Genomic DNA, 72,089 nt, shown 5'->3' with positions numbered 1-72,089 from the left:
TCACCATGGCCCGCCCCTCCGCTCACTGCACAGCTGGCGTATGGGGCTTGCCGGCCTCCTGGGGGGTAACCCTAACCCTAGGTTGGCCCCAGAAGGGCCCCTCCCAAGGGGACTGGTGACCAAAGCCGGGGATTGGGGACACCCGAGCCGCAGCGCCGGACTCACCCTGCCACCCTGTTGACATCGGGCCTGCTGGGGCACCACTGGTCCTTCAGGGTGGGAGAATGGGCAGGGCCTCGAGACTCCGGTGACTTTGGAAAGCCATCCGCGCCACAATGCTGGGGCCCACGCTGGAGGTCGCTGGCGCCATCACCTCGGCCTGGCCCTCCGCTACCGCACAGCTGGCGGATCATGTCTACCGGACTTCTGGGTGCTAACAGTAACCCTAGGACGGCCCCAGAGGGGCCCCTCCTAAGGGGCCTTGCACTGCAACGCATGGCATTGGGGACCCCTAAACTGCAGTGCCAGACTCACACTGCCACCCCGCCACCACCCGAGCCACTAGGGGCGCCGCCGGTCATTCAGGGCGGGAGAACAAGCAGGGCCCTCTGATCCTCTAGCAACGTTGAAAGGCCCCCTGTGCCAAAACGCTGGATACCATACTCCTGCTGGACAGCGCCCTCACCTCGTCCCACTCCTCTGCTCCCCGCACAGCCGGCGCATCGTACCTGCTGGCCTACTGGGGTCTAACCCTAACCCTAACCCCTAACCCCTAACCTTAAACTCAAAATCTTAACCCCTAACCCTAACCCTAACCCCTAACCCTTACCCTAACCCTACCCTAAACCTAACCCTAAACCCTAATCCTTAAACCCTAAACCCTAACATTAACACTAAACCCTAAACCCTAAACCCTAACCCTAATCCCGAAACCCTAAACACTAAACCCTAACCTTAACCACTAACCCCAAACCCCAAACCCTAACCCTAAACCCTAACCCTACCCCGACCCCTACCATACCCCTAACCCTACCCCTAACCCTACCCCTTCAGCTAACCCTACCCCTAACTCGTAACCTAACCCTAAACCTAACCCTAACCCATACCCTAACCCTAACTCTACCCGTACCCTAACCATAACCCTAAATTGTACCCTAACCTGTAACTTAAACCATACCCTAAACCTAACCGTAACCCTAACAAGTACCCTAACCCATACCCAAACTTTAACCCTAAAGCCTAAACCCTGACCCTAACCCATACCCTAACTCGTACCATAACCAGTACCCTAACCCTACCCGTACACTAACCCTAACCAGTACCCTTACCTTAACCTTAACCCATACCCTAACCCGTACCCTAACGCATACCCTAACCCGTACCTTATCTCTAACCTGGACCCTAACCCATACCCTAACCCATACCTAACCCTAAACCGTACCCAATCCCTATCCCTAACCCGTTCCCTAACCCGTACCCTAACCCTAACCCGTACCCTAAGCCGTACCCAAATCTGTATGCCAACACTTACCCTAAACCGTACCATAACCCATACCCTAAACCGTACCCTAATGCGTACCCTAACCCTAACCCGTACCCTTAACCTAACCCGTACTCCAACACTAACCCTAACCGTAAACCCAAACCCTAAACCCTAACCCGTACCCTAAACCCTAATCTGTACCCTAACCCATAACCTCTAACCTGTAACCCCTAAACCCAACCCTAACCCGTACCCTCTTCTTACCCTAAGCCTAAACCCTACCCTCACCCATACCCTAAACGTAACCTATACCCTAACCTTAACCCATACCCTAATCCATACCCTAACCCCCGGGATTGGGTACACCTGAGCCCCACCACGGGACTCAGCCTGCCACCCCTCAGGAAACCATGCCCCTTGGGGCGCCGCAGAGCATCCTGTGCAGAACTGGTAGGGCCCCCCTGAGCCCCCAGTGATGCTCGGCGGCCCCCTACACCCCAACCCTGAGGCCCACGCTCATCCCGCCCCACGCCTTCCCTTCAGCTTGCCACCGAGCTCGTCGCAGAGCCGGCAGATCAGGCCTGCCGGGTTCCTGGGGCCTAGACCTGACCCTACTTCGGCTGGGTAGGGCCCCTCCCCTGGGGCCCGGTGCCGGAGCCCCAGGGACTGGGGACACCTGAGCCCCACTGCAGGACAAAGCCTGCCAGCCCGCAGGAAAGCGTGCTCCTTGGGAGGCTGTAGAGCATTCAGGGCGGGAGAACCAGGAGGGCCCCCAGAGACCCTGGTGAACTTCGGCGATCCATAAACCCAACCTTGAAGCCCATGCTCACCCCACCCCGCACCCTCACCTCAGCCCGCGGCGGAGCTCACCACATACTGGGCAGATCTGGCCTGCGGGGTTGCTGGGCCCCAACCCTAACCCTAGTTCATCTGTGGAGGGGCCCCTCCCCAGGAGCCTGGAGCCACAGCTGTGGGGATTCGGGACACCTGAGCCCCACAGCAGGACTCAGTCTGCCACCCCGCAGGAAACTGTGCGCCTTGGGAGGCCATAGAGCATTCAGGGCGGGAGAACCAGGAGGGCCCTCCTGAGCCACCAGCGAACTTTGGCGGCCTCCCACACCCCAACCCTGAGGCCCATGCTCACCCTCCCCACACCCTCACCTCAGCCCGTGTAGCTCGCCATACAGCCAGCAGATCGGGCCTGCGGGGCTTCTGGGCCTAACCCTAGCCCTAGGTCGACGTGGGTGTGGGGGCCTCCCCAGGAGCCTTAGACCGCAGCCCCGGGGAATTGGGATACCTGTGCCCCACCGCAGGACTCAGCTTGCCACCCGACAGGAAACCGTGCCCCTTGGGGCTCTACAGAGCCTACAGGGCACGAGAACTTGGGGAGGCCCCCGGAGCCTATCCCTATCCTTTGGCAGCCCCCCATGCCCCAACCCTGAGGCCCATGCTCACCCTCCCCCATGGCCTCCTCTCAGCCCTCCACAGAGCTCGCCCCACAGCCTGCAGATTGTCCCTGCCGGGTTCCTGGGCCCTAACCCTTACAATAGGTTTGCCACAGAGGGGCTCCTCCCTAGGGTCCTGGCACCCCACTCCAACGGATTGGGGACACCCAAGCCCCACCGTAGGACTCAGCCTGCAACCCACAGTAAACTGTACCATTTTGGTGCACAACAGAGCATTCAGGGCAAGAGAATTGGGGCACCCCCTTAGAGCCCCTTCTGGTGAACCCCGACCTTTGTGGGCCCTTCCGGATGAAACAACAAGGCTCACACTCACCGGCCCTTGTGCCCTCATGTCACTCGGCCGGGGAGTTCTCTGAGCACTGGGCAGTTCGGACCTGCTGTCTCTTGAGGCCTAACCTAACCCTGGGTCTTCTGCTGAGGGTCCCTCCCCGTTTGCCTGCCTCCAAGGCACCCGGCATTGGGCTCACCTCTGCATGACTAGAGGACTCACCCTGCCCCACAGCAGGAAACTGTCCAGTTGGGGCTGCAGCAAGGATTCATAGGAAAATCGGAGGGCCCCCCTCAGACCATCCCAGGCAACCCCCACTTTCAGAGATCTCCCCGGATCCAATTAGTAGCTTCACACTGACCTTTAAACTTGCTCTCCACGGAGATCTTTTGATACTCTCCACACTTCCAAATGATGGCATCATCCAGCTTCAGTACCTTACCCAGCTTTAGGTCTTGAGATGGATTAAAATGGGAAGTCATTTCACTGATGACGACGTCCTGGTGACCAAAAGATACATGCATAAATGCTTCATATCACTTGGCCTCAGGGAAATGCATATATAACCCCTATAGATGCCATATCACACGAGGCTGAATATCTAAAAATAAGAAGACATGAAACTATACATGTTGGAGAGGATGTGGAGAAACGGGAACCCTCTTACACCCCTGTACGAATGCAGTCCGGTACAACAACTCTTGAAAATGGTACAGAGATTCCTCAAGAAGTTATAAATAAAGTTACCCTATGTCCCAGCAATTGCACTACTGGGTATTTACCCCAAAGAGACAGAGGTAGTGAAGAAGGGACACATGCACCCCAGTGTTCTTAGCAGCAATATCCATAATAGACAAACTGTGGAAGGAGTGCAGATGAGCATGGATAGATGAATAGATAAAGAAGATGTGGATCATATATATAATGGAATATTACTCAGCCATCAGATAGGATGAATACTTACCATCACACCAACCTGGTGGAGCTGGATGGTATTATGCTGAGTGGAATAAGTCAATGAAAGAAAGACAATGATCATATGCTTTCACTCTTTGTGGAATATCAGAAACAAGGAAGAAGACGATAGGGGAAGGAAGGGAAAATAGAATGGGAAGTCATCAGAAAGAGAGAAAAGCCATAATGGACTCTTAACTGTCGCAAGAAATTGATGACTGTAGGAGGAGAACTTGGGGGGGGGGGGTAACTGGGTGAGTGGCATTAAGGAGGCCACAGGATACAATGAGCACTGGGTGTTACACACAACTGAAAATTTATTGAAGACTACATCTGAAACTAATGATGTACTGTAAGTTGGCTAACTGAATTTAAATTAAAGAACAAAAGACCTCGAATAAACAATCCTAAACATTTCTATGGAACCACTAAAGATTCCGAACAGCCAGTGCAATGTGGAAAAGAAAAACAAAGCTGGAGGACTCACAATTTCAGATTTCAGGTTATACTACAAAGCTGCAGTCATCCTAACAAGACAGTACGGCACAAAAATAGACACAGCGACCAAAGGAACAGGATACAAGTTCAGACAGAAACCCACAATTATGTGGTCCATGAATCTTCCACAAAGCAAGCAACGATATCAAAAGGGAAAAGGACAGTCTCTACAACAAATGGTGTTGGGAAAACTAGACAGCTACGCACAAAAGAATGAAATTAGACTGCTTTCTTACACAATACAGACAAACACAAAACAGTTTCAAGACCTCAATATGAGACCTGAATCCATAAAAATCCTACAGGAGGGAAGACAGTAACTTCTTGACATGGACCATACCAACGTTTTTCTAGACTGTGACCTGAGGCAAAGGAAATGAAAGCAAAAATAAACTACTGGGAATACAGCAAAATAAAAAGTTTCCACACGGCAGAAGAACAATGAAAACGTAAAAATAATAACACAACCTACTCAAAGGGAGAAGATATTTGCAAAGATCATATGCAATAAAGGGATAGTGTCCAAAACATATACAACTTATACAACTGATACTACTCAACCCCCAAAAAACAAATAATCCAGTTAAAAAATAGGCAGAGGACATGGACAGACATTTCTCCAAAGAAGAAATACAAATGGCCAACAGTCCCGTGAAAAGATGTTCACCATCACCCATCATCAGGAAAATGTAAATCCAAAGGATAATGAGGTAATATCTCAAACCTGTCAGAATGGCTAACATCAAAAGCACAACAAAGAGCAGGTGTTGGGAGGATGTGGATAAAGGGGAATCCTCGCGAACTGTGGGTGGGAATGCAAACTGCGGTGGCCACCGTGGAAAACAGTATGAAGGTTCCTCAAAAAATGAAATATAGAACTACCCTATGATCCAAAAATCACACTACTCATATTGACCCAAGGAATAGGAAAACAGTATCGTAAAAGGATACGTGCACTCCTATGTTTCTGCACCATTATTTACAATATCACATTATGGAAGCAACCCAAGGGTATGTAGAAAAATTGACTATTGAGATGATAGATGTGTGTATTCACACACACACACACACACACACACACACACACACACACACACACACTGGAGTATTACTCGGGTTGAAAAAGAATGAAACCTTGCCATTTGCAGCCACATGGATGGAGCTAGAGAGTATTATCCTAACTAAAATCAGTCAGTCAGAGAAAGGCAAATCCCAAACGATGTCACTCTAATGGGGAATTTAAGAAACAAACAAAAATAAATAAATAAAAGAGAAAAAGGAGACACACCAAAATACAAACTCTTAACAATACAGAACAAACGGATGGTTACCAGAGAGGAGGTGGATAGAGGGATGAGTGAAATAGATGAAGGGGATTAAGAGGACACTTTTCTTGATGACCACTGAGTAATATATAGAATTACTGAATCACTCTATTGTACACCTGAAACGAATGTAACACTGTATGTTAGCTCTACTGGAATTAAAATAAAATTTTAAAAAAGATCTTTCTTTCAGGAACCTCTTTGAAAAAGCTTTTCCTGTGCAATATGCATAATCCCTACTTGGGAGGATTCACTATACAATAATTATTCACTTCATGCCTCAAATTCAGATTTCACTGAGTTCTTACCAAGGATCCCAGCCCACGGGAGCCATGGTCCTTTTCTGTCCAGGCTCAGCACCTATGCATTCAAGATTGGAAGTAGAGACACATGTCACTTCACAGTCCAGAAAGCTATTATTGTTTCTGTTTCAGTGTGAGAGAGTCACAGACTTTGGGACAGGTTTCAGAGCAGGTTTATTATGGATCCTGGATCTCTATTTAATGTTCCTTGCCTGGATCCATTTGGCTAATAGGTTCCCTGTGGATGGGCTTGCTTCCAAGCACATATATGGAAGATGCAAAGGTGGGTGGGCTTGGTGCGGCACAGGAAGAAGTCCAAAAACAGACAAGGGTCCGATCCCTCGCCTGATCCAGGAACTGCTACGAGAGGGTACAGTTGGTAGAATCCATGCCAAACTCCAAGGTCACCAGCTGAACACAGGAGGCACAGGTCAAGGGATCTGGAGATGCAGGGGTTGAAGGCTGCTCTGAGCTACCTCTGGGAGGAAGGGAGGGAAGGAATGAGAAGGAGACACTGCCTGCCCCTGGCCCATGCCAGTTGTCCACCGCTCTGACACGCATCAGTCTATGAGCTGACACAGCCTGGGCTCAGGATGGGCTGGCTCGGGTTCCTCAATCCTCAGTGGGACAGCTGGCCCCAGGGCTCAGAGACATGCTGAGGGAGATGAGAGGGAAAGCTGCCCCACCCAGGTCATCCCCTCCTTGAATAGACAGCCCTTCAGAACTGCTAAAAAAAACCCCACTAACAGGGTTGAAAGACATGCCATGGATGAACTAAGGCATAGAGATATGTAAAATAACATTCATTTTTAAGTTCAGAGCTGTCATCTCAGGAAGTGGGGAGAGCTTCCCTGAAGAAGACTGAGGGGAGGGCAGGCCATGCTGAAAAGGGAGACATGGCTCTCCTCATTGGGGACCTGCAGCCCCCTTCCAAGGCAGGGCATCATCCTCACATCACACGAGATCCATGGAAGTGTTCCATCAGGGCCAGATGTTTGTCTCGAGAAGGCTACCCTGGCATCGGACTGCACAGGGCACCAGGGACGAGGGCCAGATGGAGGACAGGCAATACCCCGGAGGCAATGAGGCAAGAGCAGAGACACATGACCTTGAAAATGATGATGAAAAGCAGGAGGTGGCAGCATGGAGCCGGCCCGAAAGTACCATGGCAGCAGTGCCCACAGCTACACTGACTGGGTGCCTTCTGTGCCCGGTGTGGCTGACTTCAGTGGGCTCCAGACTAGTCCTGACCACAAGTCTAGGAAGTGTGCACCACCCCTGGCCTCCTCTCCCCTTGCACCTGTTAGGAATCACGGTCACAGACCCTGGTCAGCTTTCATGGAAACCAAGCAGTGGCTCCCCCGCACACTGCACCTCTGGTGGTGGTCCAGTGCGACCCTCGTGCCTGGCCAGACACTGATGTCTACCTGTCTCCACACAAATCCACAGACAGGAGGGTGTCCCTGAATTCCACAGCACCTGATGAGACAGATTCACAGAACCCAACACCCAGTGGGTCACTCGGGACCTCACCTATGGTCATGGAGCTCACCATATCCTATTTCTGTCACTTCCCACAGAAAGCCTGGTTCTGATCCCCCACACTACCATACATCCTGGTTGCTGACCTGGGGTCATGCCATGAACCCACATGGCACCCTTCGTTAAGTGAAGGCTATGCCTACACCTCCTAGAAAATATTTCTAATGAAGTACAATTCCATGAAGACTATGGTGTGAACGGTAGCACACAGCCTGCATGATAGTAGTCAGTAATTCTAACAGGCGTTAAGTCCACCCCCCGTCTCACAAAACCTTCCTCCATCCCCACTGAACTCATGGTCTGCCCTCAGAAAACTCTCCAGGAAACAAACCTTTCATCTAAATGCTCTCTTCACCTTCTGCTTCAAATCTTGTCCAACCACAATGATATGAAACTAGAAATCAGTCTCAAGAAAAAAATGGGACAGTCAAAAATAGGTGGAGATTTTTGGGGCCTGGGTGGCTCAGTCGTTAAGGATGTGCTTTCAGCTCAGGTCGTGGTCCCAGTATCCTGGGATCTAGCCCCAAACCAGGCTCCTTGCTCAGCGGAAAGCTCACTTCTCCGTCTCCCACCCCCCTGCTCCCGTTCCCTCTCTCACTGTCTCACTCTCTGTCAGATACTTACATAATCTTAAAAAAATATGTGTAGATTTAACAACATGCTACTGAACAACCAACAGTCAAAGAAGAAATCAAAAAAAGATTTTAGAAGTACCTTGACACTGATGAAAAAGACAACTTACAAAAACTTATGGGATGCAGCAAAAGTAGCTCTACGGGGGACATTCATACAAACTCAAGTCTTCATCAATCCATGAGAATGGTCTCCAATAAACAACCTGATTTATGTGGTAAAGAAGTAGAAAATAAAACAACAAACAAAGACCGAAATTAGTAGAAATAAGGAAATAACAAAAAGGAATGCATAAATAAATCCAACAGAGACTAAAAAGACCAAAAAAACAAAAACAATGAAAATGAAAGCTGCCTTTTTTGGAAAGATAATCAAAACTGAAAAACATAGCTAGACTCACCAAGAAAGACAGAGGACTCGAATACAATCAGGAAAGAAAGATAATGGATTCCTGTATCATATCAAAATCAAAAGAACTCTTCAAACTTGGACACAACAACTTCTTGCAAGCCACGTCTCTAAAGGCAAAGGAAATAAAAGCAAAAATGAACTATTGGCACTTCATCAAGATAAAAAGCTTCTGCACGGCAAAGTAAACGATCAACAAAACAAAAAGGCAACCTATGGAATTGAAGAAGACATCTGCAAATGATATTACAGATAAAGGGGTGGTATCCAAGATCTATAAAGAACTCCTCAAAGTCGACACCCAAAAAATGGGCAGAAGACACAAAGAGATACTTCTCCAGAGAAGACATACAAATGGCCAACGGACACATGAAAAAATGCTTCACATCACTTTCCATCAGGCAAATACAAATCAAAACGACAATGAGATACCACCTTACATCAGTTAGAATGGTTAAAATTAACAAGGCAGGGGGCACCTGGGTGGCACAGCGGTTAAGCGTCTGCCTTCGGCTCAGGGCATGATCCTGGCATTATTGGATCGAGCCCCACATCAGTCTCCTCTGCTATGAGCCTGCTTCTTCCTCTCCCACTCCCCCTGCTTGTGTTCCCTCTCTCGCTGGCTGTCTGTATCTCTGTGGAATAAATAAATAAAATCTTGAAAAAAAAATAACAAGACATGAAATTACAAAAAGTCAGAGAGGATGTGGAGAAAGGGGAGCCCTCTTACACTACTCGTGAGAATTCAAACTGGTATAGCCACTTTTGAACAAGATGGAGGTTCCTCAAGACATTAAACACAGAGCTATCCTACGATCCACCAATTGCACCACTGGGTATTTACCCCATAGACACAGAGTAATGAAAAAAGGGGCACCTGTATCCCAATGTTCATAGCAGCAATGTCCATAATAGCCAAACTGTGGAAGGAGTCAAGATGTCCTTCAGCAGATGAATGGCAAAGAAGATGTGGCTCATCTATACAATGGAATATTACTCAGTCATCAGAAAGGATGAATACCCACCATTTGCACCAACGTGGATGGACCAGGAGGGGATTATGCTAAGTGAAATTAAGTCAAGCAGAGAAAGACAATTATCATAAGGTTTGACTCCTATGTGGAATGGAAGGAATAGCATGGAGGTCATTAGAAGAAGGAAGGGAAAAGTGAAGGGGGGGAATGAGAGGGGGAGATGAACCATGAGAGACTATTGACACTGAGAAACAAACTGAAGTTTGCAGAAAGGGAGGGGTAGGGGAATGGCTTATCCTGGTGATGGGTATAAAGGAGGGCACGTGTCATAATGAGCCCTAGGTGTTATATGGAAACAATGAATCATGGAACACTTCATCAAAAACAAATGAAGTACTGTAGGGTGACTAACATCATTTTAAAAAAAGAGAAAGATATGAAATCCATACAGGAAAACTGTCCCTATTTGCAAATGACATGAAATCCCGAAAAATTCCACAAAAAACTGTTAGTTTAAACAAATTCAAGAAAGCTGCAGGATATAAAGTCAATATACAGAGACCTGTTGTCTTTATTTTTTTTCAGATTTTATTTATTTATTTGACAGGAAGAGAAAAAGCACATGCAGGGGGAGGGTAGGAAAGAGGGAGAAGAAGACCCTCGCTAAGCGGGGAGCCCAACACCGGGCTCAATCCCAGAACTCTGGGATCATGACCTGAGCTTAAGGCAGACGCTTCACCTATGGGGCCACCCAGGTGACCCAACTTCTTGCATTTCTGTATACTGATGACACACTTTCACAAAGAGAAATTAAAAAAGCAATGCTATTTACAATTGCATCAAAAAAATCTAGGAATAAAAGTAACCAAAAATGAGAAAGACATAGTACACTCAACACATGGCAGAAAAGAAATGAAAGATGTGTGTCGAGGGGGGCAGAATGTATGGGTCAAAGATTTGGAAGGCAACACAAACAAATGGAAGCATACGCCATGCTCCTTAACTGGAAGTGTTAATTATGTGAACATGTCCATTGTACCCAAATCAATCGACAGATGTGATGAAATCCCTATCTGAATTACAGTGGCATTATTCGAGCAAATAGAAAACAGTCCTCAAACTTGTAGGGAATCACAAAAGACCCCAAATACCCAAAGGAAACTGGAGAAAGAAAGGTGCAGTCAACACACTCCTGGATTTCAAGCTAGATTACAAAGCTGTTGTCATCAAAACAGGATGGTACTGGCATAAACACAGACACCAGGTCAGTGGAACAAAACAGAAAGCTCAGAAACTTACCCACACGTAGATGATCCTAACTTACGACACAGCAGCAGAAGATATGCCATGAGGGAAGGACTGTCTCTTCAGTGAGCAGTAACAGGCAAACTGGACACTAAATGCAGAAGAATATAACTGGGTCACTTTCTTACACCACACACAAAATTTTTAATGGATGAATGATTTGAACATAAGACCTGAATCCATAAACCTCCAAGAAGACACAGGTACTAAGTCTCTCGACATTGCTTTTGGCATGAGTCTTCAGATCGGACACCAAATGCAAAGCAACAAAAGCAAAAATAAACAAGTGGAACAACATCAAACTGAAATCTTCCACACGGCAAAAGACACCAGCAAAAACTTAAAAGGCCACTGACCCAATAAGAAAAAAATATCTGCGAATCATATGTGTGAGAAGAGGCTAATATCCAAAATACGCACAACACTCATACAAATCAAAAGAAACAAAAAAAAAAACTGTATAAAAAATGGGGGGAATATGTGAATAGATACTTTCCAAAGATGGCACACAGGTGCCAACAGACAGAAAAAGTTGTTTGACATCACGAAATATCATCAGGGAAACATCAGTCAAACCCACAATCGGCTATCCCCTCACAACTGTTGGAACACCAATTGTCCAGAGACAGACACCAGGTGGGGTCAAGGGTGTGCAGACAAGGAGACACTGTACACTGTTGGTGGGAATGGAAATTGGTGCAGCCACTGTGACAAACGGTATGGAGGTTCCTGAAAAAATAAATGCAACTACCGCATGGCCCAGTAATGGCTCTACTGAGTATTGATTCGGAGAACACAATAATACTGCCTCAAAAAGACAGATGCACTCCCACGTTCACTGCAGCATTATTCACAAGAACCAGACATGGAAACACAGACCTTGGGGGCCTTATGCCAAGTAACTCAGACACAGAAAGACCAATACCAGATGCTCTCATGTACATTCCAAGTGGAATAAACAAATACTGAACACATAGATACTGAGAGCAGATTGGTAGGTGCCAGATTCTGGGATGGGGTGGTAGAAACGGGTGAAGGTGGTCCAAGTCTCAATGTTTGAGTGAGAAAATCCGACAGTCATGAAATGTTCTGTCCAGCATGGAGACTAAAACTAACCCCGTAGCATGGGGTATAGGTTTCCATGCTCTTTGAAAGTACAGGGCTTCTGAGAAACCTTGCACAGCAGAAATGGTGTCAAGAAGGAATGCCCATTAATTTACACGGAACAATTCGATAGTGTCCTCAGACCCCAAAATTCCTTCTCTTTGGCTTTTCTTAGGCCTCAGGACACAAGTTTCTAACGGAGGCCCAGCAAAATGAAGATGAAGCACAGCAGAGGCTCACAGACACCATTCAAAGTGCTGGTGGCTGGATGCGGAGAGCGGTTCCCAGCGGAAGGAGCTGGTTGGGGTGCACGCCGCCTCTGTCGTGCTTCTCCCCAAAACAGATGCTGAACGCGATTCTCACTGTTCACCTTTTTTCATAAGAGGGAAATCCTCTTCAGGTCTCTTCCTCTTACTGAAGCTGGGTAATAACGCAGTTCTTTCAAGAAAGCCCATTGTCTTACTGTGAACGTTTAAAAAGTGGGGGATACTTGTACTTGAGCATTGCTGAGGGAGGAGATGTGAAAGGTTCTCCCAGACACAAACCTCAGCAGATACACCAGGAAAGGCACCTTCCTCAGCATGTGGAACACGGACTACCTCCTACCCCCTGAGAAACCCTCTCCTTCCCCTTGATCAGGACAACCCACAACAGCTGGTAGTTACCCCAATTCCTCCATTCTCCTGCTCCTAATAGCTAACCCATCAGCAAATCCTGTGAGCTCCATCTTCAAAATGGACCCAGAATAGGTCTAACCACTCCATCCAAGGCCACCTGTCTGGTCCACAGTGCCTGAGTTTCTGGAAAACTTCGTCATTGACCTGCCTTGCCATCTTCAACCCTCTGTCATCTGTTCTCAACACTGTAGCCAGGATGGCCCAGTGAAACAGGGTCTCATGGGGTTATAGCCCTGGAATGGCTTTCTGTCACCCTCTGTCACCTCTCTGAGCTCATGTCCCAAGCTGTCTCCTGTGGCCACAGGGCCTTCTTGCTGCTCCTGGACATACCTGGAATTCTCCTGCCCCAGAGGCTTTGCACATGCTTTCCCTTCTGTTTCGAATGCTTTTGATGTGTTCTCACTCACCTTCGGAGAAGTCTGAATTAGAGTGACAGGGACAGAAGATGAGGCTGTGTGTTGGGTGAGGCTGGTGGCCCAGAAGAAGGTACTCTGCCAGCTCTCCGCCTGTGCCTCACTTGTCCTCAGCCAGGAACTTGCACACAGCCCTCACCTGTCACAACTCTCACCCAGGAGACCCACAGCCACCCCTGGAGCCCACCCTGCCCACACCCTGCTGCAGAATGCATTCAGCTCTCCTCTGGGGCCCCTGTCAGTTTCCCCAGACCTGGAACTCCCCTGTCTCCTGCAAAGATCCCGGATTCCTCCTCTTCTTCCAAAATCACACTCGTGCAAAGCTTTCATGAGAAAGCTATAACGCTAACTACTGAAAGGTTCACACCTACTTTCCCCTTCTGTTGCCTTTCTCTCCACCTTCTTTCCGCCCTGTGCAAACTGTAACATATCAGTGGAACATGAACATGCTCTGAGATCTGAATCTTTCATTGCAGCTTTCTGAGGACCCCTTATGTGATAAGAAACTAGTGTATCCTACAAAAGGGTGCTTTACAACTCTCATCTATAGAATAGTACAGCCCAATTCACTACAATTTTACCTCATTCGTCATGAAGCAGAACACTTTTTGCTTTCTTCTCTTACTTAAATTCCAGTTAGTTCACATGCCATGGAATATTTGCTTCAGGGGTAGGATTTAGTGATTCCTCACCTGCATACAGTACCCAGTGCTCATCACAAGTGCACTCCTTAATACCCCTCACCCATTTAACTCTTCACCCCACGCCCCTGTCCTGCAGCAACACTCAGTTTGTTCTCCAAGGTTGAGTCTATTTCCTGGTTTGCCTCTCTCATCACCCCTCAACTCTGTTCATCTGTTTTCTTTCTGAAATTCCACAAGCGTGAAAGCATAGGATATTTGTCTTTCCTCAATGATTTTGCTTAGCTTAATACACTCTAGATCCATCCACATCCTTGCAAATGGTAAGATTTCATTCTTTTTGAAGCTGGGTCATATTCCATTATATATATGTATCCCACATCTGCTTTATCCATTCATCAGTGCATGGACTTTGGGATTCTCTCCATAGTTTGGCTACTGTGGACATTGCTGCTATAAACATCATGGTGCATGTTCCCCCTTCGAATCTGCATTTTTGTATCCTTTGGGTAAATACCTAGGAGAGCAATTGCTGGATCATGGGGTTGTTCAATGTTTAACTTTTTGAGGAACACCCACACTGTTTCCCAGACTGGCTCACCACTTTGCATTCCCACCAACAGGATGTTAGGGTTCCCCTTTAAGCAGAACATTATCTGCTGGCAATTTCATAAGAGGAAACAAAACCTCTGTGAGATGCATCCAGGGTCAGGCAAGCAGTTGCAGACTTCACCCCAAGGCTCCTGACGCCAAGCCCCTTGAAGCCACCAGCATGCCACTATCCAAAAGAATTCCCAGAATCTCCTTCTGACTCACCACCAAAGAAACTACAGAGAGAATATGGCACCTCAAAATATCGAGATAATACATTTAGTAAAACTAGAAAGTCAAGCTCAACTTTTAAACAGGAACAGACCACTTTGGATAATTTTCAATTTTCCCTCCACCCTAATTTTAACTCTTCTGATGAATAAACTAAGCAATGATGAAACATCACCTTTGTCAAATGACATCATCCAAGTCTGTATCAGATGAAAAAAGCCACCTAACTCTAGATGCTGGCCACTCAACCATATCTTAGGCTCAATTGAATAAACACTGTTAGATGAAGGAACTAATTAGATGTTACAAACAGGCACAGAGTGAATCTCACCTCCCCTTTCTAATAAAAGAGGATTCCTAGGAAACAAATGGTCAGAATACATTTGTAAGCAATAAATGGACAGAGAAATTGTGATCCCCTGCAAGGTTCTACCAGCAGGGAAACTAAGTAATTCTTGCACCAAATCCAGAATGCTGACAGCTACTTCAATTTTACTTTGTGGCTCCACTAGAGAAAAGAGAAAAGCCCAGGAGGTTTTGGGATAATGAGAGGTTTTACCTCCAGCCCTGACATAGATAGGACATTTTGCCAAACATACCTGTGCTTTCTCTGAACACTGGCGTCCTGTGACAAGCTGCCTCGCTGACTCCGATGCTGATGTTCAAAACCTCGGGTGTCTTGGAGCCAGAGCAAAGAAGTGCTGTCAGCTGGGAGAAGAAGGCACCTCTGACCTAAAGCCTGCACACCTGCTTTGGTTTCTGGGTGAAGGGGCAACACATACTTGTTGTTTAGCAGTAATTATCTTCATTCTCAATAGACCAATGACCTTGCCTTTTCTGGATAGCAGACTTACTCTTCTAAAGAAACCCTCAATTCGTCTATTCCCAATGCAACTAGAGTGGAACATTTATTTCTCACTTAAATAGAAAACACTGTTATTGTCGACACTGCGTGAATGAACTTTTAAAAACATTTTAGAGAGAAAGGAAGAGACCTTTATTCAAACCCAAGTCAGGACAGCTGCCTGGGAGACACAATCTTCACCAAGCAGGGAGTGCTACGGGGAAGGAACATTTGGGGCAGGCTTATATATTTTTTTCTGTTTTGTTTTATGTACAGAGTTACACACCACAATGAGGATTATCTTAGATTCCAGAAAGTGATAGACTCTTTCTTATGTTTTCAGTATGTACATGTCAGTATGACTTTAATCTTATGGGAGCCAAAGACTTTCATTATTTTTTCTTATCTTTATGTTGGTATTTTTGGTTATTGTTTTCTTCTCGAAGCAGATGTCCAACATGTGCTTGGGCAGAAACAGGGCCCATGCTTTGAGGTTTTGCCCAGTCATTTTGAGCCGGTAAAATGTTAAAGGATGGCTTCCCTGGGAGCCCAGGATCAGGGCCCACAGATGATATAAGATAAAAATTCCTTTTATCATTATAATTACTCCTAAATGGAGGAATTTGAGACAAAAGCACCTTTCACAAGAGTACCAAGAAATCAAAATGATGCCCACAGAAGGCTACCTCCTCCATGGTCAGCACAGGTAACAGAAGGGTTCACAGTCTCTGGACTCCTGCTCTTCTCCTGCCCAAATCTCTGAAGCACACAGACCACTTAAAATCAGAATTGTAGAACTGCTAGACACCTTAGAGATGTATGGCACCATTCCCTTGGACTGCAGAATAAAACACAGTAGCTCGTTGTCACAAACTAATTTCAACATGAAGTGCCCCCTGGATGCACTAAGTTCTTTCTCTGCAAATGTTGACTAATGTAAGTCACAGTCATACCATATAAACACTACGATGGCTGGGAAGTCATCGTAGGTAAGGGAATATTTTAGCCATGTTTATAAGCATTGGCTCACTTTGTAGAAGAGGCTGAGCTGAATGTTTTTAAATAGTATTTCAGACCTGTTTTACAGCACCCTCTGAACATACCAGAGCCTGAATGGACTAAAAAGGATAGTTGGTTTCAGTAACTTTAATACCAGAAAAATATTATATTGTCTGTATTCCTAAGGATCTTTGAGTATCTTACCCAGAGGTCCTCCACTGAGATAATGATCTTAATGATCACCATGGGCAGAGGTGAAAAGGCCTGCTGAATTCGTTCCAGTTGTCCACATGACAAGAAAATCCTGATACTTGATAGGTTTCCAGATCGAGAAGACCAGAGATAAGAGGGAAATAGTACCCTGTATGGAACAACAAGTGATTTGGAGTCAATTTGGGGATCCCACTTAGGTTTCTGACACTAAAATCCTCTGTGACTCATATCATCTAAGTCCCTGTCTAACCACCTGAAAATGTGCCTAAAAATATCTACACCCTAGTTGAGAAGTTTAAGAGGCAGAATGCTACAAAGAGCCAGTATGATGTGTCTCAAGAACAGGTGCTCAGGAAGCCATAATTTCTATTGGGTCTATTTCTTTTCCAGAAGAAAGAACACATGTTGAATCCATATTCCTAATAGATGACTCACCAGATGATTTTCAAACCTGAAGGAAGGCCAAGAAGTCGCTCTTGTGTCATATTTCACTCAGAAATCATGTTGTTGGACTGGTGAGGATGATATGATAGCAATGTCATCACTAAGAGTGGGGAGCTTCTAATTTCCATACGGCCATGTTGACCCCCTTAGCTCAGAGCCACCAAAAAAGGGCAGCTGGGGAGTGGGCACCATCATCACTATGAGTGGGGAGCTTCTCATTTCCATATGGCCATGTTGACCCCCTGATCTCAGGGCCACCAGAAAGGACAGCTGAGGGGGACCACAGGCCAAGGCTACCAGGTGTGGCTGGGGCAGGCAGAACTCTGACTTAAGACTCAACTCCTGTCTAGGTTATTATAATGCTCTTCACAAAGAAAGTGCCAATGTGTGTGAGCCCTCATCTAGAAAAGGTTCAGAATTTCCATTGAGATTCCCTCTCTGACCTTTAGGATATGTAGCAAAGTTCCATTTAATTTTTAAACATTGAAGGAGTTCCTGGTTTTCTTTTCGCTATGACTGTGGCTCAATTCCCCTGTGGTCTCAGAATAGAATATTGTTAATGTCAGGATTTAACATTTGTAGACTTGATTCGTGGCCTCACCTATCATCTATTTGGGTAAAGAGTCTATGACCACTTGAAAATAATGTATTCTGCACTTATTATGGAATGTTCCCTATATGTCAATTAGGTCACATTTGTTACCAATGTTTTGTCTGCTTTTTCTGTCATATACTGAGAAAGGTATATTAAAATCTTCAAACAATGCTGCTCTATTCAACGTGGGATCGGAGAATCTACCAGTGTTTTAAGGCAAGATAACCAAAAAGTATAAGAATTGAGGGGATAATTGTGACTATTCATAGATAATACGATTGTGTACATAGAAAATCCAAACCAGTCTATAAATACACTATTAGAATTAAAAATGCAATTTATAATAATAATAATAATAATAATAATAATAATAATAATAATAATAGAGGTTTCATAGGAAACAGATAGTCAAAATACATTTGTAAGCAATAAATGGACAGAGAAATTGGATTGTAGCTTCCCATTGGACAGTTTCTGAAAGAAAACGTAGAACCTGTCAATCTTGGGGTAGGACATAGGGTGCACTAACCATTTAAAAGAATTCAGTGGGACTTCATAAAAATGTGACATTTGTAAGCAATAAATGGACAGAGAAAATGGATTGTAGCTTCCCATTGGACAGTTTCTGAAAGAAAACGTAGAACCTGTCAATCTTGGGGTAGGACATAGGCTGCACTAACCATTTAAAAGAATTCAGTGGGACTTCATAAAAATGTGACATTTCTCCTTATCTTATGACCATAAGAAAATGAAAAAGTGAACCGCAGGCTGGGAAGTAAAGATTTGCAATACACACACTGACAAAGACTTGTCAGTAAAGAATTCCTGCTCATCAACCATAGAATGTCTATTTATAAATGAATACTTCAGAAAAGATTGACTGATGGCCAATAAGAACAGGAAAGGGTGCTCTACAGTATTATTTTCAGGAACAGCAAGGCCTTTCCTAAAATGAAAACATACACACAAACCAGTATTCCCTAGATGGATGACGTCCTTATTTCTGAGGACAGCTTGAAGAACAGACTAGCATCAAAGTAAAGTGATGGAATTCCTGACACTCAGAGGATGGACAATTGACCTCAAACTACAGTACAATTTCTAGGCATCATTCGGTCCTCTGAAGGCAGACAACTACCACACCCCTTCCTACACCACACAGGTTGCTTCCCAACCCCTACCATAAACAAAGAAGATGAGAAACAGATAGGACTAGTAGGAAATAGCAAAAATCACATGTGGAGATTATCCTGAAACACACTGATCACATAACTAGTGTAAGGAAGTGTAGGGAACTGACAAGGTCAGAGACTCAAGGTACTTCTTTGGGAAATGCTGTCTGAAATCGTCACACATTGGTATCAGCTAATGAGGGCCCTGATCATACCCTAGGGTTTGCTCACAAGGGTCTGCAACACCATCGCTGAGGACTGAAACTCTTCAAGACCTCAAAGCTTGCCTGATTGACTACTGGACTAAGAGATTCCCATGTTCTGAAAACAGATACCAACTCATTGAAAGGTTCACCTGGGCTCTCTCGGAGGTCCTACAAGAAGCTGAACCATTCATTGAAAATCAGTTACACACACACACACACACACACACACACACACCTGTCATTTCACCAATTGCTTAAACATTCAAGGTTCTTCCTACCTTTTCTTTTTCACATTGATATTTATACTCACATGAAATGTCATCATTTCTAATGAACACTGATGTCAGAATAGAGATCCATTGACACAATATTCACAAAATGGAACTTCCCTGCTGTAATTTTCAATATAGCATTTTTTAAAGTTCATACATATTTTAGGTTTTTGGTAACTTATACAGGAGAAGATCAGCATTGAAAAACTCTAAACACTGACAATGAGTTTTAAGCCTAGAGAACAAAAAATGTCCAATTTCATAGATAATAAGGAACCAAAGGGAAAGCATGGAAGCTGTAGTCGAATAATTTTACACATATGCATCCTCTATTATTCTACTACTGAGGGGCGTGTTTTATTACCACTATGCATCCATCAATTGTCTTCCACGTGCACCTGCACAGGTATAATGAATTACTACAGTAGAATGAAATGTCTGGGAACTACTTGGCGGCATCTATAATGAACAATGAAATTTCGATCTTATATTTGGTGAACTTCCACTGTCTGTCCCTTTAGACAATGGACCCTAAACAGAAGGGGGAATGAACCAGGAGAGACTATGGACTCTGGGAAAGAAACTGAGGGCTTCAGAGGGGAGAGGGGTGGGGGATTGGGATGGGCCAGTGATGGGTATTAAGGAAGGTACATATTGCATGGAGCACTGGGTGTTATATGCAAATAATGAATCACGGAACACTACATCAAAAACTAAGGAAATACTGTATAGTGACTAACATATCATAATAAAAAATTATTATTAGAAAAAAATTAAAGGTAAAAAAAAATCAATACAGCTTTTCTGTTTCAAGAACAATCACAATTGAGAAAAAACTAACTTCCAATCCCTAAAGCAAAACAGACCAAGTTCCATTTCACTCCCCTTTATTCACATTCTCTGTGGGTTCTAAGCTATTTCTCTACCTCCTTTACTGCTGAGCAGGGAGCCTCGGCTCGATCCCAGAACCCTGTGATCATAACGTGAGTCAAAGGCACATGCTTAACTGGCTGAGCCAGCCAGGAGCCCCAGCCATGTTTTTCTTAAGCAAAAGGACACTTTCTCACGATGCCTTCACATGACTTCACATGGTACAAAAGACCTGCATTTGCCTCTAGAAGGTTGCAGATGAAGGCAATTGCAAACTCTCACAGTGGTTTATCAAATACAATGACCTGCCTGGTGACAGTGAAACTCTTATGAGCTCACGAGAGGGTGCTGTGACACTCAGCTCTGGCTGGGCTGGCACAGAGAACCAAATCCATTTCCCTGCCTGATGTCTGTGAGGAACAGATGCCCCCACTGTGAATGAGATCCTGCCACTGAGCTGTCCAGAGATGGCCATCCTCACGGAGGATGAGGATAAAGGACAATGCCTGAGGAGACCTCATCTGTCTCCTTTATCTTTTCATATTTTTGACAGTGGACAAATCACTGCGTAGGAGTCCCCAACTACCTTAGTCTCAACTGTGAATGACCAAGAGGTTTTACAAAACACTTAAGATTTTGACCTCACAAATGCCCACAACCACTTACCATAGCGATTCAACATTATGCAATGATACTGTTCGTTGGAAGAGAGGTCCTGCCCACTGTTGTTTCTCACTTATATGCTCATCTTCCTTACCTCATGGTAACATAACCACCTTGATTCCTGCTTCCGTCTTTAGGAAGGCTGATGTGACTTGAAGGGCATTACCCTGACATCGTTCTTTCTTAGCAATAAGATGTGGACATTTCCCTAGTCCTACACACCCAAAGTTGAATCAGAATCAGGATTGAGGAGGCTGATGAGAGTTGAAGGTGTTTTCCTGTACAGGGTGGTTTATTACAAATAAGGATGGGTCAGAGTCCTGAAATTCCAGAACCTTTTCATTAATGCTTCCTACTCGTGAAAGATGATGTACATTGGTCTTTCCCTGTATAGTGTGGTGACTCAGAGAAAAGTGCTTAGCCCTTTCGTCAGACTTCCACGACCACTTTGGGGCTGGCTTCCATATTCACAAAGGATGATGTTAGGGCTAAGAGTGTTCCTGTTCACTGTTATTTCTTACAGATAAGTGTATGGCATTTTTGTTACATTGCCAGAACCACTTAGAGCTGGGCTTGCCGGCCTCCTGGGGACGAACCCTAACCCTAGGTCGGCCCCCGAGGGGCCCCTCCCAAGGGGCCTGGCGCCGCATGCCAGGGATTGGGGACCCCCAAGTCCCAGTGCCGGACGCACCCTGCCGCCCCGCAGCAACCCAGGCTGCTAGGGGCGCCGCCAACCTTTCAGGGCAAGATAACGGGCAGGGCCCTCTGAGCCCATGGCGACATTCGAAGGCCCCCCCATCCAAAACGCTTGAGCCCACACTCCCGCTCCTCAGCGCCCTCACCTCGGCCCGCTCCTCCGCTCGCTGCAGAGCCAGCGGATGAGACCTACTCTCCTCCTGGAGGCTACCCATAACCCTAGGTTGGCCCCTGAGGGGCCCGTCCGAAGGGGCCTGGCACTGCAATGCCAAAGATTGGGGACACACGAGCCCCAACGCCGGACTCACTGTGTCGCCCCGCCGCCACCCGGGCCGCTAGGAGCACTGTCAGTCATTTAGTGAGGGAAAAGGGGAAGATCCTTCCAAGCTCCTGGCGACATTCGAAGGCCCCCGCGCCAAAATGCTTGGGCCCATGCTCCCGCTCGCCTACGCCCTCACCTCGGTCCGCCCCTCGGCTCGCAGCACAGCTGGTGGAGCGGGACTGCCAGCCTCCTTGGTGTTACCCTAACCTTTGGCGGGCCCCCGAGGGGCCCATCCCAGGTTCCTATTGCCGCAACACTGGGAATTTGGGACTCCCGAGCCCCAGCACTGGACTCACCCTCCCGCCCTACCGCCACCTGGGCCGCTAGGGGCGCCGCCGGTCATTCAGGGAGGGAGAAGGGGCAGGGCCCTCCAAGCCACTGGCGACCTTCGAAGGCTCCCAGCACCACAACACTTGGGCCCACGCTCCCGCTCACCAACGCCCTTACCTTGGCCCTCCCCTCTGCTCACCGCACAGCTGGCGTATCGGGCCTGAGGGCCTTCTGGGGGCTAACCAGAACCCTAGGTCGACCCCCTTGTGGCCCCTCCCAAGGGGCCTGGCGCCGCAAGGACGAGGATTGGGAACTCCTGAGCCCCAGCGCCAGACTCACCATGCCCCCCACCGCCACCCGGGCCACAAGGGGCACCACCGGTCATTCAGGGCGGGAGAACGGGCAGGGCCCTCCGAGCCCCCAGCGACTTTCATAGGCCCCCCACGCCAAAGCACTTGGGACCACGCTCCCACTCGCCATCGCCCTTACCTCGGCCTGCCCCTCCGCTCGCCGCACAGCCGGCGGATCTGGCCTCCCAGCCTCCTGGGGGCTAACCCTAACCCTAGGTAGGCCCCTAGGGGCCCATCCCAAGGGGCCTGGCGCCGCAACGCCGGGGATTGGGGACTACCGAGCCCCAGTGCCAGACTCACCCTGCTGCTCTGCCTCCACCCGGGCTGCTAGGGGAGCCGCCGGTCATTCAGTGCGGGAGAACGGGTAGGGCCCTCTGAGCCCCTGGAGACCTTTGAAGGCTCCCTGCGACAAAACGCTTCGGCCCACGCTCCCGCTTGCCAGAGCCCTTACCTCGGCCCACCCCTCCACTCACTGCACAGCTGGCGGATAGGGCCTGCCGGCCTCCTGGGGGCTAAACCTAACCCTAGGTCGGCCCCTGAGGGGCCCGTCCGATGAGGCCTGGCGCCACAACGCCTGGGATTGCTGACCCCTGAGCCCCAGCGCCGGACTCACTGTGCTGCCCCACTGCCACCCGGGCCGCTAGCTGCACCGCTGGTCATTCAGGGCGTGAGAAGCGGCAGGGCCCTCTGAGCCATGGGTGACCTTCGAAGGCACCCCGCATCAAAATGCTTGCACCCATGCTCCCGCTTGTCAGCGCTCTCACCTCGGCCCGCCCCTCCACTCACCGCAAAGCTGGCCGATCGGGCCTGACGGCCTCCTGGGGGCTAACCCTAACCCTAGATTGGCCCATGAGGGGCCCCTCCCAAGGCAGCTGGTGCTGCAACACCGGGGATTGTGGACCCCTGAGCCCCAGCACCGGACTCACCTTGATGCCCCGCCGCCAACCGGGTCGGTAGGGGCGCCGTTGCTCATTCAGGGAGGGAGAACGGGCAGGGCCCTCTTAGCCCCTGGCGACCTTCGAAGGCCACTCGTGCCAAAACGCTTGGGCCCATGCTCCCGCTTGCCAGCGCCCTCACCTCGGCCCGCCCCTCCACTAGACGCACAGCCGGGGGATCGGGCCTGCCGGCCTCCTGGGGACTATCCCTATCCCTAGTTCGGCCCACTAGGGGCCCTTCCCAAGGGGCCTGGCGCAGCAATTCTGGGGATTGGGAACCCCCGATCCCCAGCGCCAGACTCACCCTACTGCCCCGCTGCCACCTGGGCCTGTAGGGGCGCCGCTGGTCATTCACGGTGACAGAATGGGCAAGGCCCTCCGAGCCCCCGGCTACCATCGAAGTCCTCCCACGCCAAAACGCTTGGGCCCTCGCTCCCGCTCGCCAGAGCCCTCACCTCGGCCTGCCCCTCCGCTCAACGCACAGCTGGCGGATAGGGAATGCCGGCCTCCCGGGGGCTAACCCTAACCCTAGTTCGGTCCCCAAAGGGCCCCTCCCAAGGGGTCTGGTGCCACAACGCCGGGGATTGAGGACCCCCGTGCCCCAGCGCCGGACTCACCCTGCCGCCCCGCCACCACCCAGGCCGCTAGGGATGCCGCCGGATACTCAAGGCTGGAAAATGGGCAGGGCCCTTCAAGCCCCCGGCGACCTCCAAAGGGACCCCGCGCCAAAACGCTTGAGCCCAGGCTCACGCACTCCAGCGCCCTCACTTTGGCCCACCCCTCTGCTCACCGGATAGCCGGCGGATCAGGCCCACCAGCCTTCTGGTGGCTAAACCTAACCCTAGGTCGGCCCACGAGGGGCCCTTCCCAAGGGGCCTGGCCCACAACGCCAGGGATTCGGACCCCCGAGCCCCAGCGCCGGACTCACCCTGCAGCTCAACTGCCACCCGAGCCGCTAGGAGCTCCGCCGGTCATTCAGGGCGGGAGAACGGGCAGGGCCCTCCAAGGCCCCAGTGACCTTCGAAGGCCCCCGCGCCAAAACCCTTCGGCCCACGCTCCCGCTCGCCAGCGCCCTCACCTCGGCCCGACCCTCCACTCACCGCACAGCTGTTGGATCGGACCTGCAGGCCTCCTTGGGGCTAACACTTACCCTAGGACGGGCCCGGAGCTGCCCCTCCCAACGGGCCTGGCTCCGCAATGCCCGGGATTGGGGACCCCTGAGACCCAGCTCCGGACTCACCCTGCCGCCCCGCTGCCACCCGGGCTGCTAGGGTGCCACCTGTCATTCAGTGCGGGAGAACTTGCTGGGCCCTCCAAGCCCCTGGTAACTTTGAAGGCCCCCCGCCCCAAAACGCTTGGGCCCAACTCCCGCTCACCAGCGCCCTCATCTTGGCCTGCCCCTCCGCTCGCCTCACAGCCGGCTGATTGGGCCTGCTGGCCTCCTGGGGGCTAACCCTAAACCTAGGTCGGCCCCAGAGGGGCCCTTCCCAAGGGGCCTGGCACCACCACACCGTGGACTGGGGACCCTTGAGCCCCAGTGCCGGAATTACCCTGCCGCCCCGCCGCCTCCCGGGCTGCTAGGGGCGCCGCCGGTAATTCAGCTCGGGAGAATGGGCAGGGCCCTCCGAGCCCCGGCGACATTCGAAGGCCCCCCGCACCAAAACACTTGGGCCCACGCTCCAGTTCGCCAGCGCCCTCATCTGGGCCTGCCCCTCCGCTCGCTGCACAGCAGGCGGATAGGGCCTGCTGGCCAACTGGGGGCTAACCCTATCCGAAGGTCGGCCCCTGAGGGGCCCATCCCAAGGGGCCTATTGCTGCAATGCCGGGGATTGGGGAAACCCGAGCCCCAGTGTCAGCCTCACCCTTCCACCCCGCCCCCACCGGGCCGCTAGTGGTGCCGCTGATCATTCAGGGCGGTAGAACGGGCAGGGCCCTCCGAGGCCCCGGGGACATTCGAACGCCCCCCACGCCAAAACGCTTGGGCCCACGCTCCCGAACTCCAGCCCCCTCAGTTCGGCCCCCCCCACAGCTCGCCGTACAGCTGGCGGATCGGGCCTGCTGGCATCCTGGGGGCTAACTCTAACCCTAGGTCAGCCCGCGCGGGGCCCCTCCCAAGGGGCCTGGTGCCGCCACACCGGGGCATGGGGAACCCCGAAAACCAGCGACAGACACACCCTGCTGCCCCGCCGCCACCAGGGCCGCTAGGGTCGCCGCTGGTCATTCAGGGTGGGAGAACGGGCAGGGCCTTCTGAGCCCCTGGCGACATTCTAAGGCCCGACTTGCCAAAATGCTTGGGCCCACACTCCTGCTCACCAGCGCCCTCCCCTGGCCCACCCTTCTGCTCGCCGCACAGCTCGGTGATTGGGCCTGCTGGCCTCCTTTGGCCTATCCCTAACCCTAGGTCGGTCCCCGAGGGACTCCTCCCAAGGGGCCTGGCGCCGCCATGCCGGGGATTCGGGACCCCGAGCGCCAGCTCCGGACTCACCCTGCTGCCCCGCTTCAACCTGGGCTTCTAGGGGCGCTGCCGGTCATTCAGGGCGTGAAAACGGGCAGGGCCCTCCGACACCCCGGCGACTGTCGAAGGCCACCCGTGCCAAAACACTTGGGCCCACCCTCCCAATAGCCAGCACCCTCACCTCGGCCCGCACCTCCGCTCACCTCACAGCCGGCGGATCGTGCCTTTCGGCCTCCTGGGGGCTAACCCTAAACCGAGGTCGGCCCCCGAAGGGCCCCTCCCAAGGTGTCTCTCTCCGCCATGACGGGATTGGGGACCCCTGAGCCCCTTTGCCAGACTCACCCTGCCGTCCCGCTGCCAGCCGGGCCTCTAGGGGCACAACCGGTCATTCATGGTGGGAGAATGGGCAGGGCCCTCTGAGCACCAGGTGACATTTGAAGACCCACCGTGTCAAAACGCTTGACCCATGCTCCTGCTCGCCAGCGCCCTCACCTTAGACCGCCCCTCCGCTCTCCGCACAGGCGGCAGATCGGGCCTGCCAGCCTCCTGGGAGCTAACCCTAACCCTAGGTTGGAAACAGAGGGGCCCCTCCCAAGGGTCCTGGCACCGCAACGCCGGGGATTGGGGATCCCCTAGCCGCAGCCTGGGATTCACCCTGCCTCCCCACCGCCAACGGAGCCGCTAGGGGCGTCGCTGGTTATTCAGGGCAGGAGAACGGGCACGGCCCTCCGACCCATGGCAACATTCGAAGGCCCAGGATGCCAAAACGCTGGGGACCATGCTCCCGATTGCCATTGGCCTAAACAGGGCCCGCATCTCCACTCGTCGCACGGCTGGCGGATGGGGCCTGCCGGCCTCCTGGGAGCTAATCCTAACCCTAGGATGGCCACTGAGGGTCCTTTCCTAAGGGGCCTGGCGCCGCAACGCCAGGGATTGGGAACCCCCAAGCCCCAGCGCTAAATGCACCCTGCCGCCCCGCCCCACACGGGCCACTAGGGGCGCCGCCATTCATTCAGGGTGGGAGAACGGGCTGGGCCCTTCGAACGCCCACCCACCTGCGAAGGCGCCCTGAACCAAAACGCTTGGGCCCAGGCTCATGTTCACCAGCACCCTCACCTCGCCCAACTCTCCGCTCGACGCACAGGCGGTGTATCGGGCCTGCTGGCCTCCTGAGGGCTAACCCTAACTGTAGGTCGGCCACGGAGGGGCCCTTCCCAAGTGGTCTGGCGCCACAACGCCGGGAATGGGGACCCCAACCCAAGTGCCGGTCTCAACCTGCTGCCCTTCAGGCCCCGGAGCCTCTAGGGGCCCCACCGGTCATTCAGAGCGGGAGAATGGGCAGGTCCTTCCGAGCCCCCACCGACCTTCGAAGACCCCCCGCACCAAAACACTTGGGCTCATGCTCAGTCTCGCCAGCGCCCTCACCTCGGCCCAACCCTCCGCGTGCTGCACAGCCGCTGATCGGGTCCACCGGCTTCCTGGGGGCTAACCGTAACCCTAGATCGACCCCCGAGGGCCCCTCCCAAGGGTCCTGGCACCGCAACACTGAGGATTGTGGACCCCTGAGCCCCAGCGCCGGACTCACCCTGCCGCCCTGCCACCACCCAGGCCGCTAGGGGCGCCGCAGGTCATTCATGGCGAGAGAACGGGTAGGGCCCTCTGAGCCCCCACCTACTTTCGAAGGCACCCCGAATCAAAACGCTTGGGCCCAGGCTCATGTTCACCAGCACCCTCAACTCGGCCCGCACCTCCGCTCCTTGCACAGCCGGCAACTCGGGCCTGCCGGCCTCCTGGGCGCTAACTAGAACCCTAGGACGGCCCCTGAGGGTCCCTTCCTAAGGGGCCTGGCACCGCAACGCTGGGGATTGGTTACCCCCAAGCCCCAGCGCCAGATGCATGCTGCCGCCCCGCCCCACACGGGCCGCTAGTGGCGCCGCCATTCTTTCGGGGTGGGAGAACTGGCAGGACCCTCCGAACCCCCGCCGACCTTCGAAGGCGCCCAGAACCAAAACGCTTGTGCCCAGGCTCATGTTCTCCAGCACCCTCACCTCGGCCCAACTCTCCGCTCGACGCACAGGTGGTGTATGGGGCCTGCGGGGCTCCTGGGGGCTAACCCTGACCATAGGTCGGCCCCCGAGGGGCCCTTCCCAAGGGTCCTGGCGACGCAACGCTGGGGATGGGGACCCCTTGCCCAAGTGCCGGACTCACCCTGCTCCCCTTCAGCCACCCAAGCCGCTAGGGGACCACCGGTCAATCACAACAGGAGAACGGGCAGGGACCTCCAAGCCCCCGCTGACCTTCGAAGACCCCCTGTGCTAAATTGCTTGGGGTCATGCTCAGGCTCGCTAGCGCCCTCACCTCGGGGCAACCCTCCGCCTGTTGCACAGCCTCTGATCAGGTCCACCAGCCTTCTGGGGGCTAACCGTAACCCTAGATTGCCCCCTGACTGGCCCCTCCCAATGGGCCTGGCGCTGCAACTCCGGGGATTGGGAACCCCTGAGCCCCAGCACAGGACTCACCCTGCTGCCCAGCTGCCACCTGGGGTCTTGGGGTGCTGCTATTATTCAGGGAGGGAGAAAGGTCAGTGCCCTCTGAGACACGGTGACCTTCAACGGCCCCCACCTCAAAACGCCCGGGCCCACGCTCCCGCTCACCAGCGCCCTCAACCTAGTACGCCACTCCGCTATCCACACAGCTGGCGAATAGGGCCTGCCGGCCTCCTACGGGCTAAACCTAACCCTAGGTTGGCACCCGAGGGGCTGCTCCCAAGGGGCCTGGCGCTGCAACGCTGGGATTGGAGATACCAGAGCCGAAGAGCCTGACTCACCCTGCTGCCCCGCCGCCACCAGGGCAGCTAGGTGTGCCGCCGGTCATTCAGGGAGGAGAATAGGTAGGGCCCGCTGAGTCCCCGAAGACATTCGAATGCCCCCTGCGCCAAAACGCTTGGGCCCACACTCCTGCTCCACATAGACCTCACCTCGACCCACCACTCCTTTCGCTGCACAGCTGGCAGATTGAGCCTTCTGGCGTCCTGCGGTCTGACCCTAACCCTAGGTCAGCCCCGGAGGGGCCCCTCCCAAGCGGCCTGGTGCCCCAACGAGGTGTATTGGGGACCCCTGAGCCCCAGCGCCAGATTCACCTGCCGCCCTGCCACCACCCGGGCTGCTAGGGGCGCCGCGGGTCATTCAGGGTGGGAGAACTGGCAAGGCCTTCCATTTCCCCGGCGGCATTCGAAGGCCCCCCACGCAAAAAAGTTGGCTCCCACGCTCCTGCTCGCCAGCGCGCTCACCTCGGCCCACACCTCCACTTGATTCAGAGCCGGTGGATAGGGCCTGCTGGGCTCCTGGGGGCTAACCGAAACCCTAGGTCGGCCCCGTGGGGCACATCCCAACGGGCCTGGCTCTGCAGCGCTTGGGATTGGTGACTCAGAGCCCCAGAGTCGGACTCACCCTGCTGCACTGTCGCCACCCGGGCCGCTAGGGAAGTTGCCGGTGATTCAGGGTGAAAGAAAGGGCAGGGCCTTCCGAGCCCCCGGTGACCTTCAAAGCCCCCCCCCGCGCCAAAATGCTGGTGCCCACGCTCCTGCTCCCCAGCGCCCTCACCTCGGCCCGCCCCTCTGCTTGCTGCACAGCGGGCGGATCAGGCCTGCCGGCCTCCTGGGGGCTAACCCTAACCCTAGGTCCGGCCCAAGGGGCCCCTCCCAAGGGGCCTGGCACTGCAACGTCGGGTATAGGGAAGCCCGAGCCTCAGCACAGGACTCACCCTGCCGCCCCGCCATCACCCGGACCGCTATGGGCGCCGCCGGTCATTCAGGCGAGAGAATGGGCAGGGCCCTCCGAGCCCCCAGTGACCTTCGAAGGCCCCCTGCTCCAAAACGCTTGGCCCCACGCTCCCGCTCACAAGCGCACTCACCTCGGCCCGCCCCTCTGCTCGCTGCTCAGCAGGCGGATCTGGCCTGCTGGGCTCCTGGGGGCTACCCTAACCCTAGGTTGGTCCCCGAGGGGCCCCTCCCAAGGGGCCTGTCACCGCAACACCGGGGATTGATGACCTCCAAGCCCCAGCGCCGGACTCACCCTGCCGCCCTGCCACCACCCAGGCCGCTAGGGGCGCCTCTGGCCTTTCAGGGCGGGAGAACCGGCAGGGCCCTCCAATCCCCCGGCGACCTTCCAAGGCCCCCCGCGCCAAAATGATTGGGCCCACGCTCCAGCTCGCCGGCGCCCTCACCTCGGCCTTGCCCTCCGCTACTGCACAGCTGGTGGATCATGTCTACCGGACTGCTGGGTGCTAACAGTAACCCTAGGACGGCCCCAGAGGGGCCCCTCCCAAGGGGCCTTGCGCTGCAACGCATGGCATTGGGGACCCCCAAATCACAGTGAGAAACTCACACTGCCAACCCGCCACCACCCGGGCCGCTAGGGGCGCCGCCGGTCATTCAGGGCGGGAAACAGGCAGGGCCCTCCAAGCCTCTAGCGACGTTCAAAGGCCCCCTGCACCAAAACGCTGGATACCATACTCCTGTTCGCCAGCGCCCTCACCTCGTCCCACTCCTCCGCTCCCTGCAGAGCTGGCGCATTGGTCCTGCTGGCCTACTGGGGTCTAACCTAACGCTAAACCCTAACCCCTAACCTTAAACCCTAAACCTTAACACCTAACCCTAACCCTAACCCCTAACCCTTACCCTAACACTAACCCTACCCTAAACCTAACAATAAACCCTAATCCTTAAACCCTAAACCCTAACATTAACACTAAACCCTAACCCCTAACCCTAATCCCGAAACCCTAAACACTAAACCCTAACCTTAACCACTAACCCCAAACCCCAAACCCTAACCCTAAACCCTAACCCTACGCCGACCCCTACCATACCCCTAACCCTACCCCTAACCCTACCCCTTCAGCTAACCCTACCCCTAACCCATGACCTAACCCTAAACCTAACCCTAACCGCACCCTAACACTAACTCTACCCGTACCCTAACCCTAACCCTAACCTGTACCCTAACCCTAACCATAACCCTAACACGTTCTCTAACCCGTACCCTAACCCATACCCTAACCCATACCTAAACCGAAACTGTACCTTAACCCATACCCTAACCCATACCCTAACCCTAAACCGTACCCAATCCCTATCCCTAACCCGTTCCCTAACCCGTACCCAAACCCTAACCCGTACCCTAAGCTGTACCCAAATCCGTACCCTCTCCTTACCCTAACCCTAACCTCTACCATCACCCATACCCTAAACGTAACCCATACCCTAACCTTAACCCATACCCTAATCCGTACCCTAACACCGGGGATTGGGTACACCTGAGCCCCAACACAGGACTCAGCCTGCCACCCCTCAGGAAACCATGCCCCTTGGGGTGCCGCAGAGCATCCCATGCAGGAGAACTGGTAGGGCTCCCCTGAGCCCCCATCAATTCTCGGCAGCCCCCTACACCCCAACCATGAGGCCCACGCTCATCCCGCCCCACACCTTCCCTTCAGCTTGCCACCAAGCTCGTTGCACAGCCGGCAGATCAGGCCTGCCGGATTCCTGGGGCCTAGACCTGACCCTAGGTCGGCTGGGTAGGGCCCCTCCCTTGTGGCCCAGTGCCGCAGCCCCAGGGACTGGGGACACCTGAGCCCCACTGCAGGACAAAGCCTGCCAGCCCGCAGGAAACCGTGCCCCTTGGGAGGCTGTAGGGCATTCAGGGCGGGAGAACCAGGAGGGCCCCCAGAGCCCCCAGCGAACTTCGGTGATCCCTAAACCCAACCTTGAAGTCCATGCTCACCCCACCCCACACCCTCACCTCAGCCCGCAGCGGAGCTCACCACATAGTGGGCAGATCTGGCCTGGGGTGTTCCTGGGCCCCAACCCTAACCCTAGTTCATCTGTGGAGGGGCCCCTCCCCAGGAGCCTGGAGCCACAGCTGCGGGGATTCGGGACACCTGAGCCCCACAGCAGGACTCAGTCTGCCAGCCCGAAGGAAACCGTGCACCTTGGGAGGCCATAGAGCATTCAGGGCGGGAGAACCAGGAGGGCCCTCCTGAGCCACCAACGAACTTCGGTGGCCTCCCGCACCCCAATCCTGAGGCCCATGCTCACCCTCCCCACACCTTCACCTCAGCCCTTGTACCTAGCCATAGAGCCAGCAGATCGGGCCTGCGGGGCTCCTGGGCTTAATCCTAGCCCTAGGTCGGCCGTGGGTGTGGGGGCCTCCCCAGGAGCCTTACACCGCAGCCCCAGGGAATTGGGATACCTGTGCCCCACCACAGGACTCAGCTTGCCACCCGACAGGAAACCGTGCCCCTTGGGGCTCTACGGAGCCTAAAGGCACGAGAACTTGGGGAGGCCCCCGGAGCCCATCCCATCCTTTGGCAGCCCCCCATGCCCCAACCTTGAGGCCCATGCTCACCCTCCCCCATGGCCTCCTCTCAGCCCTCCACAAAGCTCACCGCACAGGCTACAGATTGTCCCTGCCGGGCTCCTGGACCCTAACCATTACCCTAGGTTGGCCACAGAGGGGTCCCTCCCCAGGGTCCTGGCACCCCACTCCGGGGGATTGGGGACACCCAAGCCCCACCGTAGGACTCAGTCTGCAACCCACAGTAAACCGCACCATTTTGGGGCACAACAGAGCATTCAGGGCAAGAGAATTGGGGCACCCCCTGAGACTTCCTTCTGCTGAACCCCGACCTTTGTGGGCCCTTCCGGATGAAACCCTAAGGCTCACACTCACCCGCCCTTGTGCCCTCATCTCACTCGGCCTGGGAGTTCTCTGAGCACTGGGCAGTTCGGACCTGCTGTCTCTTGAGGCATAACCTAACACTGGGTCTTCTGCTGAGGGTCCCTCCCCGTTTGCCTGCCTCCAAGGCAGCAGGCATTGGGCTCACCTCTGCACGACTAGAGGACTCAGCCTGCCCCACAGCAGGAAACTCTCCAGTTGGGGCTGCAGCAAGGATTCATAGGAAAATCGGAGGGCCCCCCTCAGCCCATCCCAGGCAACCCCCACTTTCAGAGATCTCCCCGGATCCAATTAGTAGCTTCACACTGACCTTTAAACTTGCTCTCCACAGAGATCTTTTGAAATTCTCCACACTTCCAACCGATGGCATCATCCAGCTTCAGTGCCTTACCCAGCTTTAGGTCTTGAGATGGATTAAAATGGGAAGTCATTTCACTGATGACGACGTACTGGTGACCAAAAGATACATGCATAAATGCTTCATATCACTTGGCTTCAGGGAAATGCAAATCTAAACCCCTATAAATGCCATATCACACGAGGCTGAATATCTAAAAATAAGAAGACATGAAACTATACATGTTGGAGAGGATGTGGAGAAACGGGAACCCTCTTACACCCCTATACGAATGCAGTCCGGTACAGCCAATCTTGATAATGGTACGGAGCTTCCTCAAGAAGTTATAAATAAAGTTACCCTATGTCCCAGCAAGTGCACTACTGGGTATTTACCCCAAAGAGACAGAGGTAGTGAAGACGGGACACATGCACCACAGTGTTCATAACAGCAATATCCATAATAGACAAGCTGTGGAAGGAGTGTAGATGACCATGGATAGATGAATGGATAAAGAAGATGTGGATCATATATATAATGGAATATTACTCAGCCATCAGATAGGATGAATACTTACCATCACACCAACCTGGGTGGAGCTGGAGGGTATTATGCTGAGTGGAATAAGTCAATGAAAGAAAGACAATGATCATAAGCTTTCACTCCTATGTGGGATACCAGAAACAAGGAAGAAGACCATAGGGGAAGGAAGGGAAAATAGAATGGGAAGTCATCAGAGAGGGAGAAAACCCATGATAGACTCTTAACTATCGCAAGAAACTGATGATTGTTGGAGCAGAAGTTGGGGGGGGGTAACTGGGTGAGTAGCATTAAGGAGGCCACACGATACAATGAGCACTGGGTGTTACACACGATTGAAATTTTATTGAAGACTACATCTGAAACAAATGATGTACTGTAAGTTGGCTAATTGAATTTAAATTAAAGAACAAAAGACTTCGAATAAACAATCCTACACATTTCTATGGAACCACTAAAGATTCCGAACAGCCAGTGCAATGTGGAAAAGAAAAACAAAGCTGGAGGACTCACAATTTCAGATTTCAGGTTATACTACAAAGCTGCAGTCATCCTAACAAGACAGTACAGCACAAAAATAGACACAGCAACCAAAGGAACAGGATACAAGTTCAGACAGAAACCCACAATTATGTGGTCCATGAATCTTCCACAAAGCAAGCAACGATATCAAAAGGGAAACGGACAGTCACTACAACAAATGGTGTTGGGAAAACTAGACAGCTACGCACAAAAGAATGAAATTAGACTGCTTTCTTACACAATACAGACAAACACAAAACAGTTTCAAGACCTCAGTATGAGACCTGAATCCATAAAAATCCTACAGGAGGGAAGACAGTAACTTCTTGACATGGACCATACCAACGTTTTTCTAGACTGTGTCCTGAGGCAAAGGAAATGAAAGCAAAGATAAACTATTGGGAATACAGCAAAATAAAAAGTTGCCACACGGCAGAAGAACAATGAAAACGTAAAAATAATAAGACAACCTACTCAAAGGGAGAAGATATTTGCAAAGATCATATGCAATAAAGGGATAGTGTCCAAAACATATACAACTGATACTACTTGACCCTCAAAAAACAAATAATCCAGTTAAAAAATAGGCAGAAGACATGGACAGACATTTCTCCAAAGAAGAAATACAAATGGCCAACAGTCCCGTGAAAAGATGTTCACCAAAACCCATCATCAGGAAAATGTAAATCCAAAGGACAATGAGGTAATACCTCAAACCTGTCAGAATGGCTAACATCAAAGCACAACAAAGAGCAGGTGTTGGGAGGATGTGGATAAAGGGGAATCCTCGCGAACTGTGGGTGGGAATGCAAACTGTGGTGGCCACCGTGGAAAACAGTATGAAGGTTCCTCAAAAAATTAAATATAGAACTACCCTACGATCCAACAATCACACTACTCGTATTTACCCCAAGAATAGGAAAAGAGTAACGTAAAAGGATACGTGCACCCCTATGTTTCTTGCACCATTATTTACAATATCACAATATGGAAGCAACCCAAGTGTCTGTAGAAAAATTGACAAATGAGAGGATAGATGTGTGTATTCACACACACACACACACACACACACAGACACACACACACACACAATGCAGTATTACTCGGCTTGAAAAAGAATGAAACCTTGCCATTTGAAGCCACATGAATGGAGCTAGAGAGTATTATCCTAACTAAAATCAGTCAGTCAGAGAAAGACAAATTCCATACGATGTCACTCTAATGGGGAATTTAAGAAACAAACAAAAATAAATAACAAAAAGAGAAAAAGGAGACACACCAAAATACAAACTCTTAACAAGAGAGAACAAACGGATGGGTACCAGAGAGGAGGTGGATAGAGGGATGAGTGAAATAGATGAAGGGGATTAAGAGGACGCTTTTCTTGATGACCACTGAGTAATATATAGAAATACTGAATCACTCTATTCTACAACTGAAACGAATGTAACACTGTATGTTAGCTCTACTGGAATTAAAATAAATTTTAAAAAAGATTTTTCTTTCAGGAACCTCTTGGAAAAAGCTTTTCCTGTGCAATGTGCATAAGCCCTACTTGGGAGGATTCACTCTACAATAATTATTCACTCCATTACTCAAATTCAGATTTCACTAAGTTCTTACCGTGGATTCCAGCCCACGGGAGCCATGGTCCTTTTCTGTCCAGGCTCAGCACCTATGCATTCAAGATTGGAAGTAGAGACACATGTCACTTCACAGTCCAGAAAGCTATTATTGTTTCTGTTTCAGTGTGAGAGAGTCACAGACTTTGGGACAAGTTTCAGAGCAGGTTTATTATGGATCCTGGATCTCTACTTCAATGTTCATTGCCTGGATCCATTTGGCTAATAGGTTCCCTGTGGATGGGCTTGCTTCCAAGCACATACATGGAAGATGCAAAGGTGGGTGGGCTTGGTGCGGGACAGGAAGAAGACCAAAAACAGACATGGGTCCGACACCTCCCCTGATCCAGGAACTGCTCCGGGAGAGGGTACGGGTGGTAGAATCCATGCGAAACTCCAAGGTCACCAGCTGAACACAGGAGGCATAGGTCAAGGGATCTGGAGATGCAGGGGTTGAAGGCTGCTCTGAGCTACTTCTGGGAGGATGGGAGGGAAGGAATGAGAAGGAGACACTGCCTGCCCCTGGCCTATGCCAGCTGCCCACCGCTCCGACAGGCATCCGTCTACACAGCTGACACACAGCCTGGGCTCAGGATGGGCTGGCTCGGGTCCCTCAATCCTCAGTGGGACAGCTGGCCCCAGGGCTCAGAGACATGCTGAGGGAGATGAGAGGGAAAGCTGCCCCACCCAGGTCATCCCCTCCTTGAGCAGACAGCCCTTCAGAACTGCTAAAAAAAAAACCACTAATGGAGTTGAAAGACATGCCATGGATGAACTATGGCATAGAGATATGTAAAATAACATTCATTTTTAAGTTCAGAGCTGTCATCTCAGGAAGTGGGGAGAGCTTCCCTGAAGAAGACTGAGGGGAGGGCAGGCCATGCTGAAAAGGGAGATATGGCTCTCCTCATTGGGGACCTGCAGCCCCCTTCCAAGGCAGGGCATCATCCTCACATCACAAGAGATCCATGGAACTGTTCTATCAGGGCCAGATGTTTTTCTCGTGAAGGCTACCCTGGCATCGGACTGCACAGGGTACCAGGGACGAGGGCCAGATGGAGGACTGACAATACCCCAGAGGCCATGGGGCAAGAGCAGAGGCACATGACCTTGAAGTTGATGATGAAAAGCAGGAGGTGGCAGCATGGAGCTGGCCCGAAAGTACCATGGGAGCAGTGCCCTCAGCTACACTGACTGGGTGCCTTCTGTTCCTGGTGTGGCTGACTTCAGTGGGCTCCAGACTAGTCCTGACCACAACTCTAGGAAGTGTGCACCACCCCCGGCCTCCTCTCCCCTTGCAGCTGCTAGGAATCATGGTCACAGACCCTGGTCAGCTTTCGTGGAAACCAAGGAGTGGCTCCCCCGCACGCTGCACCTCTGGTGGTGGTCCAGTGCGACCCTCGTACCTGGCCAGACACTGATGTCTACCTGTCTCCACACAAATCCACAGACAGGAGGGTGTCCCTGAATTCCACAGCACCTGATGAGACAGATCCACAGAACCCAACACTCAGTAGGTCACTCGGGACCTCACCTATGGTCATGGAGCTCACCATAAACTATTTCTGTCACTTCCCACAGAAAGCCTGTTTCTGATTCCACACAATACCATACATCCTGGTTGCTGACCTGGGGTCATGCCATGAACCCACATGGCATCTTTCTTTAAGAGAAGGCTATGCCTACATCTCCTAGAAAATATTCCTAATGAAGTACAAGTCCATCAGGACTATGGTGTGAACGGTAGCACACAGCCTGCATGGTAGTAGTCAGTAATTCTAACAAGGGTTAACCCCACCCCCCGTCTCACAAAACCTTCTTCCGTCCCCACGGAACTCATGGTCTGCCCTCAGAAAACCCTCCAGGAAACAAACCTTTCATCTGAATGCTCTTTTCACCTTCTGCTTCAAATCTTGTCCATCCACAATGATATGAAACTAGAAATCAGCCTCAAGAACAAAATGGGACAGTCAAAAATAGGTGGAGATTGGGGAGCCTGGGTGGATTAGTTGTTAAGGATCTGCCTTCAGCTCAGGTCCTGATCCCAGGATCCTGGGATTTAGCCTGGAATCAGGCTCCTTGCTCAGTGGGAAGCCCGCTTCTCCCTCTCCCACCCCCCTGCTTGCGTTCCCTCTCTCACTGTCTCACTCTCTGTCAGATAATTAAATAATCTTAAAAAAAAAATATTTGGAGATTTAACAACATGCTACTGAACAACCAACAGTCAAAGAAGAAATCAAAAAAGATTTTAGAAGTACCTTGACACTGATGAAAAAGACAACTTACAAAAACTTATGGGATGCAGCAAAAGTAGCTCTACGGGGGACATTCATACAAACTCAAGTCTTCATCAATCCATGAGAATGGTCTCCAATAAACAACCTGATTTATGTGGTAAAGAAGTAGAAAATAAAACAACAAACAAAGACCCAAATTAGTAGAAATAAGGAAATAACAAAAAGGAAGGCATAAACAAATCCAACAGAGACTAAAAAGACCAAAAAAACAAAAACAATGAAAATGAAAGCTGCCTTTTTTGGAAAGATAAACAAAACTGAGAAACTTAGCGTGACTCACCAAGAAAGACAGAGGACTCGAATACAATCAGGAAAGAAAGATAATGGATTCCTGTATCATATCAAAATCAAAAGAACTCTTCAAACTTGGACACAACAACTTCTTGCAAGCCACGTCTCTAAAGGCAAAGGAAATAAAAGCAAAAATGAACTATTGGCACTTCATCAAGATAAAAAGCTTCTGCACGGCAAAGCAAACAATCAACAAAACAAAAAGGCAACCTAGGGAATTGAAGAAGATATCTGCAAATGATATTACAGATAAAGGGCTGGTATCCAAGATCTATAAAGAACTCCTTAAACTCGACACCCAAAAAATGGGCAGAAGACACAAAGAGATACTTCTCCAGAGAAGACATACAAACGTCCAACAGACACATGAAAAAATGCTTCACATCACTTTCCATCAGGCAAATACAAATCAAAACGACAATGAGATACCACCTTACATCAGTTAGAATGGTTAAAATTAACAAGGCAGGGGGCACCTGGGTGGCACCGTGGTTAAGCGTCTGCCTTCGGCTCAGGGCGTGATCCTGGCATTATGGGATCGAGCCCCACATCAGGCTCCTCCGTTATGAGCAGGCTTCTTCCTCTCCCACTCCCCCTGCTTGTGTTCCCTCTCTCGCTGGCTGTCTCTATCTCTGTTGAATAAATAAATAAAATCTTGAAAAGAAAATTAACAAGACAGGAAATTACAAAAAGTCAGAGAGGATGTGGAGAAAGGGGAGCCCTCTTACACTACTCGTGAGAATTCAAGCTGGTATAGCCACTTTTGAACAATATGGAGGTTCCTCAAGACATTAAACACAGAGCTATCCTACTACCCACCAATTGCACCACTGGGTATTTACCCCATAGACACAGAGTAATGAAAAAAGGGGCACCTGTATCCCAATGTTCATTGCAGCAATGTCCATAATAGCCAAACTGTGGAAGGAGCCAAGATGTCCTTCAGCAGATGAATGGACAAAGAAGATGTGGTTCATCTATACAATGGAATATTACTCAGTCATCAGAAAGGATGAATACCCATCATTTGCACCAAGGTGGATGGACCAGGAGGGGATTATGCTAAGTGAAATTAAGGCAAGCAGAGAAAGACAATTATCATATGGTTTCACTCCTATGTGGAATGGAAGGAATAGCATGGAGGACATTAGAAGAAGGAAGGGAAAAGTGAAGGGGGGGAATGAGAGGGGGAGATGAACCATGAGAGAGTATTGACACTGGGAAACAAACTGAAGGTTGAAGAAAGGGAGGGTAGGGGAATGGGCTATACTGGTGATGGGTATTAAGGAGGGCACGTGTCATCATGAGAACTAGGTGTTATATGCAAACAATGAATCATGGAACACTTCATCAAAAACAAATGAAGTACTGTAGGGTGACTAACATCATTTTAAAAAAAGAGAAAGATATGAAATCCATACAGGAAAACTATCACTATTTGCAAATGACATGAAATCCCGAAAAATTCCACAAAAAACTGTTAGTTTAAACAAATTCAAGAAAGCTGCAGGATATAAAGTCAATATAAAGAGACCTGTTGTCTTTATTTTTTTTCAGATTTTATTTATTTATTTGAGAGGAAGAGAAAAAGCACATGCAGGGGGAGTGTCAGAAAGAGGGATAAGCAGACCCTCGCTAAGCGGGGAACCCAACACGGGTCTCAATCCCAGAACTCTGGTATCATGACCTGAGCTGAAGGCAGACGCTTCACCTATGGGGCCACCCAGATGACCCAACTTCTTGCATTTCTGTATACTGATGACACACTTTCGCAAAGAGAAATTAAAAAAGCAATGCCATTTACAATTGCATCAAAAAAATCTAGGAATAAAAGTAACCAAAAATGAGAAAGACATAGTACACTCAACACATGGCAGAAAAGAAATGAAAAACATGTGTGTCGAGGGGGACAGGATGTATGGGTCAAAGATTTGGAAGGCAACACAAATAAATGGATGCATACGCCGTGCTCCTTAACTGGAAGAGTTAATTATGTGAACATGTCCATCGTACCCAAAGCAATCGACAGATGTGATGAAATCCCTATCTGAATTCCAGCGGCATTATTCGAGCAAATAGAAAACAGACCTCAAACTTGTATGGAATCACAAAAGACCCCAAATACCCAAAGCAACCTGGAGAAAGAAAGGTGCAGTCAACACACTCCTAGATTTCAAGCTAGATTACAAAGCTGTTGTCATCAAAACAGGATGGTACTGGCAGAAACACAGACACCAGGTCAGTGGAACAGAACAGAAAGCTCAGAAACTTACCCACACGTAGATGATCCTAAATTACGACACAGCAGCAGAAGATATGCCATGAGGGAAGGACTGTCTCTTCAGTGAGCGGTAACAGGCAAACTGGACACTAAATGCAGAAGAATATAACTGGGTCACTTTCTTACACCACACACAAAAATTGAATGGACGAATGATTTGAACATAAGACCTGAATCCATAAACCTCCAAGAAGACACAGGTACTAAGTCTCTCGACGTTGGTTTTGGCAAAGAGTCTTCAGATCGGACACCAAATGCAAAGGCAACAAAAGCAAAAGTAAACAAGTGGAACAACATCAAACTGAAATCTTCCACACGGCAAAAGACACCAGCAAAAACTTAAAAGGCCACTGACCCAATAAGAAATAAATATCTGCGAATCATATGTGTGAGAAGAGGCTAATATCCAAAATACACACAACAGTCATACAAATCAAAAGAAACAACAACAACAAAAAACTGTATAAAAAATGGGGGGAATATGTGAATAGATACTTTCCAAAGATGGCACACAGGTGCCAACAGACAGAAAAAGTTGTTCGACATCACTAAATATCGTCAGGGAAACATCAGTCAAACCCACAATCGGCTATCCCCTCACAACTGTTGGAACACCAATTGTCCAGAGAGAGACACCAGGTCGGGTCAAGGGTGTGCAGAAGAGGAGACACTGTGCACTGTTGGTGGGAATGGAAATTGGTGCAGCCACTGTGACAAACAGTATGGAGGTTCCTGAAAAAATAAATGCAACTACCACATGACCCAGTAATGGCTCTACTGAGTATTGATTCGGAGAACACAAAAATACTGCCTCAAAAAGACTGATGAACTCCCACGTTCACTGCAGCATTATTCACAAGAACCAGACATGGAAACACTGACCTTGGGGGCCTTATGCCAAGTAACTCAGACACAGAAAGACCAATACCAGATGCTCTCATGTACATTCCACGTGGAATAAACAAATACTGAACGCATAGATACTGAGAGCAGATTGGTAGGTGCCAGATTCGGGGATGGGGTGGTAGAAACGGGTGAAGGTGGTCAAAGTCTCAATGTTTGAGTGAGAAAATCCGACAGTCATGAAATGTTCTGTCCAGCATGGAGACTAAAACTAACCCCGTAGCATGGGGTATAGGTTTCCATGCTCTTTGAAAGTACAGGGCTTCTGAGAAACCTTGCACAGCAGAAATGGTGTCAAGAAGCAATGGCCATTAATTTACACGGAACAATTAGACAGTGTGCTCGACTCCAAAATTCCTTCTCTTTGACTTTTCTTAGGCCTCAGGACACAAGTTTCTAATGGAGGCCCAGCATAAATAAAGATAAAGCACAGCAGAGGCTCACAGACACAATTCAAAGTGCTGGTGGCTGGATGCGGAGAGCGGTTCCCAGAGGAAGGAGCTGGTTGGGGTGCATGCCGCCTCTGTCGTGCTTCTTCCCAAAACAGATGCTGAACGTGATTCTCACTCTTCACCTTTTTTCATAAGAGGGAAATCCTCTTCAGGTCTTTTCCTCTTACTGAAGCTGGGTAATAACGTAGTTCTTTCAAGAAAGCCCAGTGTCTTACTGTGAACGTTTAAAAAGTGGGGGATACTTGTACTTGAGCATTGCTGAGGGAGGAGATGTGAAAGGTTCTCCCAGACACAAACCTCAGCAGATACACCAGGAAAGGCACCCTCCTCAGCATGCGGAACACGGACTACTTCCTACCCCCAAAACCCTCTCCTTCCCCTCGATCAGGACAACCCACAACAGCTGGGAGTTACCCCAATTCCACTGTTCTCCTGCTCCTAATAGCTAACCCATCAGCAAATCCTGTGAGCTCCATCTTCAAAATGGACCTAGAATAGATCTAACCACTCCATCCAAGGCCACCTGTCTGGTCCACAGTGCCTGAGTTTCTGGAAAAGCTTCGTCATTGACCTGCCTTGCCATCTTCAACCCTCTGTCATCTGTTCTCAACACTGTAGCCAGGATGGCCCAGTGAAACAGGGTCTCATGGGGTTATAGCCCTGGAATGGCTTTCTGTCACCTCTCTGAGCTCATGTCCTAAGCTGTCTCCTGTGGCCAGAGGGCCATCTTGCTACTCCTGGACATACCTGAAATTCTCCTGCCCCATAGCCTTCTGTTCAGAATGCTCTTGATGTGTTCTCACTCATCTTCGGAGAAATCTGAATTGGAGTGACAGGGACAGAAGATGAGGCTGTGTGTTGGGTGAGGCTGGTGTCCCAGAAGAAGGTTCTCTGCCAGCTCTCCGCCTGTGCCTCACTTGTCCACAGCCAGGAACTTGCACACAGCCCTCACCTGTCACAACTCTCACCCAGGAGACCCACAGCCAGCCCTGGAGCCCACCCTGCCCACACCCTGCTGCAGAATGCATTCAGCTCTCCTCTGGGACCCCTGTCAGCTTTACCCAGACCTGGAACTCCCCTGTCTCCTGCAAAGCTCCCGGATTCCCCCTCTGCTTCCAAAATCACACTGGCGCAAGGCTTTCATGAGAAAGATATAATGCTAACAAATGAAAGGTTCACACCTACTTTCCCCTTCTGTTGCCTTTTTCTCCACCTTCCTTCCTACCTGTGCAAACTGTAACATATCAGTGGAACATGAACATGCTCTGAGATCTGAATCTTTCATTGAAGCTTTCTGAGGACTCCTTATGTGATAAGAAACTAGTGTATCCTACAACAGGGTGTTTTATGACTCTCATCTATAGAATAGTACAGCCCAAATCACTACAATTTTACCTCACTGTTCATGAAGCAGAACACTTTTTCCTTTCTTCTTTTTCTTAAATTCCAGTTAGTTCAGATGCCATGGAATATTCGCTTCAGGGGTAGGATTTAGTGATTCCTCACCTCCATACAGAACTCGGTGCTCATCACAAGTGCCCTCTTTAATACCTCTCACCCATTTAACTCTTCCCCCCCATGCCCCTGTCCTGCAGCAACACTCAGTTTGTTCTCCAAGGTTGAGTCTATTTCCTTGTTTGCCTCTCTCATCACAACTCAACTCTGTTCATATGTTTTCTTTCTGAAATTCCACAAGCGTGAGAGCGTAGGATACTGTCTTTCCTCACTCATTTTCCTTAGCTTAATACACTCTAGATCCATCCACATTCTTGCAAATGGTAAGATTCCATTCTTTTTGAAGCTGGGTCATATTCCATTATACATATGTATCCCACATCTGCTTTATCCATTCATCAGTGCATGGACATTGGGATTGTCTCCATAGTTTGGCTACTGTGGACATTGCTGCTATAAACATCATGGTGCATGTACCCCTTTGGATCCGCATTTTAATATCCTTTGGGTAAATACCTAGGAGAGCAATTGCTGGATCATGGGGTTGTTCAATGTTTAACTTTTTAAGGAACCCCCACACTGTTTCCCAGACTGGCTCACCACTTTGCATTGCCACCAACAGGATGGGAGGGTTCCCCTTTACGCAGAACATTATCTGCTTGCAATATCATAAGAGGAAACAAAACCTGTGAGAGATGTACCCAGGGTCAGGCAAGCAGTTGCAGACTTCACCCCAAGGCTCCTGACGCCAAGCCCCTTGAAGCCACCAGCATGCCACTATCCAGAAGAATTCCCAGACTCTCCTTCTGACTCCACCACCAAAGAAACTACAGAGAGAATATGGCTCCTCAAAATATCGAGATAATATGTTTAGTAAAACTAGAAAGTCAAACTCAACTTTTAAACAGGAACAGGCCACTTTGGATAATTTTCAATTTTCCCTCCACCCTAATTTTAACTCTTCTGATGAATAAACTAATCAATGAGGAAACATCACCTTTGTCAAATGACATCATCCAAGTCTGTATCAGATGAAAAAAAACCATCTAACTCTAGATGCTGGCCACTGAACCATATCTTAGGCCCAATTGAATAAACACTGTTAGATGAAGGAACAAATTAGATGTTACAAACAGGCACAGAGTGAATCTCACCTTCCCTTTCTAATAAAAGAGGGTTCTTAGGAAACAGATGGTCAAAATACATTTGTAAGCAATAAATGGACAGAGATGTTGTGATCCCCTGCAAGTTCTACCTGCAGGGAAACTAAGTAATTCTTGCACCAAACCCAGAATGCTGACAGCTACTTCAATTTTACTTTGTGGCTCAACTAGAGAAAAGAGAAAAGCCCAGGAGGTTTTGGGATAATGAGAGGTTTTTCCTCCAGCCCTGACATAGTTAGGACATTTTGCCAAACATACCTGTGCTTTCTCTGAACACTGGCATCCTGTGACAAGCTGCCTCGCTGACTCCGATGCTGACGTTCAAAACCTCGGGTGTCTTGGAGCCAGAGCAGAGAAGTGCTGTCAGCTGTGGAGAAGAAGGCACCTCTGACCTAAAGCCTGCACACCTGCTTCGGTTTCTGGGTGAAGGGGCAACACATACTTGTTGTTTAGCAGTAATTATCTTCATTCTCAATAGACCAATGACCTTGCTTTTTCTGGAAAGCAGACTTACTCTTCTAAAGAAACCCTCAATTCGTCTATTCTCAATGCAACTAGAGTGGGGTCTGGTTTATGCCCACCTCCAGGCCCCCACCTGGAGGATTTTCCTGCATTATTCTAGTAGCCAATTACCACTAACCCGGGGGCACACGGGGCATAATGCTGAAGTTGGGGGGCGGCTCTAGGGCTTGCTACTGCCACACATGTGCCTGGGGGACCAGGGCACACCTTGCTGAACTCGGGGTACTGCTCAAGATGAATCGCCTGCACTGCGTCAGAGAACTGAAGGTGGGGATTCTGTGAGGTCTTTACCCGCACTCTTCCAGGGGAACAGGGGAAACCCTGAAATTCTGCAACCCATCCCACAAAAGCTCAGGTGAGTGGGCGCCCTGGAGTGCACGGGTATGGGGAATAAGGTCAGTTGAGGACATGGGGCAGAAGACACTTTAAAGGGAAAAAGAAAACTCACCTGAGTCCCCACAATGAACCCTCTCCACGTGCCCTTCCAGAACCCTGCCTCCCACCTGGGGCGCACCCTACCCCCGGACCCCCACCCCAGTGCACGCTGCTCACTCACCAGCAGGGATCTCCACAGGGCAACTCTCTCTCTCTCTCAGTGCCCCTTCTTCTGCCCCAAGTCTGCAACCCACTGCAAATCTGGGACTGCCCACAGAGACATAGCTCCACCCCCAAGCGGTGAATGGTTGGGGAGGTTGGTGCCTGAGCCCCTTGGATGCTGGGCAACCCGCCCTCAAGCCCCTGGAACCCTGAAAGTGCAGGGGGCCCAAGAGGCGCCTCCTCTACCCAACACCCGGCACAGGCATGGGTTGGGTCGTGGGCTGGGGCCCCCACACACACCTGGCCCCTTCCAGGGACCCCTCTAGCTGCAGACCACCCTCAGCGTCCTGCCCCTTCCCTTTCTGCACCGGCCCTCCCTGCTGGGGTGTGCCTGGTTCTGGGCAAGGTCAGTGGCTCTCAGACCCTCCAAGGCTTGGGCTTTAGGAAATGCAATGATTTCATGCATTTTCAGTATGTACATGTCAGTATGACTTTAATCTTATGGAAGCCAAAGAGGTTCTTTATTTTTTCTTATCTTCATCTTGGCATTTTTGGTTGTTTTCTTCTCGAAGCAGATGTACAACATGTGCTTGGGGCAGAAATAGGGCCATGCTTTGAGTTTTTGCCCAATCATTTTGAGCCGGGTAAAATGTTAAAGGATAGCTTCCCTGGGATCCCAGGATCAGGGACCACAGATGATATAAGATAAAAATTACTTTCATCATTATAATTACTACTAAATGGAGGAATGCGAGACAAAAGCACCTTTCACAAGAGTACCAAGAAATCAAAATGATGCCCACAGAAGGCTACCTGCTCCATGGTCAGCACAGGTAACAGAAGTGTTCACAGTCTCTGGACTCCTGCCCTTCTCCTGCCCAAATCGCTGAAGCACACAGACCACTTAAAATCAGAATTGTAGAACTGCTAGACACCTTAGAGATGTCTGGCACCATTCCCTTGGACTGCAGAATAAAACACAGTAGCTCGTTGTCACAAACTAATTTCAACATGAAGTGCCCCCTGGATGCACTAAGTTCTTTCTCTGCAAATGTTGACTAATGTAAGTCACAGTCATACCATATAAACACTACGATGGCTGGAAGTCAACGTAGGTAAGGCAATATTTTAGCCTTGTTTATAAGCATTGACTCACGTTGTAGAAGAGGCTGAGCTGAGTGTTTTTAAATACTATTTCAGACCTGTTTTAGAGCACCCTCTGAACATTCCAGAGCCTGAATCAACTAAAAAAGATAGTTGGTTTCAGTAAATTTAATACCAGAAAAATATTATACTGTCTGTATTCCTAAGGATCTTTCAGTATCTTACACACAGGTTCTCCACTGAGATAATGATCTTAATGATCACCATGGGCAGAGGTGAAAAGGCCCACTGAATTTGTTCCAGTTGTCCACATGACAAGAAAATCCTGATACTTGATATGTTTCCAGATCGAGAAGACCAGAGATAAGAGGGAAATAGTACCCTGTATGGAACAACAAGCGATTTGGAGTCAATTTGGGGATCCCACTTAGGTTTCTGACACTAAAATCCTCTGTGACACATATCATCTGAGTCCCTGTCTAACCACCTGAAAATGTGCCTAAAAATAACTACACCCTAGTTGAGAAGTTTAAGAGGCAGAATGCTACAAAGAGCCAGTATGATGTCTCTTAGGAACAGATGATCAGGAAGCCATAATTGCTATTGGGTCTATTTCTTTTCCAGAAGAAAGAACACATGCTGAATCCATTTTCGTAATAGATGACTCACCAGATGATTTTCAAACCTGAAGGAAGGCCAAGAAGTCGCTCTTGTGTCATATTTCACTCAGAAATCATGTTGTTGGACTGGTGAGGACGATACGATAGCAACGTCATCACTAAGAGTGGGGAGCTTCTAATTTCCATACGGCCATTTTGACCCCCTTAGCTCAGAGCCACCAGAAAGGGCAGCTGGGAAGGGGGCACCGTCATCACTATGAGTGGAGAGCTTCCCATTTCCATATGGCCATGTTGACCCTCTTAGCTCAGGGCCACCAGAAAGGACAGCTGAGGGGGACCACAGGCCAAGGCTGCCAGGTGTGGCTGGGGCAGGCAGAACTCTGACTTAAGGCTCAACTCCTGTCTAGCTTATTATAATGCTCTTCACAAATAAAGTATCATTGTGTGTGAGCCCTCATGTAGAAAAGGTTCAGAATTTCCATTGAGATTCCCTCTCTGACCTTTAGGATATGTAGAAAAGTTCCATTTAATTTTAAACATTGAAGGACTTCTTGGTTTTCTTTTCGCTACGACTGTGGCTCAATTCCCCTGTGGTCTAAGAATAGAATCTAGTTAATTTCAGGGTTTAACATTTGTAGACTTGATTCGTGGCCCCACCTATCATCTATTTGGGTAAAGAGTGTATGACCACTTGAAAATAATGTATTCTGCACTTATTATGGAATGTTCCCTATATGTCTATTAGGTCACATATGTTACCAATGTTTTGTCTGCTTTTTCTGTCATATACTGAGAAAGGTATATTAAAATCTTCAAACAATGCTGCTCTATTCAACGTGGCATCGGAGAATCTACCAGTGTTAGAAGGCAAGAGAAACAAAAAGTATAAGAATTGAGGGGACAATTGTGACTGTTCACAGAATATATGATTGTGTACATAGAAAATCCAAAACAGTCTATAAATACCCTATTAGAATTAAAAATGCAATTTATAAATTTGAGATGGATTGTAGCTTCCCATTGGACAGTTTCTGAAAGAAAACTTAGAACCTGTCAATCTTGGGGTAGGACATAGGGTGCACTAACCATTTAAAACAATTCAGTGGGACTTCATAAAAATGTGACATTTTTCCTTATCTTATGACCATATGAAAATGAAAAAGTGAACCGCAGGCTGGGAAGTAAAGATTTGCAATACACACACTGACAAAGACTTGTGAATAAAGAATTCCTGCTCATCAACCATAAAAAGTCTATTTATAAACGAATACTTCACAAAAGATTGACTGATGGCCAATAAGAACAGGAAAGGGTGCTCTACAGTATTATTTTCAGGAACAGCAAGGCCTTTCCCAAAATGAAAACATACACACAAACCAGTATTCCCTAGATGGATGACGTCCCAATTTCTGAGGACAGCTTGAAGAACAGACTAGCATCAAAGTAAAGTGATGGAATTCCTGACACTCAGAGGATGGACAATTGACCTCAAACTACAGTACAATTTCTAGGCATCATTCGGTCCTCTGAAGGCAGACAACTACCACACCCCTTCCTACATCACACAGGTTGCTTCCCAACCCCTACCATAAAAGAAGAAGATGAGAAACAGATAGGACTAGTAGGAAATAGCAAAAATCACATGTGGGGATTATCCTGAAACACACTGATCACATAACTAGTGTAAGGAAGTGTAGGGAACTGACAAGGACAGAGACTCAAGAGGTACTTCTTTGGAAAATGCTGTCTGAAATCGTCACACCTTGGTACGAGCTAATGAGGGCTCTGAGCATACCCTAGTGTTTGCTCACAAGGGTCTGCAACACCATCTCTGAGGACTGAAACTCTTCAAGACCTCAAAGCTTGCCTGATTGACTATTGGACTAAGAGATTCCCATGTTCTGAATACAGATACCAACTCATTGAAAGGTTCACCTGGGCTCTCTCGGAGGCCCTACAAGAAGCTGAACCATTCACTGAAAATCAATTACACACACACACACACACACACACACACACACACCCCATGTCATTTCACCAATTACTTAAACATTCAAGGTTCTTCCTACCTTTTCTTTTTCACATTGATATTTATACTCACATGAAATGTCATCATTTCTAATGAACACTGATGTCAAAATAGAGATCCATTGACACAATATTCACAAAATGGAACTTCCCTGCTGTAATTTTCAATATAGCGTTTTTTAAAGTTCATACATATTTTAGGTTTTTGGTAACTTTTACAGGAGAAGATCAGCATTGAAAAACTCTGAATACTTGACAATGAGTTTTAAGCCTAGAGAACAAAAATTGTCCAATTTCATAGATAATAAGGAACCAAAGGGAAAGCATGGAAGCTGTAGTCGAATAATTTTACACATATGCATCCTCTATTATTCTACTACTGAGGGGCATGTTTTATTACCACTATACATACACCAATTGTCTTCCACGTGCACCTTCACAGGTATAATGAATTACTACTGTAGAATGAAATGTCTGGGAACTACTTGGCGGCATCTATAATGAACAATGAAATTTCGATCTTATATTTGGTGAACTTCCACTGTCTGTCCCTTTAGACAATGGACCCTAAACAGAAGGGGGAATGAACCAGGAGAGACTATGGACTCTGGGAAAGAAACTGAGGGCTTCAGAGGGGAGAGGGGTGGGGGATTGGGATGGGCCAGTGATGGGTATTAAGGAAGGTACATATTGCATGGAGCACTGGGTGTTATATGCAAATAATGAATCACGGAACACTACATCAAAAACTAAGGGAATACTGTATAGTGACTAACATATCATAATAAAAAATTATTATTAGAAAAAAATTAAAGGTAAAAAAAAAAAACACCAATACAGCTTTTCTGTTTCAAGAACAATCACAATTGAGAAAAAACTAACTTCCAATCCCTAAAGCAAAATACAGACCAAGTTCCATTTCACTCCCCTTTATTCACATTCTCTGTGGGTCCTAAGCTATTTCCCTACCTCCTTTCCTGCTGAGCAGGGAGCCCAGGCTCGATCCCAGAACCCTGGGATCATAACCTGAGCCAAAGGCACATGCTTAACTGGCTGAGCCAGCCAGAAGCCCCAGCTCCATGTTTTTCTTAAGCAAAAGGACACTTTCTCACAATGCCTTCACATGACTTCACATGGTACCAGAGACCTGTATTTGCCTCTAGGAGGTTGCAGATGAAGGCAATTGCAAACTCTCACAGTGGTTTATCAAATACAATGACCTGCCTGGCGACAGTGAAACTCTTATTGAGCCCACGAGAGGGTGCTGTGACACTCAGCAGTGGCTGGGCTGGCACAGAGAACCAAATCCATTTCCCTGCCTGATGTCTGTGAGGAACAGATGCCCCCACTGTGAAAGAGACCCTGCCACTGAGCTGTCCAGAGATGGCTATCCTCACGGAGGATGAGGATAAAGGACAATGCCTGAGGAGACCTCATCTGTCTCTTTTATCTTTTCATATTTTTGACAGTGGACAAATCACTGCCTATGAGTCCCCAACTACCTTAGTCTCATCTGTGAATGACGAAGAGGTTTTACAAAACACTTAAGATTTTGACCTCACAAATGGCCACAACCACTTACCATAGGGATTCAACATTAAGCAAAGATACTGTTCGTTGGAAGAGAGGTCCTGCCCACTGTTGTTTCTCACTTATATGCTCATCTTCCTTACCTCATGGTAACATAACCACGTTGATTCCTGCTGCCGTCTTCAGGAAGGCTGATGTGACTTGAAGGGCATTACTCTGACATCGTTCTTTCTTAGCAGTAAGATGTGGACATTTCCCTAGTCCTACACACCCAAAGTTGAATCGGAATCAGGATTGAGGAGGCTGATGAGAGTTGAAGGTGTTTTCCTGTATACGGTGGTTTATTAACAATAAGGATGGGTCAGAGTCATCGAAATTCCAGAACCTTTTGATTAATGCTTCCTACTCGTGAAAGATGATGTACATTGGTCTTTCCCTGTATAGTGTGGTGACTCAGAGAAAAGTGCTTAGCCCTTTCATCAGACTTCCACGACCACCTTGGGGCTGGCTTCCATATTCAGAAAGGATGATGTTAGGGCTAAAAGGGTTCCTGTACACTGTTATTTCTTACAGATAAGTGTATGGCACTTTTGTTACATTGCCAGAACCACCTAGCACCGGGCTTGCCGGCCTCCTGGGGACGAACCCTAACCCTAGGTCGACCCCCGAGGGGCCTCTCCTAAGGGGCCTGGCGCCACAACGCCAGGGATTGGGGACCCCCGAGCCCAGCGCTGGAGTCACCCTTCCGCCCCGCAGCAACCCGGGCTGCTAGGGGCGCCGCCAGTCTTTCAGGGCGAGAGAAAGGGCAGGGCCCTCCAAGCCCCGGCGACTTTCGAAGTCCCCCCGCGCCAAATCGCTTGGGCCCACACTCCCTCTCACCAGCGCCCTCACCTTGGCTTGCCCCTACGCGTGCCACAGAGCTGAGGGAACGGACCTGCTGTACTCCTGGGGGCTAACACTTACCCTAGGTCGGCCCCTGAGGTGCCCCTCCCAAGGAGGCTGGCATTGCAACACCGGGGATTGTGGACCCCTGAGCCCCAGCGCCGGACTCACCCTGCCGCCTTGCCGCCACCCAGGCCGCTAGGGGCGCCGCCGGTCATTCAGGGCAGGAGAAAGGGTAGGGCCCTCCGAGCCCCCACCTACTTTCGAAGGCGCCCCGAATCAAAACGCTTGGGCCCAGGCTCATGTTCACCAGCACCCTCAACTCGGCCCGCACCTCCGCTCCTTGCACAGCTGGCGACTCGGGCCTGCCGGCCTCCTGGGCGCTAACTAGAACATTAGGATGGCCCCTGAGGGTCCCTTCCTAAGGGACCTGGCACCGCAATGCTGGGGATTGGGTACCCCCAAGCCCCAGCGCCGGATGCACGCTGCCGCCCCGCCCCACACAGTCTGCTAGGGGCGCCGCCATTCATTCAGGGTGGGAGAACTGGCAGGGCCCTCCGAACCCCTGCCAACCTTCGAAGGCGCCCAGAACCAAAACACTTGGGCCCAGGTTCATGTTCACCAGCACCCTCACTTCGGCCCAACTGTCCTCTCGATGCACAGGTGGTGTATCGGGCCTGCGTGGCTCCTGGGGGCTAACCCTAAGCATAGGTCGGCCCCCGAGGGGCCTTTCCCAGGGGCCTGGCGTCGCAACACTGGGGATGGGGACCCCGTGCCCAAGTGCCAGACTCACCCTGCTGCCCTTCAGCCACCCAAGCCGCTAGGGGACCACGGGTCAATCAGGACAGGAGAACGGGCAGGGACCTCCGAGCCTGTGCTGACATTCCAAGGCCTCGCATGCAAAAACGTTGGCTCCCATGCTCCTGTTCCCAGCGCCCTCACCTCGGCCCGCCCCTCCGCTTGATTCAGAGCAGGTGGATAGGGCCTGCCAGGCTCCTGGGGGCTAACCAAAACCCTAGGTCGGCCCTGTGGGGCACATCCCAAGGGGCCTGGCTCTGCTACGCTGGGGATTGGTGACTCAGAGCCCCAGAACCGGACTCACCCTGCCACACTGTCGCCACCCGGGCCACTAGGGGCGCCGCCAGTCATTCAGGGCTGTAGAACGGACAGGGCCCTGTAGAAACCGGCGACATTTGAAGCCTCCCGCCAAAATGCAGGGGCCCATGCTCCCGCTCGCCAGAGCCTTTACCTCGGCCCGCGCACCTCTCGCCGCCCAGCCAGAGGATTGGGCCTGCCGCCTCCTGGGTGCTAACTCTAATCCTAGGTCAGCCCCCTACGAGCCCCTCCCAAGGGGGCCGGCCCCGCAACGCTGGGGATTGGGGATCCCTGAGCCGCAGCGCGGGACTCCCCCTGCCGCCCCACCGCCAACGGAGCTGCTAAGGGCGCCGCTGGTTATTCAGGGCAGGAGAACGGGCAGGGCCCTTCAAGCCATGGCAACATTCGAAGGCCCAGGGCCTGCCGGCTTCCTGGTAGCTAACCCTAACCATAGGTCGGCCCCCGAGGGGTCCTTCCCAAGGGGCCTGGTGTCGCAACGCCGGGGATTGGGGACCCCCAAGACCCAGTGCCTTATGCACCCTGGCGCCCCACCTCACACGGGCCGCTAGGGGCGCCGCTATTCATTCAGGGTGAGAGAACTGCCAGGGCCCTCCGAACCCCCGCCGACCTTCGAAGGTGCCCCGAACCGAAACGCTTGGGCCCAGGCGCATGTTCACTAGCACCCTCACCTCGGCCCAACTCTCCGCTCGACGCACAGGTGGTGTATCTGGCCTGCCGGCCTCCTGGGGGCTAATCCTAACTGTAGGTCGGCCCCCCGAGGGGCCCTTCCCAAGTGGCCCGGCGCCGCAACGCCGGGGATGGGGACCCCGAGCCCAAGTGCTGGACTCACCCTGCTGCCCTTCAGCCACCCGAGGCGCTAGGGGCCCCGCCAGTCATTCAGAGCGGGAGAACGGTCAGGTCCCTCCGAGGCCCCGCCGTCCTTCGAAGGCCCCCCGCACTAAAAAGCTTGGGCTCATGCTCAGTCTCGCCAGTGCCCTCATCGTCCCAACCCTCTGCGTGCCGCACAGCCACTGATTGGGCCCACCGGCCTCCTGGGGGCTAACCATAACCCTAGATCGATCCCCAAAGGTCCACTCCCAAGGGGCTTGGCGCAGCAACGCCGGGGATTGGGGACCCCGAACCTCAGCACCTGACTGACCCTGCCGCCCAGCCGCCACCCGGGGGCTTGGGGTGTTGCCGATCATTCAGGGCGGGAGAACAGGCAGGGCCCTCCGAGATACGGTGACCTTCGAAGGCCCCCCCCACGCAAAAATGGCAGACCCACCCTCCCACTCACCAGCGCCCTCACCTCCGTCCGCCACTCCACTCTCCACACAGCTGGCGAATAGGGCCTGCCGGCCTCCTGGGGGCTAAACCTAACCCTAGTTTGCCCCCGAGGGGCCGCTCCCAAGGGGCCTGGCGCCACAGCGCTGGGGATTGGAGATACCCAAGCTGCAGCGCCTGACTCATGCTGCCACCCTGCCGCCACCAGGGCGGCTGGGGGCGCCGCCAGTCATTCAGGGTGGGAGAACGGGCACGGCCCTCCAAACCCCCACCGACCTTCGAAGGACCCTGCGCCAAAAGGCCCAGGCCCAAGCTCCCAATCACCACCACCCTCACCTCGATCCGCCAGTTCACTCTCCACACAGGTTGCGAATAGGGCCTGCCGGCCTCCTGGGGGCTAACCCTAACCCTAGTTCGGCCCCCCAGGGGCCCCTCCCAAGGGTCCTGGTGCCGCTACGCCGGGGATCGGGGACCCCAAGCCCTAGAGCCAGACTCACCCTGCCACAACACTGCCACCCGGGCCGCTACAGGCGCCGCCGGTCATTCAGGGAGGTAAATGGCTAGGGCCCGCCGAGTCACTGGAGACATTCGAAGGACCCCGGCGCCAAAACGCTTGGGCCCGCACGCATGCTCCACAGAGACCTCACATCGACCCACCCTTCCATTAGCCGCACAGCCTGCGGATTGAGCCTGCTGGCGTCCTGGAGGCTAACTCTAACCCTAGGCCGGCCCAGGAGGAGCCCTTCCCCAGGGGCCTGGCGCCACAACGCTGGGGATTGGGGACCCCCAAGCCCCAGCGCCGGATGCACCCTGCCGCCCCTCCACACCCAGACTGCTAGGGGGGTAGCCGTTCATTCAGGTTGGGGGATCGGGCAGGGCACTCCGAACCCCTCCGACCTTCGAAGGCGCCCCGAACCAAAACGCTTGGACCCAGGCTCATGTTCACAAGCATCCTCAACTCGGCCCAACTCTCCGCTCGATGCACAGGTGGTGTATCGGGCCTGCGGGTCTCCTGGGGGCTAACCTTAACCGTAGGTCGGCCCCCAAGGGGCCCTTCCCAAGGGGCCTGGCGTCGCAACGCTGGGGATAGGGACACCGAGCCCAAGTGCCAGACTCTCCCTGCTGCCCTTCAGCCACCCGAGCCGCTAGGGGCACACCGGTCAATCAGTGTAGGAGAATGGTTAGGGCCCTCCGAGCATCCGCTGATGTTCATAGGCCCCCCGCGCTAAAACGCATAGGCTCATGCTCAGGCTCGCCAGCGCCCTCACCTCAGCCCAACCCTCCGCGTTTTGCACAGCCGCTGATCGGGTCCACTGGCCTTCTGGGGGCTAACCGAAACCCTAGATCCACCCCGAGCAGCCCCTCCCAAGGGGCCTGGTGCCACAACGCTGGGGATTGGGGACCCCCAAGCCTCAGCACTGGACTCATCCTGCCACCCAGCCGCCACGCGGGGGCTTGGGGTGGTGCCGTTCATTCAGGGTGGGAGAATGGGCAGAGCCATCCAAGACACGGAGACCTTCAAAGGCTCCCCGGGCCAAAACAACGGGGCCCACGCTCCTGTTCACCAGCGCCCTCACCTCGGTCCGCCACTCCAGTCTCCACACAGCTGGCGAATAGGGCCTCAGGCCTCCTAGGGGCTAAACCTAACACTAGGTTGGTCCCGAGGGGCCCTCCCAAGGGGCCTGGCGCAGCAACGCTGGGGATTGGGGATACCCGAGCCGCAGCGCCTGACTGACCCTGCCGCCCCGCCACCACCTGGGCTGCTGGGGGCGCTGCCGGTCACTCAGGGAGGAGATTGGGCACGGCCAGGTGAGTCCCCGGAGACATTCGAAGACCCCTGGCGCCAAAACGCTTGGGCTCCCGCTCCCGCTCGACAGAGGCCTCACCTCGACCCACCACTCCATTCGCCGCACAGCTGGCCGATTGAAGCTGCCAGCGTCCTGGGGGCTAACCCTAACCATAGGTCAGCCCCCGACGGGCCCCTCCCAAGGGGCCTGGCGGCGCAACGCAGTGGATTGGTAACCCCCAAGCCCCAGCGCCGGATTCACCTGCCGCCCCCGCCGTCACGCAGGCTGCTAGGGGTGCTTCGGTTCATTCAGGGTGGGAGAACTGGCAGGGCCCTCCGTTTCCCCTGCGGCCTTCGAAGGCCCCCCGCGCAAAAAAGTTGGCTCCCACGCTCCTGCTCGCCAGTGCCCTCACCTCGGCCTGCTCCTCTGCTTGATTCAGAGCCGGTGGATAGTGCCTCCCGGGCTCCTGGGGGCTAACCGAAACCCTAGGTCGGCCCCGTGGGGCACATCCCAAGGGGCCTGGCTCTGCAACGCTTGGGATTGGTGACTCAGAGCCCCAGAGCCAGACTCACGCTGCTGCACTGTCGCCACCCAGGCCTCTGTGGGCGCCACCATTGATTCAGGGTGAAAGAAGGGGCAGGGCCTCCCGAGCCCCCTGCGACCTTCAAAGGCCCCCCGCGCCAAACCGCTGGTGCCCACGCTCCCGCTCCCCAGTGCCCTCACCTCGGACCGCCCCTCCGCCCATCGCACAGGCGGCAGATTGGGCCTGCCGGCCACCTGGGTGCCAACCCTAACCCTAAGACGGCCCCTGAGGGTCCCTTCCTAAGGGGCCTGGCGCCACAAAGCCGGGCATTGGGGACCCCCGAGACCCAGCTCCGGATGCACACTACCGCCCCGCAACACACGTGCCACTAGGGTCGCCACCATTCATTCAGTGTTGGAGAACTGGCAGGGCCCTCCGAACTCCCTCTGACCTTCGAAGGCACCCCGAACCAAAACGCTTCGGCCCAGGCACATGTTCACCAGCACCCTCACCTCGGCCCACCACTCCGCTTGCCGCACATGTGGTGTATCAAGCCTGCCAGCCTCCTGGGGGCTAACCATAAGTGTAGGTCGGCGCCTCAAGGGGCCTGGAGTTTTAAAGCCGGGGATTGGGGACCCCCAAGCCCCAGCGCCGGATGCACCCTGCCACCCCACCGCACACGGGCCGCTAGGGGCGCCGCCATTCATTCAGGGTGGGAGAACGGGCAGGGCCCTCTGAACCCCCGCCGACCTTCGAAGATGCCCCGAACCAAAATGCTTGGGCCCAGGCTCATGTTCACCAGCACCCTCACCTCGGCCCAACTCGCTGCTCGACGCACAGGTGGTGTATCGGGCCTGCCGGCCTCCTAGGGACTAACCCTAACTGTAGGTCGGCCCCCGAGAGGCCCTTCCCGAGTGGCCGGGCACCGCAACGCTGAGGATGGGGACCCCGAGGAAGTGTGCCGGACTCACCCTGCTGCCCTTCAGCCACCCGAGCCTCTAGGGTCCCTCCGGTCATTCAGAGCGGGAGAAAGGGCATGGCACTCCGAGTCCCCGGCGACTTTCGAAGGACCCCCGCAGCAAAATGCTTGGGCCAATGCTCCCGCTCACCAGTGCCTTCACCTCGGCACACTCCTCCACTCGCCTCACAGTCAGGTGATAGGGCGTGCCAGCCTCCAGGGGGCTATCCCTAACCCTAGGTCGGCACCCGAGGGGACCCTCCCAAGAGGCCTGGAGTCGCAAAGCCGGGGACTGGGGACCCCCAAGCCCCAGCGCCAGATGCACCCTGCCGCCCCGCCTCACACGGGCCGCTAGGGGCACCGCCATTCATTCAGGGTGGGAGAACTGCCAGGGCCCTCCGAACCCCTGCCGACATTTGAAGGTGCCACGAAACAAAACGCTTGGGCCCAGGCTCATGTTCACCAGCACCCTCAACTCGGCCCGCATCTCCGCTCCTCGCACAGCTGGCGACTTGAGCCTGCCGGCCTCCTAGGCGCTAACCCTAACCCTAGGATGCCCCCTGAGGATCCCTTCCTAAGGGGCCTGGCGCCGCAACGCCGGGGATTGCGGACCCCCAAGGCCCAGCGCCGGACGCACGCTGCCGCCCCGCCCCACACGGGCCGCTAGGGGCGCCGCCATTCATTCAGGGTGGGAGAGCGGGCAGGGCCCTCCGAACCCCCGTCTATGCTCGAAGGCGCCCCGAATCAAAACACTTGGGCCCACGCTCAGGTTCACCAGCACCCTCAACTCGGCCCGCACCTCTGCTCCTCGCACAGCTGGCGACTCGGGCCTGCCGGCCTCCTGGGCACTAACCCTAACCCTAGGACGGCCCCTGAGGATCCCTTCCTAAGGGACCTGGCGCCTCAACGCCGGGGATTGCGGACCCCCAAGCCCCAGCGCCGGACGCACGCTGCCGCCCCGCCCCACACGGGCCGCTAGGGGCGCTGCCATTCATTCAGGGTGGGAGAACTGGCAGGGCCCTCCGAACCTCCACCGACCTTCGAAGGCCCCCCGAACCAAAACCCTTGGGCCCTGGCTCACGTTCACCAGCACACTCACCTTGGCCCAACTCTCCGCTCGATGCGCAGGTGATGTATCGGGACTGCGGGGCTCCTGGGGTCTAACCCTCACCATAGGTTGGCCCCCGAGAGGCCCTTCCCAAGGGTCCTGGCGACGCAACGCTGGGGATGGGGACCCCGTGCCCAAGTGCCGGACTCACCCTGCTGCTCTTCAGCCACCCAAGCCGCTAGGGGACCACCGGTCAATCAGGACAGGAGAACGGGCAGGGACCTCCGAGCCCCTGCTGACTTTCGAAGGCCCCCCCCGCAAAAACGTTGGCTCCCATGCTCCTGCTCCCAGCGCCCTCACCTCGGCCCGCCCTCCGCTTGATTCAGAGCCGGTGGATAGGGCCTGCCAAGCTCCTGGGGCTAAACAAAACCCTAGGTCGGCCCCGTGGGGCACATCCCAAGGGGCCTGGCTCTGCTACGCTGGGGATTGGTGACTCAGAGCCCCAGAACCGGACTCACCCTGCCACACTGTCGCCACCCGGGCCGCTAGGGGCACCGCCGGTCATTCAGGGCGGGAGAAAGGACAGGGCCCTGGAGAAACCGGCGACATTTGAAGCCTCCTGCCAAAATGCAGGGGCCCACGCTCCCGCTCGCCAGAGCCTTTACCTCGTCCCACGCACCTCTCGCCGTCCAACCAGAGGATTGGGCCTGCCGCCTCCTGGGTGCTAACTCTAACCCTAGGTCGGCCCCCTACGAGCCCCTCCCAAGGGGCCTGGCCCCGCAACGCTGGGGATTGGGGATCCCCGAGCCGCAGCACGGAACTCCCCCTGCTGCACCACCGCCAACGGAGCCGCTAAGGGCGCCGCTGGTTATTCAGGGCAGGAGAATGGGCAGGGCCCTTCGAGCCAAGGCAATATTCGAAGGCCCAGGGCCGGCCGGCCTCCTGGGAGCTAACCCTAACCATAGGTCGGCCCCCGAGGGGCCCTTCCCAAGGGGCCTGGCGTCGCAAAGCCGGGGATTGGGGATCCCCAAGACCCAGTGCTGGATGCAACCTGGCGCCCCGCCTCACACGGGCCGCTAGGGGCGCCGCCATTCATTCAGGGTGGGAGAAATGCCAGGGCCCTCCGAACCCCCGCCGACCTTCGAAGGTGCCCCGAACCGAAACGCTTGGGCCCAGGCTCATGTTCACCAGCACCCTCACCTCGGCCCAACTCTCTGCTTGGCCGCACAGGTGGCGTATCGGGCCTGCCGGCCTCCTGGGGGCTAAGCCTAACTGTAGGTCGGCCCCCTGAGGGGCCCTTCCCATGTGGCCTGGCGCCGCAACGCCGGGGATGGGGAACCCGAGCCCAAGTGCCGGACTCACCCTGCTGCCCTTCAGCCACCCGAGCCGCTAGGGGCACACCGGTCAATCAGTGTAGGAGAATGGTTAGGGCCCTCCGAGCATCCGCTGATGTTCATAGGCCCCCCGCGCTAAAACGCATAGGCTCATGCTCAGGCTCGCCAGCGCCCTCACCTCGGCCCAACCCTCCGCGTTTTGCACAGCCGCTGATCGGGTCCACTGGCCTTCTGGGGGCTAACCGAAACCCTAGATCCACCCCGAGCAGCCCCTCCCAAGGGGCCTGGTGCCACAACGCTGGGGATTGGGGACCCCCAAGCCTCAGCACTGGACTCATCCTGCCACCCAGCCGCCACGCGGGGGCTTGGGGTGGTGCCGTTCATTCAGGGTGGGAGAATGGGCAGAGCCATCCAAGACACGGAGACCTTCAAAGGCTCCCCGGGCCAAAACAACGGGGCCCACGCTCCTGTTCACCAGCGCCCTCACCTCGGTCCGCCACTCCAGTCTCCACACAGCTGGCGAATAGGGCCTCAGGCCTCCTAGGGGCTAAACCTAACACTAGGTTGGTCCCGAGGGGCCCTCCCAAGGGGCCTGGCGCAGCAACGCTGGGGATTGGGGATACCCGAGCCGCAGCGCCTGACTGACCCTGCCGCCCCGCCACCACCTGGGCTGCTGGGGGCGCTGCCGGTCACTCAGGGAGGAGATTGGGCACGGCCAGGTGAGTCCCCGGAGACATTCGAAGACCCCTGGCGCCAAAACGCTTGGGCTCCCGCTCCCGCTCGACAGAGGCCTCACCTCGACCCACCACTCCATTCGCCGCACAGCTGGCCGATTGAAGCTGCCAGCGTCCTGGGGGCTAACCCTAACCATAGGTCAGCCCCCGACGGGCCCCTCCCAAGGGGCCTGGCGGCGCAACGCAGTGGATTGGTAACCCCCAAGCCCCAGCGCCGGATTCACCTGCCGCCCCCGCCGTCACGCAGGCTGCTAGGGGTGCTTCGGTTCATTCAGGGTGGGAGAACTGGCAGGGCCCTCCGTTTCCCCTGCGGCCTTCGAAGGCCCCCCGCGCAAAAAAGTTGGCTCCCACGCTCCTGCTCGCCAGTGCCCTCACCTCGGCCTGCTCCTCTGCTTGATTCAGAGCCGGTGGATAGTGCCTCCCGGGCTCCTGGGGGCTAACCGAAACCCTAGGTCGGCCCCGTGGGGCACATCCCAAGGGGCCTGGCTCTGCAACGCTTGGGATTGGTGACTCAGAGCCCCAGAGCCAGACTCACGCTGCTGCACTGTCGCCACCCAGGCCTCTGTGGGCGCCACCATTGATTCAGGGTGAAAGAAGGGGCAGGGCCTCCCGAGCCCCCTGCGACCTTCAAAGGCCCCCCGCGCCAAACCGCTGGTGCCCACGCTCCCGCTCCCCAGTGCCCTCACCTCGGACCGCCCCTCCGCCCATCGCACAGGCGGCAGATTGGGCCTGCCGGCCACCTGGGTGCCAACCCTAACCCTAAGACGGCCCCTGAGGGTCCCTTCCTAAGGGGCCTGGCGCCACAAAGCCGGGCATTGGGGACCCCCGAGACCCAGCTCCGGATGCACACTACCGCCCCGCAACACACGTGCCACTAGGGTCGCCACCATTCATTCAGTGTTGGAGAACTGGCAGGGCCCTCCGAACTCCCTCTGACCTTCGAAGGCACCCCGAACCAAAACGCTTCGGCCCAGGCACATGTTCACCAGCACCCTCACCTCGGCCCACCACTCCGCTTGCCGCACATGTGGTGTATCAAGCCTGCCAGCCTCCTGGGGGCTAACCATAAGTGTAGGTCGGCGCCTCAAGGGGCCTGGAGTTTTAAAGCCGGGGATTGGGGACCCCCAAGCCCCAGCGCCGGATGCACCCTGCCACCCCACCGCACACGGGCCGCTAGGGGCGCCGCCATTCATTCAGGGTGGGAGAACGGGCAGGGCCCTCTGAACCCCCGCCGACCTTCGAAGATGCCCCGAACCAAAATGCTTGGGCCCAGGCTCATGTTCACCAGCACCCTCACCTCGGCCCAACTCGCTGCTCGACGCACAGGTGGTGTATCGGGCCTGCCGGCCTCCTAGGGACTAACCCTAACTGTAGGTCGGCCCCCGAGAGGCCCTTCCCGAGTGGCCGGGCACCGCAACGCTGAGGATGGGGACCCCGAGGAAGTGTGCCGGACTCACCCTGCTGCCCTTCAGCCACCCGAGCCTCTAGGGTCCCTCCGGTCATTCAGAGCGGGAGAAAGGGCATGGCACTCCGAGTCCCCGGCGACTTTCGAAGGACCCCCGCAGCAAAATGCTTGGGCCAATGCTCCCGCTCACCAGTGCCTTCACCTCGGCACACTCCTCCACTCGCCTCACAGTCAGGTGATAGGGCGTGCCAGCCTCCAGGGGGCTATCCCTAACCCTAGGTCGGCACCCGAGGGGACCCTCCCAAGAGGCCTGGAGTCGCAAAGCCGGGGACTGGGGACCCCCAAGCCCCAGCGCCAGATGCACCCTGCCGCCCCGCCTCACACGGGCCGCTAGGGGCACCGCCATTCATTCAGGGTGGGAGAACTGCCAGGGCCCTCCGAACCCCTGCCGACATTTGAAGGTGCCACGAAACAAAACGCTTGGGCCCAGGCTCATGTTCACCAGCACCCTCAACTCGGCCCGCATCTCCGCTCCTCGCACAGCTGGCGACTTGAGCCTGCCGGCCTCCTAGGCGCTAACCCTAACCCTAGGATGCCCCCTGAGGATCCCTTCCTAAGGGGCCTGGCGCCGCAACGCCGGGGATTGCGGACCCCCAAGGCCCAGCGCCGGACGCACGCTGCCGCCCCGCCCCACACGGGCCGCTAGGGGCGCCGCCATTCATTCAGGGTGGGAGAGCGGGCAGGGCCCTCCGAACCCCCGTCTATGCTCGAAGGCGCCCCGAATCAAAACACTTGGGCCCACGCTCAGGTTCACCAGCACCCTCAACTCGGCCCGCACCTCTGCTCCTCGCACAGCTGGCGACTCGGGCCTGCCGGCCTCCTGGGCACTAACCCTAACCCTAGGACGGCCCCTGAGGATCCCTTCCTAAGGGACCTGGCGCCTCAACGCCGGGGATTGCGGACCCCCAAGCCCCAGCGCCGGACGCACGCTGCCGCCCCGCCCCACACGGGCCGCTAGGGGCGCTGCCATTCATTCAGGGTGGGAGAACTGGCAGGGCCCTCCGAACCTCCACCGACCTTCGAAGGCCCCCCGAACCAAAACCCTTGGGCCCTGGCTCACGTTCACCAGCACACTCACCTTGGCCCAACTCTCCGCTCGATGCGCAGGTGATGTATCGGGACTGCGGGGCTCCTGGGGTCTAACCCTCACCATAGGTTGGCCCCCGAGAGGCCCTTCCCAAGGGTCCTGGCGACGCAACGCTGGGGATGGGGACCCCGTGCCCAAGTGCCGGACTCACCCTGCTGCTCTTCAGCCACCCAAGCCGCTAGGGGACCACCGGTCAATCAGGACAGGAGAACGGGCAGGGACCTCCGAGCCCCTGCTGACTTTCGAAGGCCCCCCCCGCAAAAACGTTGGCTCCCATGCTCCTGCTCCCAGCGCCCTCACCTCGGCCCACCCTCCGCTTGATTCAGAGCCGGTGGATAGGGCCTGCCAAGCTCCTGGGGCTAAACAAAACCCTAGGTCGGCCCCGTGGGGCACATCCCAAGGGGCCTGGCTCTGCTACGCTGGGGATTGGTGACTCAGAGCCCCAGAACCGGACTCACCCTGCCACACTGTCGCCACCCGGGCCGCTAGGGGCACCGCCGGTCATTCAGGGCGGGAGAAAGGACAGGGCCCTGGAGAAACCGGCGACATTTGAAGCCTCCTGCCAAAATGCAGGGGCCCACGCTCCCGCTCGCCAGAGCCTTTACCTCGTCCCACGCACCTCTCGCCGTCCAACCAGAGGATTGGGCCTGCCGCCTCCTGGGTGCTAACTCTAACCCTAGGTCGGCCCCCTACGAGCCCCTCCCAAGGGGCCTGGCCCCGCAACGCTGGGGATTGGGGATCCCCGAGCCGCAGCACGGAACTCCCCCTGCTGCACCACCGCCAACGGAGCCGCTAAGGGCGCCGCTGGTTATTCAGGGCAGGAGAATGGGCAGGGCCCTTCGAGCCAAGGCAATATTCGAAGGCCCAGGGCCGGCCGGCCTCCTGGGAGCTAACCCTAACCATAGGTCGGCCCCCGAGGGGCCCTTCCCAAGGGGCCTGGCGTCGCAAAGCCGGGGATTGGGGATCCCCAAGACCCAGTGCTGGATGCAACCTGGCGCCCCGCCTCACACGGGCCGCTAGGGGCGCCGCCATTCATTCAGGGTGGGAGAAATGCCAGGGCCCTCCGAACCCCCGCCGACCTTCGAAGGTGCCCCGAACCGAAACGCTTGGGCCCAGGCTCATGTTCACCAGCACCCTCACCTCGGCCCAACTCTCTGCTTGGCCGCACAGGTGGCGTATCGGGCCTGCCGGCCTCCTGGGGGCTAAGCCTAACTGTAGGTCGGCCCCCTGAGGGGCCCTTCCCATGTGGCCTGGCGCCGCAACGCCGGGGATGGGGAACCCGAGCCCAAGTGCCGGACTCACCCTGCTGCCCTTCAGCCACCCGAGCCGCTAGGGGCACACCGGTCAATCAGTGTAGGAGAATGGTTAGGGCCCTCCGAGCATCCGCTGATGTTCATAGGCCCCCCGCGCTAAAACGCATAGGCTCATGCTCAGGCTCGCCAGCGCCCTCACCTCGGCCCAACCCTCCGCGTTTTGCACAGCCGCTGATCGGGTCCACTGGCCTTCTGGGGGCTAACCGAAACCCTAGATCCACCCCGAGCAGCCCCTCCCAAGGGGCCTGGTGCCACAACGCTGGGGATTGGGGACCCCCAAGCCTCAGCACTGGACTCATCCTGCCACCCAGCCGCCACGCGGGGGCTTGGGGTGGTGCCGTTCATTCAGGGTGGGAGAATGGGCAGAGCCATCCAAGACACGGAGACCTTCAAAGGCTCCCCGGGCCAAAACAACGGGGCCCACGCTCCTGTTCACCAGCGCCCTCACCTCGGTCCGCCACTCCAGTCTCCACACAGCTGGCGAATAGGGCCTCAGGCCTCCTAGGGGCTAAACCTAACACTAGGTTGGTCCCGAGGGGCCCTCCCAAGGGGCCTGGCGCAGCAACGCTGGGGATTGGGGATACCCGAGCCGCAGCGCCTGACTGACCCTGCCGCCCCGCCACCACCTGGGCTGCTGGGGGCGCTGCCGGTCACTCAGGGAGGAGATTGGGCACGGCCAGGTGAGTCCCCGGAGACATTCGAAGACCCCTGGCGCCAAAACGCTTGGGCTCCCGCTCCCGCTCGACAGAGGCCTCACCTCGACCCACCACTCCATTCGCCGCACAGCTGGCCGATTGAAGCTGCCAGCGTCCTGGGGGCTAACCCTAACCATAGGTCAGCCCCCGACGGGCCCCTCCCAAGGGGCCTGGCGGCGCAACGCAGTGGATTGGTAACCCCCAAGCCCCAGCGCCGGATTCACCTGCCGCCCCCGCCGTCACGCAGGCTGCTAGGGGTGCTTCGGTTCATTCAGGGTGGGAGAACTGGCAGGGCCCTCCGTTTCCCCTGCGGCCTTCGAAGGCCCCCCGCGCAAAAAAGTTGGCTCCCACGCTCCTGCTCGCCAGTGCCCTCACCTCGGCCTGCTCCTCTGCTTGATTCAGAGCCGGTGGATAGTGCCTCCCGGGCTCCTGGGGGCTAACCGAAACCCTAGGTCGGCCCCGTGGGGCACATCCCAAGGGGCCTGGCTCTGCAACGCTTGGGATTGGTGACTCAGAGCCCCAGAGCCAGACTCACGCTGCTGCACTGTCGCCACCCAGGCCTCTGTGGGCGCCACCATTGATTCAGGGTGAAAGAAGGGGCAGGGCCTCCCGAGCCCCCTGCGACCTTCAAAGGCCCCCCGCGCCAAACCGCTGGTGCCCACGCTCCCGCTCCCCAGTGCCCTCACCTCGGACCGCCCCTCCGCCCATCGCACAGGCGGCAGATTGGGCCTGCCGGCCACCTGGGTGCCAACCCTAACCCTAAGACGGCCCCTGAGGGTCCCTTCCTAAGGGGCCTGGCGCCACAAAGCCGGGCATTGGGGACCCCCGAGACCCAGCTCCGGATGCACACTACCGCCCCGCAACACACGTGCCACTAGGGTCGCCACCATTCATTCAGTGTTGGAGAACTGGCAGGGCCCTCCGAACTCCCTCTGACCTTCGAAGGCACCCCGAACCAAAACGCTTCGGCCCAGGCACATGTTCACCAGCACCCTCACCTCGGCCCACCACTCCGCTTGCCGCACATGTGGTGTATCAAGCCTGCCAGCCTCCTGGGGGCTAACCATAAGTGTAGGTCGGCGCCTCAAGGGGCCTGGAGTTTTAAAGCCGGGGATTGGGGACCCCCAAGCCCCAGCGCCGGATGCACCCTGCCACCCCACCGCACACGGGCCGCTAGGGGCGCCGCCATTCATTCAGGGTGGGAGAACGGGCAGGGCCCTCTGAACCCCCGCCGACCTTCGAAGATGCCCCGAACCAAAATGCTTGGGCCCAGGCTCATGTTCACCAGCACCCTCACCTCGGCCCAACTCGCTGCTCGACGCACAGGTGGTGTATCGGGCCTGCCGGCCTCCTAGGGACTAACCCTAACTGTAGGTCGGCCCCCGAGAGGCCCTTCCCGAGTGGCCGGGCACCGCAACGCTGAGGATGGGGACCCCGAGGAAGTGTGCCGGACTCACCCTGCTGCCCTTCAGCCACCCGAGCCTCTAGGGTCCCTCCGGTCATTCAGAGCGGGAGAAAGGGCATGGCACTCCGAGTCCCCGGCGACTTTCGAAGGACCCCCGCAGCAAAATGCTTGGGCCAATGCTCCCGCTCACCAGTGCCTTCACCTCGGCACACTCCTCCACTCGCCTCACAGTCAGGTGATAGGGCGTGCCAGCCTCCAGGGGGCTATCCCTAACCCTAGGTCGGCACCCGAGGGGACCCTCCCAAGAGGCCTGGAGTCGCAAAGCCGGGGACTGGGGACCCCCAAGCCCCAGCGCCAGATGCACCCTGCCGCCCCGCCTCACACGGGCCGCTAGGGGCACCGCCATTCATTCAGGGTGGGAGAACTGCCAGGGCCCTCCGAACCCCTGCCGACATTTGAAGGTGCCACGAAACAAAACGCTTGGGCCCAGGCTCATGTTCACCAGCACCCTCAACTCGGCCCGCATCTCCGCTCCTCGCACAGCTGGCGACTTGAGCCTGCCGGCCTCCTAGGCGCTAACCCTAACCCTAGGATGCCCCCTGAGGATCCCTTCCTAAGGGGCCTGGCGCCGCAACGCCGGGGATTGCGGACCCCCAAGGCCCAGCGCCGGACGCACGCTGCCGCCCCGCCCCACACGGGCCGCTAGGGGCGCCGCCATTCATTCAGGGTGGGAGAGCGGGCAGGGCCCTCCGAACCCCCGTCTATGCTCGAAGGCGCCCCGAATCAAAACACTTGGGCCCACGCTCAGGTTCACCAGCACCCTCAACTCGGCCCGCACCTCTGCTCCTCGCACAGCTGGCGACTCGGGCCTGCCGGCCTCCTGGGCACTAACCCTAACCCTAGGACGGCCCCTGAGGATCCCTTCCTAAGGGACCTGGCGCCTCAACGCCGGGGATTGCGGACCCCCAAGCCCCAGCGCCGGACGCACGCTGCCGCCCCGCCCCACACGGGCCGCTAGGGGCGCTGCCATTCATTCAGGGTGGGAGAACTGGCAGGGCCCTCCGAACCTCCACCGACCTTCGAAGGCCCCCCGAACCAAAACCCTTGGGCCCTGGCTCACGTTCACCAGCACACTCACCTTGGCCCAACTCTCCGCTCGATGCGCAGGTGATGTATCGGGACTGCGGGGCTCCTGGGGTCTAACCCTCACCATAGGTTGGCCCCCGAGAGGCCCTTCCCAAGGGTCCTGGCGACGCAACGCTGGGGATGGGGACCCCGTGCCCAAGTGCCGGACTCACCCTGCTGCTCTTCAGCCACCCAAGCCGCTAGGGGACCACCGGTCAATCAGGACAGGAGAACGGGCAGGGACCTCCGAGCCCCTGCTGACTTTCGAAGGCCCCCCCCGCAAAAACGTTGGCTCCCATGCTCCTGCTCCCAGCGCCCTCACCTCGGCCCGCCCTCCGCTTGATTCAGAGCCGGTGGATAGGGCCTGCCAAGCTCCTGGGGCTAAACAAAACCCTAGGTCGGCCCCGTGGGGCACATCCCAAGGGGCCTGGCTCTGCTACGCTGGGGATTGGTGACTCAGAGCCCCAGAACCGGACTCACCCTGCCACACTGTCGCCACCCGGGCCGCTAGGGGCACCGCCGGTCATTCAGGGCGGGAGAAAGGACAGGGCCCTGGAGAAACCGGCGACATTTGAAGCCTCCTGCCAAAATGCAGGGGCCCACGCTCCCGCTCGCCAGAGCCTTTACCTCGTCCCACGCACCTCTCGCCGTCCAACCAGAGGATTGGGCCTGCCGCCTCCTGGGTGCTAACTCTAACCCTAGGTCGGCCCCCTACGAGCCCCTCCCAAGGGGCCTGGCCCCGCAACGCTGGGGATTGGGGATCCCCGAGCCGCAGCACGGAACTCCCCCTGCTGCACCACCGCCAACGGAGCCGCTAAGGGCGCCGCTGGTTATTCAGGGCAGGAGAATGGGCAGGGCCCTTCGAGCCAAGGCAATATTCGAAGGCCCAGGGCCGGCCGGCCTCCTGGGAGCTAACCCTAACCATAGGTCGGCCCCCGAGGGGCCCTTCCCAAGGGGCCTGGCGTCGCAAAGCCGGGGATTGGGGATCCCCAAGACCCAGTGCTGGATGCAACCTGGCGCCCCGCCTCACACGGGCCGCTAGGGGCGCCGCCATTCATTCAGGGTGGGAGAAATGCCAGGGCCCTCCGAACCCCCGCCGACCTTCGAAGGTGCCCCGAACCGAAACGCTTGGGCCCAGGCTCATGTTCACCAGCACCCTCACCTCGGCCCAACTCTCTGCTTGGCCGCACAGGTGGCGTATCGGGCCTGCCGGCCTCCTGGGGGCTAAGCCTAACTGTAGGTCGGCCCCCTGAGGGGCCCTTCCCATGTGGCCTGGCGCCGCAACGCCGGGGATGGGGAACCCGAGCCCAAGTGCCGGACTCACCCTGCTGCCCTTCAGCCACCCGAGCCGCTAGGGGCACACCGGTCAATCAGTGTAGGAGAATGGTTAGGGCCCTCCGAGCATCCGCTGATGTTCATAGGCCCCCCGCGCTAAAACGCATAGGCTCATGCTCAGGCTCGCCAGCGCCCTCACCTCGGCCCAACCCTCCGCGTTTTGCACAGCCGCTGATCGGGTCCACTGGCCTTCTGGGGGCTAACCGAAACCCTAGATCCACCCGAGCAGCCCCTCCCAAGGGGGCCTGGTGCCACAACGCTGGGGATTGGGGACCCCCAAGCCTCAGCACTGGACTCATCCTGCCACCCAGCCGCCACGCGGGGGCTTGGGGTGGTGCCGTTCATTCAGGGTGGGAGAATGGGCAGAGCCATCCAAGACACGGAGACCTTCAAAGGCTCCCCGGGCCAAAACAACGGGGCCCACGCTCCTGTTCACCAGCGCCCTCACCTCGGTCCGCCACTCCAGTCTCCACACAGCTGGCGAATAGGGCCTCAGGCCTCCTAGGGGCTAAACCTAACACTAGGTTGGTCCCGAGGGGCCCTCCCAAGGGGCCTGGCGCAGCAACGCTGGGGATTGGGGATACCCGAGCCGCAGCGCCTGACTGACCCTGCCGCCCCCGCCACCACCTGGGCTGCTGGGGGCGCTGCCGGTCACTCAGGGAGGAGATTGGGCACGGCCAGGTGAGTCCCCGGAGACATTCGAAGACCCCTGGCGCCAAAACGCTTGGGCTCCCGCTCCCGCTCGACAGAGGCCTCACCTCGACCCACCACTCCATTCGCCGCACAGCTGGCCGATTGAAGCTGCCAGCGTCCTGGGGGCTAACCCTAACCATAGGTCAGCCCCCGACGGGCCCCTCCCAAGGGGCCTGGCGGCGCAACGCAGTGGATTGGTAACCCCCAAGCCCCAGCGCCGGATTCACCTGCCGCCCCCGCCGTCACGCAGGCTGCTAGGGGTGCTTCGGTTCATTCAGGGTGGGAGAACTGGCAGGGCCCTCCGTTTCCCCTGCGGCCTTCGAAGGCCCCCCGCGCAAAAAAGTTGGCTCCCACGCTCCTGCTCGCCAGTGCCCTCACCTCGGCCTGCTCCTCTGCTTGATTCAGAGCCGGTGGATAGTGCCTCCCGGGCTCCTGGGGGCTAACCGAAACCCTAGGTCGGCCCCGTGGGGCACATCCCAAGGGGCCTGGCTCTGCAACGCTTGGGATTGGTGACTCAGAGCCCCAGAGCCAGACTCACGCTGCTGCACTGTCGCCACCCAGGCCTCTGTGGGCGCCACCATTGATTCAGGGTGAAAGAAGGGGCAGGGCCTCCCGAGCCCCCTGCGACCTTCAAAGGCCCCCCGCGCCAAACCGCTGGTGCCCACGCTCCCGCTCCCCAGTGCCCTCACCTCGGACCGCCCCTCCGCCCATCGCACAGGCGGCAGATTGGGCCTGCCGGCCACCTGGGTGCCAACCCTAACCCTAAGACGGCCCCTGAGGGTCCCTTCCTAAGGGGCCTGGCGCCACAAAGCCGGGCATTGGGGACCCCCGAGACCCAGCTCCGGATGCACACTACCGCCCCGCAACACACGTGCCACTAGGGTCGCCACCATTCATTCAGTGTTGGAGAACTGGCAGGGCCCTCCGAACTCCCTCTGACCTTCGAAGGCACCCCGAACCAAAACGCTTCGGCCCAGGCACATGTTCACCAGCACCCTCACCTCGGCCACCACTCCGCTTGCCGCACATGTGGTGTATCAAGCCTGCCAGCCTCCTGGGGGCTAACCATAAGTGTAGGTCGGCGCCTCAAGGGGCCTGGAGTTTTAAAGCCGGGGATTGGGGACCCCCAAGCCCCAGCGCCGGATGCACCCTGCCACCCCACCGCACACGGGCCGCTAGGGGCGCCGCCATTCATTCAGGGGTGGGAGAACGGGCAGGGCCCTCTGAACCCCCGCCGACCTTCGAAGATGCCCCGAACCAAAATGCTTGGGCCCAGGCTCATGTTCACCAGCACCCTCACCTCGGCCCAACTCGCTGCTCGACGCACAGGTGGTGTATCGGGCCTGCCGGCCTCCTAGGGACTAACCCTAACTGTAGGTCGGCCCCCGAGAGGCCCTTCCCGAGTGGCCGGGCACCGCAACGCTGAGGATGGGGACCCCGAGGAAGTGTGCCGGACTCACCCTGCTGCCCTTCAGCCACCCGAGCCTCTAGGGTCCCTCCGGTCATTCAGAGCGGGAGAAAGGGCATGGCACTCCGAGTCCCCGGCGACTTTCGAAGGACCCCCGCAGCAAAATGCTTGGGCCAATGCTCCCGCTCACCAGTGCCTTCACCTCGGCACACTCCTCCACTCGCCTCACAGTCAGGTGATAGGGCGTGCCAGCCTCCAGGGGGCTATCCCTAACCCTAGGTCGGCACCCGAGGGGACCCTCCCAAGAGGCCTGGAGTCGCAAAGCCGGGGACTGGGGACCCCCAAGCCCCAGCGCCAGATGCACCCTGCCGCCCCGCCTCACACGGGCCGCTAGGGGCACCGCCATTCATTCAGGGTGGGAGAACTGCCAGGGCCCCTCCGAACCCCTGCCGACATTTGAAGGTGCCACGAAACAAAACGCTTGGGCCCAGGCTCATGTTCACCAGCACCCTCAACTCGGCCCGCATCTCCGCTCCTCGCACAGCTGGCGACTTGAGCCTGCCGGCCTCCTAGGCGCTAACCCTAACCCTAGGATGCCCCCTGAGGATCCCTTCCTAAGGGGCCTGGCGCCGCAACGCCGGGGATTGCGGACCCCCAAGGCCCAGCGCCGGACGCACGCTGCCGCCCCGCCCCACACGGGCCGCTAGGGGCGCCGCCATTCATTCAGGGTGGGAGAGCGGGCAGGGCCCTCCGAACCCCCGTCTATGCTCGAAGGCGCCCCGAATCAAAACACTTGGGCCCACGCTCAGGTTCACCAGCACCCTCAACTCGGCCCGCACCTCTGCTCCTCGCACAGCTGGCGACTCGGGCCTGCCGGCCTCCTGGGCACTAACCCTAACCCTAGGACGGCCCCTGA

This window comes from Ursus arctos, unplaced genomic scaffold, assembly GCF_023065955.2.
Source record: "Ursus arctos isolate Adak ecotype North America unplaced genomic scaffold, UrsArc2.0 scaffold_33, whole genome shotgun sequence".
Classification (NCBI taxonomy): Eukaryota; Metazoa; Chordata; class Mammalia; order Carnivora; family Ursidae; genus Ursus; species Ursus arctos.
Note: the sequence above shows the minus strand (reverse complement) of the source record.